This window comes from Humulus lupulus, chromosome 1, assembly GCF_963169125.1.
Source record: "Humulus lupulus chromosome 1, drHumLupu1.1, whole genome shotgun sequence".
In the NCBI taxonomy this organism is placed as follows: domain Eukaryota; kingdom Viridiplantae; phylum Streptophyta; class Magnoliopsida; order Rosales; family Cannabaceae; genus Humulus; species Humulus lupulus.
Genome location: NC_084793.1, coordinates 253,599,591 through 253,671,679, shown reverse-complemented (window position 1 = coordinate 253,671,679; position 72,089 = coordinate 253,599,591). Strand labels below are relative to the sequence as shown.

The 72,089-nt window shown below is 37.3% G+C and overlaps 1 non-coding gene and 1 pseudogene across 1 annotated transcript; one reads left to right on the top strand and one right to left on the bottom strand.

Annotated features, from left to right (window-relative positions):
- Positions 1-13,686: 13,686 nt before the first annotated feature.
- Positions 13,687-13,793, top strand: LOC133813444 (small nucleolar RNA R71). Its single transcript, XR_009884455.1, has one exon. It is a non-coding gene; the product is annotated as a small nucleolar RNA R71 (small nucleolar RNA).
- Positions 13,794-46,943: 33,150 nt separating this feature from the next.
- Positions 46,944-50,279, bottom strand: LOC133832538 (linamarin synthase 2-like; annotated as a pseudogene).
- Between the last annotated feature and the right edge of the window lie 21,810 nt (positions 50,280-72,089).

Sequence of the window (72,089 nt, the reverse complement as noted above, 5' to 3'; positions counted from 1 at the left end):
ATTGCGCCATGCACGTTTGTGCGTTGTGCATTAGCTCCGCAACACCCAACATTAGCACCGCAGCGCTCTATGAGGCAGAGGCCTCACCCTAGCTGGTGCTTAACAAAATCCCTATAATTTTGCTAATTATCTTTTATTTAATTGATTTTTTTAATTTTTTAATTTGACAATTAATTATCTTATTTTATTTTTATTAGATGGTTAAGATTTTTTTTCTTAAGTTTGATTAATTATTTGAATTTAATTTTTTAATTATTTAAATTTAACTAAATTAAAAGATAATAAAAAAAGGTTATTTAATTAAAAAAAAATAATTAGAAAATTAGTTTCTAATTAATTAATGGGCCTAATAAATTTCTAAAGATTATGAACATGGACCAAAGAGAAGGAGTAGCAGATTAGAGGTTTTGTAATTGACTGGAAGCCCACTTTGTAATTTAAATTTCTATTTTTTCAAGGGTTGTAAAATTTAGAAATATCCAATAGCTACTCGGTTCATCATTTCTTATTTATTTATTGTATTTATTTAAATAAATGTTAATTAATGTTTGATTGATAACATGTTCTTACATTAGCCCATTACATGCCATATATGAAACCCCACAAATTTTGAATTAATCATGTATCTCATTTAGAAACATGATTATCTAGGATTGTCCTAAATGTTTATGTGAATTATTTTGGTGAAATCAATTGCATGTAAACTACTAATTCTTAAATTAGTTAAACTTGGTAAATCACACCACAATATAAAGGCAATAGTTAATATAGGTCTTTTAGGATAATCAACTTTATTTAAAAAAATGTTTTAGTAAATTTTGATGAATGTAATGGGTAATTATTCTAGATCACTTTAATTATAGAAACATGCTCTTTTATAATTGTATGATTTTATAATTAATTACATTCATAGGGTTATAAATGAACTAGTAATTAATTTGGAATCAATTGATTAGTTTAATAATCACATTTATTCTAAAATAGTGGGTGGGAGAGGGTTGACATCTCAATTTGACCTATGGTCTCCATTATTAGTACAACACCGTGAAATATGATTAGGGTCTCCATAAAGGTTTGTTTCCATCCCCCTAAGGAAGGTTTCTGGTCATATTAATATCAAGGTTGGCTTCTTACGAAGATAGGAAAGAGTGATATAATTTAGGTTTAACCAACCCTAAGGCAACATTCTTTAAGTTAAGTCATAAATTATGAAATAATGGGTTACACTCACAATGATACAATTAAGCTTTTGTAGCCGATAATTGTATCTTGACCAAACAAGTGGTACCTTCTTTTTAAAAGAGAAAATATGAGTTATTTTGAGTTTTAAATAATAAAGATAAGACTGTCTCATAGACTGTGTGAAATTAACTTGACCGACCTTAAGGCGGCACTTTAATTGTCGGGTAGTTTTATCGTAGAATAGTAAATGTTAAGCTTATGTGTTTTAATTATTGCATTCATGCATCATGTTTACTTTCCAAAATTATTGATATTTATATCCAAATTATAATATTTTTGTATTTTATTTCTTGTAGTAATGTCAAACATGGGCAATCTGATTACTGCTTTACTTTCACTTGAAAAACTTAATTGTGATAATTTTATGAGATGGAAATCAAATCTAATTCTGATATTGATTTGTGAGAACCATAAATTTGTCCTAATTGAGGAATGTCTTGAAGAGCCCGCTATCACTACTTCGAAAATTGTTTGTTACAAATATGATGCCTGGATTCAATCCAACAATAACGATAAGTGTTACATGCTTGTGAGGATGAATGATGTTATCTTTTGAGATAATGGAATCTCTGCAGGTCATGTTTGGGCAGCAATTTAATCAAAGTAGACATGAGGCTTCTAGTACCTACATGTATACTAAAATCTAGAAAGGTGTTTTTGTGTGTGAATATGTCTTAAGCATGATTAACGTGATGCATGAAGCATAAATGCATGGGGTTGTCATTGATGAGCGTACTCAAGTAAGCATCATACTTGAATCACTCACTCCTGCTTTCTCTGTGTTCACTACCAACTACATTATGAATAAGTAGGAATTCAACATGACCTAGTTGTTGAATGAACTGCAGACATTTCAGTCTCTTAACAAAAAAATAACTAAAGAGGCAGAGGTAAATGTCATTGAAGAGTCCAAGAAAGGACAAGAGTTCAAGAAATCAAAGACGACACTCAATGCCAAGGAGAACAAGAATGACATTAACTCCAAAAAGAAGGAACCAAAAGGAAAGTGTTTCCACTGTAGAGTTGTATGCCATTGGAAGAGAAACTGTAACAAGTATCTCGCTGCGCTGAAAAAGAAAGGTAAATCTGATTTACTTGTACTTGAAGCTTGTATAGTGGAAGATGACATGTCATCTTGGATCATTGATTCTGGAGCCACTAACCATTGTTTGTTCTTCTATGCAGATACTTGAGTCATCAAGGGAACTTGCTGATGGCAAGGTGACTATGTGAGTTGGAAGTGGAGCGTTCGTGTCAGCAAGAGCATTAGGAACAATCCGTTTATATTTTGGGAATAATTTTCTTATTTTAAACAATGTTTATTTTATTCCTTGATTTTCTAGAAACTTTGTTTAAACAATGTTTATTTTATTCCTTGATTTTCTAGAAACTTTGTTTATTTATCTATGGTGCATGAATAATGTTTAGATATTTCTTTTGATAATAATGTTATTGTTATTTCGAATAATGTTTTCAAAATTTGTATTGTTGAACAAACAAACAGACTATATATGCTTAAGCCAAATGAACGTTGACTTAATGACTATGAGTTATTTAAAGTAGCTAAACTGAAAGGTAACAAAAGACAAAAAGTTTCTAAAGAGGATGACACATATTTATGGCATCTAAGACTAGGTCATATTAGTCTAGAAAGAATAAACTAGTTAACAAAAGATTCAGAGAACAAACTGTTGGAACTCTTCTGGATTGTGAATGACTAAACGCCATTTCTTAGCGAAAGGCAATAGAGCAATGGAACCATTAGAGATTGTACACATCGATGTGTGTGGTCCAATTAATATAAAAGTTAGAGGTGGCTATGAGTATTTCATCACTTTAATTGACGATTACTCTAGATATGGCCATACTTACCTAATGCTTAGGACATTAGAGACCTTTGGCAAGTTTAAGGGCTTCAAAGCTGAGGTTGAGAAGCAGTTAGGTAAAACTCTTAAGATGTTTCAATAAAATCAAGGTGGTGAATATGTGGGTCTATAATTCAAAGATTTTATGCTGGAGCATGGTATTCTATCCCAACTCATAGCAACTGGAATGCCACACACTAAATGATGTTTGAAAGAGAAGAAACATGACCTTGTTGGATATGGTCAGGTCTATGTTAAGCTACTCATTTCTTCATCTCACATTCTAGGGTTATGCACTTCAAACGATGACTTACATTTTGAATGCACTCCCATCTAAGACGATAAACAAGACACCACTAGAGTTGTGGAATGGTAACAAACCTAGTTTGTGCCATTTCCGCATTTTGAGTTGTTTTTCTCATGTTCTTAGACCTACATCAGGGAAACTTGACTCAAGGTTTGAGGTGTGTATTTTCATGGGCTATGCTTCAAAGACACGAGATGGTTATTTCTATAGTCAAAAAGACCAAAATGTATTTCTTTCCACAAATGCAACCTTCCTTGAGCATGACTATATGACTAACTATAAACCTCGGAGCAAAGTAGTTTTGGAGGAACTCATAGCTGATCAAATTCCATCATTGTTATCATTAAATGATAAACGAGAAACCAAAGAACCCATTGTTCCTAAAAAGGAAGCCCCAGTGCAACATCGTAGTGGGAGGATTGTGAGACAACCTATTTGCAATGAACATGAGGCACACTACCTTGTTTCTAGCACAAACAAGGACGACCCATTGATCTATAAGGAGGCAATAGAAGACCGTGAAAAGGAAAAATGGAAAGAAGCCATGAACCAAGAAATGGAATTGATGTATTCTGATTCTCTCTGGGAACTTTGTTGCAAAATTTTAGCTATGCAAGTGCACACAGTCGCAATTCGTAATAAAATGGTAAAAACCAAGTATCGTCATCAAGGACTGATTTATCAATTACCAATCAATCAATCTTTTTAATTCTATTTGATTAAAAAATTTCAGAGATTTCAAACAAAGAAGAATACTAACCAAGAAAAATGAAAATTTAAACAAAATAACAGAGAAAATAAAATTAGGACAATTATGATCCTCTATTTTCCACCCTTTTATTTCCTAATGCAAGAATTATATCCCCTTCTTCCTATTCAAGAACAAGTTGCAAAAACAATTTATAATCTGGTTAAGATTTATAAAATTCAATCTAAATGACAACTTCCTATATTTCTATGGTAAGTTGAATCATGAAGAAGGCATTAAACACGCAACTCAGAAAAATAGGCAAACAATTTACATACTTTCGTTCTAAATTGAATTTGCATCCGAACAATCAAAGCATATCAAATTTCACTTTTCAGATTTCAATTTGATTCATGAAATAACAATTAGAGGTGATCAATCAATAATTGCACAAGTGATACAAATTGTAAGGAATTGAAAAAGATGAAGAAGAACAAGAATTCTGCATTAATCAATAAAAAGGGTTTCCAAAAGATTCACATGATAGCCCTAATGAAGAAATTAGCCCATAATATTCATTCTAGCAGTCATAGAATTCAATTACAAACATGAAACTAATAAAGACACATGAAGAAAACTCAAGAATGAATCCTCCAATGGTGTCCTCCACTCTCCGCCGTCGTCTCCCTCTGTTCAGTACTCCAAAAACGCCTGCCTCTCTCTAATTACTCATCATTTTTAACCTAATCCCTGTTTTATTCCCCTCAAATGACTAAAAACCCCTTAATTAAAATCTACGTTTTTTTCTTTTTCAGGCGTATCCTGCGGTCGCAGGATGCCATTCCTGCGGTCGCAGGAATGCTCTAAAACGTGAAACTCCTCTAAAGCTGCGGCCGCAATACACACTTCCTGCGGTCGCAGGAATGCTCTGGAAAGCAAAACTCCTCTGAAGCTGCGGCCGCAAGACACACTCCCTGCGGTCGCAGGAAGTGCTCCGAAACACAATTTCCACCACTTTTTGTCATTTTGTCTATGTTTCCACCATGTTTCCACACCTAAATCATCTAAGTCCTTCGATACCTGAAAACACATCGAAACAAGCGTAAAATAGAACAAAAACAAAACAAACACCTAATACTTTACCTGAAAAACACAAAGATAAATGAGTCTAAAACTCACTTATCAAGCTCCCCCAAACTTAACCTTTACTTGCCCTCGAGTAAAGAACTCTAAACAAACCTAAAAATCTAAAACAACTAAACAAAGACAAATCAAATTGACAACGACAAATCAAGCCTCCAAATTATGTTTGTCATGCTCATATAGTTTTCAGAAAATCCAGCCATCATGATAATCTAGAATTTCGATCAAAATATTTCTTCAACTCACTCAATTCCAAACAAATATATGTTCGCCTGATCATGATCAATAAATAACATGCATTTGAATCTATTTAAACTTACCAAATTACTCACCACAAACCATCAAATCTTATTATCTCATATGCTTGCATCACTTACTACTCTCCACTAATATAGACAACACATGCTCAAGAATCAATAGGGCTTTTATAGCTTATAACGATAGGCTTAGGCATGGGTAGACGAGATGTCATTTAGGCTCAAAATTACCATAAGCATACAAACCATACAAACCACACTTGATATCCACATTACAGTTCACAAACAATCCCAGTATTTCCTTTTTTTTCAAGATTGAGATAATTCACACTTAGATTTTTTATTTTTATTTTCAAACTACACTCCCCCAAACTTTTTTTTTATTATAATATGTTTAAAAGGAGTGTAGTTTACTTTCAATATCTTTTTATTTTTTAACAAGTCTCAATCTTTTTATTTATAACACTCCACAATACACCCAATTACAAAACCAATCCCCCAATCATCATTCACTTGTATGCTCACGGTAATCATTCAAGGGAAGGAAATATAATAACATGTTTAAAGTAAGCTCAAAATAGGTGTCAAAACAAAGAATGTAACATTAGGCTCAAAAAAGACAACTAGGGATTAAATTAATCAAGGTTGGCTTGAAAGGCTCAATCGTTCCAAAAAAATCGCCTAAATCATCTTCCTAAGTATGCATTGTCTATGATTTCGCCTCAAGTAGCAAGCAAGTTCTAAGCATAATCATCCATCTTTCCTTAAACCAAAATTGAGCAAGCAAAAATATCATCAAATGCACGAGATTTATCTACAAATCATGATCAAGCTCTCACATATTTAGATAGACCCGAGAAACTCAAAGAAACATTCGACCAAGCACACAGATTATTTCAATTTTATGGCTTTCATTTCATCCAACTATACAAGCAATCCATTAAATCATCATCATCAGCTAATCATTATCAACTTGATTTATCAGACACTCTAAACACCCTAAACAAGACACAAACACCCTAAACAAGACACACATAAAAGACAAAACATAAAAGACAAACACTCAAACAACAATAAATTCCTTTCCCCCAAACTTAATCTAAACATTGTCCCCAATGTTTAAATAAAAGCTAAGGAAAGGAAACTTACCTGACTCAGGAAGAAGGACCGGCCTCGTCATCCCCCTCAGGTGGAGGATACACGAAATTAGGTGGTGGTGGAAATGGTGGAAATCCACTTGTGTCTATGCCAAAATGAGTGGCGAAAGCTTGGTTGTAGGCATATTGGTTCTATGCCACACCGACAATCCACAAGTGGTGCTGCTGAAACTGTGACACTAAAGTGACCAACCTTTGGTTGGCATTCTGAGGTCTTGGTGGTGGACGAGCAACCTGCCTTGAAGTACCTGCACTAGGATCAGCTGAAAAAGTTTTGACCTTGTTAATCTTAACCAGATCATAAACTAGAGGGGGCAATTTCTCCTCTAAGTCATTAATGGGGACCCCTGCTTGCAAACACAAACTAGTGATGAGGCTAGGAAAATAAAGCCCTACATAACCAGTGACACAACACTCATTTAAATTAGCAGCAATAATGTTGCCAACATCTATGGATTTCTTGTGTACAACAGCATACAACAATACGGCTTTACTAGGTGTGACAATGGTAAAGGATTCGGTGGGTGTCATATTTGAACAAATAAAATACAACCACACTCTTTTCTCCCTAGTCAATAAGTTGAAGGGAAACCCCACTCGATGAGTGCCATTGAAGGTCCATTCAGTACCTGGCGGGGTTAAGGCTTGCAAGATAGTGTCCCAAGTACTCTCCTCACAAAGTTGATCCTGTAAGTCCCTATATTCATCATGTTCTAAGGTAGGCAATTTGAAAAATTTATTGATATCACTTCTGTGAAATTTCACAATTTTGCCCCTAACAATTGCTTCCCAGGTATAATCATGATGAAAAGCATTAGCATAAAATTCTCTAACAACAGGGATAATAGCAGCAATTGGAGGTGCACAGAAAACCTCCCTCTTATGGGCTCTAATCACTGATGTATACTCCTCAGGGACAATAAACTCATCTTTCCAATTGGTAGCAAACCCTCTCTCTCGAATGAGGCTACGCTCCTTAACTTGAACGTACCTAGAATTGGCTGTTGGGTTGACAAACCTAGGCACGTCCTCAAAATTTAGGTCGTCCTCATTTTCTATGGGCAGGGGTGGTGGTTGACATTTCTTAGTTTTTCCTGTGTTAGGGCGTTTTCTACTGGTAGACATTATGACTCAAGAACCAAAACAACCCAAAAGAATGCACACTCCACCAACAGTTTATTCAAGGGTACCAATTGCACAAGTGATAGCGATATTCAATTTATAAAATTACCCACTCAAAACAAGCTCAAACAAGGATCAATTCCTTCAAATTTCAAAAGCCCCAAATAGACCCCTTATAATAAGGAAATGACAAAATTCTCCAAATTAATGGAAGACCCAATAAAATTGAACAAAAAAATAAGCAATTATAGTTCCCAATTTCACCAATGTCAAGTCAATTGCACAAAATCATACAGAAAAATTCAGACCCAAAATTAGGTCAAAATTTCCCAATTGCAAAATCAAGGAATCTTAAGACACATGCAAATCCACCAACATGCACAATTGTTTCAATAATATCTTAAAAATGCAGAAATAACATATATTTATCAAACACTACACAAAATTTCGGATTCAAGAGATTAGCATGAACAATTTTCTTAAGAACACAATGTAGAAATTAAAAGGAGAAAGAGGGAGGAAACTTACAATGGTAGATGATAATGGAGAGAGAGTGAAAATGAGTAGAAGAGAGTGATACTTACAAAACCTTGGAGATGGCCTAAGATTGCTTCTTGAAAAAATTTGAGAGAATGAAAGAAGAAATGCATGAATGAGAGAATTTGATTTTTTTTTTTTGTTGGGAGGAAAAAGAAGAGAAAGTAAGAAGAGAATGAGAAGGGGAAGAAATCTGATGAGAGTATATATTAATATGTATAGATTTAATTTTTTTTTTATAACATGAAGAATACGGGGTCCTGCAGTCGCAGGACACCATTCCTGCGGTCGCAGGAATTGTCTCATTTGGCGTGCAGCTCTGGACCTGCGGCCGCAACATGCGCATCCTGCGGTCGCAGGATTGCACCCATTTTTCCCAACTCTCTGATATTGCAGCCGCATAAGATGATTCCTGCGGTCGCAGGATTGCTCTATAAACCACACTTTCATCATTTTTTTCATTTTTTTTCACATATTTCACAATGACAAAACCATGATATTTACAATAAACTAAAATAAACCAAAATAAAATAAAATTGTCTCAACTAAAATTGCTTTAAAAAAATGAACTTGGGATGCCTCCCAATGGCGCTGTCGTTAACGTCATTTAGCCGGACGCTGACCTCCTCTTCAGAGAGGCTTCAGAAGGAGGATAGACTTTGCTTGATCAAAATTTCCACCCAAGTAAGGCTTCAATCTCTGACCATTGACCTTAAACGAATCACCTGAGTTGCCCTGAACCTCCACAGAACCATAAGGAAAGACCCGGACAATAGTGAATGGTCCTGACCATCTTAACTTCAATTTGCCAGGAAAAAGTCTCAGTCTTGAATTAAAAAGAAGTACCTTCTGCCCTAGTTGGAACTCTTTCCTGACTAAGTTCTTGTCATGCCAAGCCTTTGTTCTCTCTTTGTAAATCTTGGAATTTTCATAAGCCTCATTTCTGAACTCATCAAGTTCATTCAGTTGCAATGACCTTCGTTCACTAGCGGCACTCCAATCAAAATTCAACTTTTTCATGGCCCAGAATTCCCTATGTTCCAACTCAACTAGTAAATGACATGCTTTACCAAACACCAACCTGTAAGGAGACATACCTATTGGAGTTTTGAATGTAGTTCTGTAGGCCCAAATCGCATCATCTAACTTCTTCAACCAATTTTTCCTCGAACTGTCAACGGTCTTCTCAAGGATACTTTTGATTTCTCTGTTTGAAATTTCAGCTTGCCCATTTGATTGAGGGTGGTAAGGCAAAGCTTTTCGGTGATATACTCCATAACGAGCCAGTAATGCATCAATTTCTTTATTCACAAAGTGTTTCCCTTCATCACTAATAAGAGCTTGGGGAGTGCCAAATCTAGTAAAAATATGTTTATGAAGAAAATTAAGCACAGTTTTACCGTCATTGGCTCTAGTTGCTGCAGCCTCCACCCATTTAGATACATAATCTACTGCCAATAGAATATATTCATTGTTGTAAGATGGTGGACAGGGCCCCATGAAATCAATGCCCCATACATCAAACAGTTCCACTTCAAGAATCCCCTGTAGAGGCATTTCATTTCTCCTCGAGATATTACCAGTTCGCTGACATCTGTGACAGGTCTTGACAAAAACATTGGCATCCTTGAATAATGAAGGCCAATAGAAACCACTTTGTAATACCTTGGCTGCCATTCTGGATGTACCAAAGTGCCCACCACATTGTTGATTGTGACAATGGTTAAGAATGGACTGCATCTCTTCATCAGGAACACACCTTCTGATAATCTGATCAACACAATGCCTATAGAGAATAGGCTCCTCCCAATAGTAATGTTTAACCTCAGAAAAGAATTTCTTTAATTACTGCTTTGACATTTCAGGAGGCACAATCTTGGCTACCAAGAAATTTACTATGTCAGCAAACCAAGGGACAGCTAAATTCTCACTTACCCCAAACAGCTGTTCATCAGGAAAGTGATCATTGATTTGCACTGCTTTCTTATTTTCAGTCTCCTCCACCTTAAGTCTAGAGAGGTGATCAGCTACCACATTCTCGCTGCCCTTCTTGTCACGAATTTCCATGTCAAATTCTTGAAGTAAAAGAATCCATCTAATCAGGCGGGGCTTGGCATCTTTCTTTGACATCAAGTATTTAATGGCAGAGTGATCAGTGTAGACAATCACTTTGTTACCAATCAGATATGGTCTAAATTTATCACAAGCAAACACAATAGATAGTAACTCTTTTTCTGTAGTAGCATAATTTAGCCGAGCATCATTTAGAGTCCGACTAGCATAATAAATAGACCTGAATACCTTGTCAATTCGCTGTCCCAAAACTGCCCCCACTGCATAGTCACTAGCATTACACATCAGCTCGAAAGGCAATTCCCAATTTGGAGCTATCATAATTGGAGCAGAAATAAGCTTTTCCTTCAAGAAATTGAAAGCCTTCAAGCATTCATCATTAAAGTCAAAGACAACTCCATTCATAAGCAGATTCTAGAGAGGCTTGGACACTTTAGAGAAATCTTTTATGAATCTTCGATAGAACCCAGCATGACCAAGAAAACTTCTAACACCTTTGACTGAAACTGGTGGAGGCAGCATTTCAATGGTAGAAATCTTTGCTCTATCTACCTCAATTCCCTCTCTCGAAATTTTATGACCAAGAACAATCCCCTCTTTACCATAAAATGCCATTTCTCCCAATTCAGCACCAGATTTGCCTTCTCACAACGATTCAACACGTTCTCCAAGTTACCCAAACAGAGGTCAAATGATGAGCCAAAAACAGAGAAGTCATCCATGAATATCTCAATACACCGTTCTACCATATCTGAAAATATGGCCATCATGCACCGCTGAAATGTTGCAGGGGCATTACATAGTCCAAATGGCATTCTCCTGAAAGCAAATGTGCCATAAGGACATGTAAAAGTTGTTTTCTCTTGATCCTCTGGTGCAATAGCGATCTGATGATACCCTGAATACCCATCCAAGAAATAGTAGTAGCTATGGCCTGCCAATCTGTCAAGCATCTGATCAAGGAAAGGCAAAGGAAAATGATCCTTCCTTGTTGCCTTGTTGAGCTTGCGGTAATCTATACAAATCTGCCACCCCGTTACAGTTCTCGTTGGGATGAGTTCATTGTTCTCATTTTTCACCACAGTCATACCACCCTTTTTAGGGACCACTTGCACAGGGCTCACCCACGCGTTATCAGAGATTGGGTAGATCACCCTAACATCCAACCATTTAAGAATTTGCTCCAGTATGACTTCTTTCATGGCTGGATTGAGTCTTCTATGGGCCTCTATGGATGGCTTGCTATCCTCCTCCAATAAGATTTTATGCATTACTGTCGATGGGCTTATTCCTCTAATATCCGCCAAGGTCCACCCAATGGCCAATTTATGCTCCCTTAAAACTCAACAGTTTCTCCAATTCTATCTTTGACAGGTCAGCTGACACAATGACAGGTAAAGTTTCATTCTCTCCCAAATAAGCATACCGCAAGTGGTCTGGGAGAACCTTCAATTCCAGCTGTGGTGGCTGCTGAATGGATGTTAGCGGTTTATCAGGCGCATCTGCTAATTCTTGAAACTTCTTCCAGTATGGCAAGAAAGAGTTGATCCAGTTTACACAATCTCTTATCTCAGAATCATCATCATCATCGACCTCATCACCCAATAATACTGCCTCTAAGGCATCACTATTCATCCTTCTCTTCGAGACTGCCTTCTCTATCACATCCACACTATAGCAACTGTCACTAGCCACCGGATACTTCATGGACTTGAAGACATTAAAGACCACCTCATCTCCTTGAACTCTAAGCTTAAGCTCTCCTTTGTGAACATCAATAAGAGCTTGGCCTGTGGCTAGAAATGGCCTACCGAGAATAATTGGTACATTCGTATCCTCCTCCATGTCCAGAACGATAAAGTCAGCTGGGAATATAAACTTATCCACCTTCACAATAACATCTTCAATAATACCCCGTGGATGTGTCACCGATTGGTCTGCTAGTTGTAGAGTGACAGTTGTTGGCTTTGCCTCCCCCAAGCCAAGTCTTCTAAACACAGATAAGGGCATCAGATTGATACTTGCCCCCAAATCACATAAGGCGTGCTTGCATTCAAACTTGCCAATGGTGCAAGGGATGGTGAAGCTCCCCGGATCTCTCAGCTTTTGGGGTAACTTCCTTTGTAAAATTGCACTGCACTCTTCAGTGAGTGCTACAGTTTCATAGTCCTCCATCCTCCTTTTCTTTGACAGAATCTCCTTTATAAATTTCACATAGCTAGGCATCTGCTCCAATGCCTCAGTGAAAGGAATATTTATATGCAGCTTTTTAAACACCTCTAAAAACTTAGAAAACTATTTATCAAGTGTAGTCTTTCTAAGCCTCTGAGGGTATGGAACTCGAACTGGCTGCTAATTAACAATTGGCGGATTCCTTTCTGAAAGCTGGTGGTCTTCAGTAACCTCAGCTGGATCAGACTGTTCACCCATCTCTTTATTCTGAACCACTGCCTGTGGAGGTCTAGGCTGTTCAATTTGCTTCCCACTCCTCAGAGTAATTGCCTGAACTTGCTCCTTAGGGTTGACTTCAGTATTACTGGGCAAATTTCCCTGCGGTCTATTATTGAGCATATTGGCCAACTGCCCAACTTGTGTTTCCAGATTTCTGATAGAAGATCAAGTCTCTGTCATAAACTGAGTTTGCGTATTGGTGAGGCTCAATAATGCAGCTTGTAGTTCATTAGGCCTTTCAGGTGGAGCTTGATTCATTGACTGTTGAGGCCTAGGCTGTTGTGATGAAGAGGCTTGATGCATAGGTGGCTGAGGCATGTTGTTCTGAAATTGGCCCTGAAACTGAGGTTGCTGGCCTTGATTGTTCTTCCAAGAAAAATTGGGGTGATTTCGCCACCCAGGATTGTAAGTATTGGACAATGGATTATTGAGTGGCCTTTGAAAGTTGCCCACCGCTTGAACTTGAGCGTGATCCATCGGAGTGTTATTGTTTATACTGATAGGGCACTGATCGAAAAAGTGAGAACCACCACAAATTTCACACCTAACTGCCATTTGAACCGCATTAGCAGATACAGTGCTCTATTGTAACTGCTTTGTCAAGGAGGCTACTTGTGCTGTTAGAGCAGTGATTGTATCCAGGTCATGCACCCCAGCTACCTTTCTAACTCCTGATGTTCTTTCCTCAGACCACTGATGATTGTTTGTGGCCATGTCCTCCAGCAGCTCATAAGCACCAGTTGCACTCTTGCTCATAAACATACCACCCGCTGCAGCATCAATAATGGTTCTGGTTGTAGGACATAAACCATTGTAAAAATTTTGTACTAACATCCACTGTTCAATGCCATGATGAGGACATCTTCTCAAGAGTTCCTTGAACCGTTCCCAAGCTTCATACAATGACTCTCCATCATTCTGGCAAAAATTATTGATCTCTCCCCTCAATTTAGCAGCTTTGGACGGAGGGAAGAATTTTGACAAAAACTTCTGAGCTAGAACTTGCCAGGTGACAATAGAGTTTGCTTGCAACGAGTTCAACCAAATTTTAGCTCTGTCCCTCAAAGAGAATGGGAAAAGCCTAAGCTTAATTGCGTCATCACTCACCCCATTGTATCTAAAAGTTCCACACAGCTCCAAAAAATTAGACAAATGGGTGTGAGGATCTTCAGAAGGCAACCCATTAAATTGAACTGAGGATTGCACCATTTGTAGAATAGCTAGCTTGATTTCAAAATTGTTAGCCTCTACAGCTGGTGGGCATATACTATTTTGTACTCCCGTCAGAGTGGGCAGTACATAATCTCTCAGGCTCCTCTCAGCATTGTTCTGAGCCTGACCCCCTTGTACAATTCCAAGAATTAAAGCATTCCTGCCATCCCCTTCATTCTGTGCCATCTTCACAGATTTCTGGGCCTCTCTCTTGTTCTTTCTGTTTTGCTTGCAGGACTTTTCAATTTCAGGATTCAAAGGAACAAGATTGTCTGCTCCTCTTCTGCTACGCATATAACACAGTTCACCTGAGATAGACAAATTAAGCAACTAAGCAGATTAGAAACAAGAGAAATTAAAATCAAATTAGAATAAAAATTAATTAGACTGATATTGATAATTATTTTCAGTCCCCGGCAATGGCGCCAAAAACTTGTTGCGAAATTTTAGCTATGCAAGTGCACACAGTCGCAATTCATAATAAAATGGTAAAAACCAAGTATCGTCCTCAAGGATTGATTTATCAATTACCAATCAATCAATCTTTTTAATTCTATTTGATTAAAAAATTTCAGAGATTTCAAACAAAGAAGAATACTAACCAAGAAAAATGAAAATTTAAACAAAATAACAGAGAAAATAAAATTAGGACAATTATGATCCTCTATTTTCCACCCTTTTATTTCCTAATGCAAGAATTATATCCCCTTCTTCCTATTCAAGAACAAGTTGCAAAAACAATTTATAATCTGGTTAAGATTTATAAAATTCAATCTAAATGACAACTTCCTATATTTCTATGGTAAGTTGAATCATGAAGAAGGCATTAAACACGCAACTCAGAAAAATAGGCAAACAATTTACATACTTTCGTTCTAAATTGAATTTGCATCCGAACAATCAAAGCATATCAAATTTCACTTTTCAGATTTCAATTTGATTCATGAAATAACAATTAGCGGTGATCAATCAATAATTGCACAAGTGATACAAATCGTAAGGAATTGAAAGAGATGAAGAAGAACAAGAATTCTGCATTAATCAATAAAAAGGGTTTCCAAAAGATTCACATGATAGCCCTAAAGAAGAAATTAGCCCATAATATTCATTCTAGCAGTCATAGAATTCAATTACAAACATGAAACTAATAAAGACAGATGAAGAAAACTCAAGAATGAATCCTCCAATGGTGTCCTCCACTCTCCGCCGTCGTCTCCCTCTGTTCAGTACTCCAAAAATGCCTGCCTCTCTCTAATTACTCATCATTTTTAACCTAATCCCTGTTTTATTCCCCTCAAATGACTAAAAACCCATTAATTAAAATCTGCGTTTTTTTCTTTTTCAGGCGTATCCTGCGGTCGCAGGAATGCTCTAAAACGTGAAACTCCTCTAAAGCTGCGGCCGCAATACACACTTCCTGCGGTCGCAGGAATGCTCTGGAAAGCAAAACTCCTCTGAAGCTGCGGCCGCAAGACACACTTCCTGCGGTCGCAGGAAGTGCTCCGAAACACAATTTCCACCACTTTTTGTCATTTTGTCTATGTTTCCACCATGTTTCCACACCTAAATCCCCTAACTCCTTCGATACCTGAAAACACATCGAAACAAGCGTAAAATAGAACAAAAACAAAACAAACACCTAATACTTTACCTGAAAAACACAAAGATAAATGAGTCTAAAACTCACTTATCAAACTTGTAGACCCACCTGAAGATGTCAGGCCCATTGGGTGCAAATGGATCTTCAAGAAAAAAAAGAGGAGCTGATGGGAAAGTAGAGACTTTCAAGGCAAGACTTATACCCAAAGGCTATACACAGAGAGAGGGTGTTGATTATGAAGAGAAATTTTCTCATGTTGCCATGCTAAAATCCATACACATTCTCTTATCCATAGTTGTCGCTTATGACTATGAGATATGGCAGATGGACATCAAGGTAACTTTTCTTAATGGTTGTCTTGATGAGAGTATCTATATGGTACAACCAGAATGGTTCGTGAATAAAGGGGAAGATCATAAGATGTGCAAATTGCTAAAATCCATTTATGGATTGAAGTAAGAATCTAGATCTTGGAACATTACCTTTGATGAGACAATTAAAACATATGGATTCAAATAGAATGTCAACGAAGCATGTGTATATAAATATATCAAAAGAAAAGTAGTGGTTTTATTAGTACTTTATGTGGATGACATTCTACTCATTGCAAAGATGTAGAGACACTATCAAATGTGAAGAAGTGGTAAGTTGAAAAGTTCCAAATGAAAGATTTTGCCGAAGCGAGTTATGTTCTGGGAATCCAAATCCTAAGGGATAGGAAGAACATGCTCTTGGTGCTTTCTCAAGAAAATTATATAGATAAAGTGTTGGAAAGGTTCTCAGTAGAGAATTCCAAGAAAGGTTAGTTGCCGACCAGACATGGAATTACTCTTTCCAAGGAAAAATTTCCAAAGACACCACATAAAGAAAAGGAGACGATGAACAACCACATGCGAATGAAGCAGACTAGACAAGGATAGCAGTGGATTGACACAGGAGGATAAATCACCATGTAAAGCACAATGCAGAAGCTTACTATGTGACACGATTGATATGACCACACGAAGAATGCTAAAGAATTGGAGGTGTCACTTTTTTACATGGCATGACAGAGGCTACAAACATATGGAAAGATTGCATGAGATCATGATGATTTTACTTTTGACGACAGATATGAGGAGCACATAAGTAGGAGGACAAAAATAAGAATAGAGAGGCATGGATACAAAGCAATGTATAAACAGTTTTAGGGAGAGGAGTTATGGATTAAGACTGTAGTGATTGCACCTGGTTTTGAGGAATCTGAGGCAATAGGAACATGCCCAAGCTATGATAAGGTGAAAGGAACTATGATTACAAGAAATGAGAAACGTGTTAGTAAACAATTATACGTGAAAGAACATATTTTGGAAATAGTTTATACTTAGATAGTAAGGACTCTGAAGACGAACTATTTGGACAATTATGCCTATAAATTATCAATATGATAGACGACATTTTCACATTTTGCATAGGAGGAAAACCCAATGTGGGGGGAATTTTATTATGAGTAACATGTAGGGATGTTACAAATAAAAGGAAGTAGGAAAGTAAGATCAATATGGAAGAGGTGTAAGAATTTTCCAAATGATTCAAAGTAATAAGATTCGTTAGCGATAAGAATGGATTGATCTACAAAATAATGTGGGTTATTTTTGTATCTTAGAATTGGAAACATAGGAAGATTATTTAAGCTTTGCGAACTATAGATTTGGATAGGTTTTGTACAAGGTTTAAGACTATCTTCTTGAATTTCAAAAAAATGTAAATGTCTATGGCTATAAAGATAAAGGGCGGCCTAGACCCTTGTTTTCGGACAAAAAGGATAAGTAAAGGATACCCATGTTCTAAGAAACACCATATGGATTCAGTTTTGGATTGTACCATATTACAACATGTGTATGAGTTTTATGCTATTGTTGTAGCTCACAAGTGATAAAATTTGGACACACATCTTAAGTAGTGGGTTAATGGAGGAAGTTACTTGTTCTATAGGATACATCAAAAGCAAGAAATCTAGAAGGGTCAGAAGTGAATGACTAATTATGAGGGTTAGTAGAAAAACAAAATACATTAATTAAGTAAATGGAAGAGTACAATTGAATTGATAGATTGAGAACATGTAGCAAGTACTTCTATAAGTGCCTCTAAAGAACACCATTATAAGGACTAGCTGAAAGGCAAATTGAGATGGGCATTCTAAGCCTTAAGTGTTGCTTAAAGGAATTAGTGATCATCTGACATTAGAAGATTGTTCATGATGGAATCTATGGAATTATGTATCAAATGTATGTAATGCGGTTGCCTGATCTAATTGTTAAGAGAGGAGGAATGAAGAGGAAATACATTAAAAGTGAATAAGAATTCTAGACAAAGAGGCAAGTATGAAGTATATATGTAAATGTTACGGATACTAAGGAGTTGTAAAGAAAACTTCATGGATTATGAAATTGGAAATATGGCTGCAGTTGCTAATTTATGAAGTAGAACATATATGGATGTGTTACTACGAGAATGGACAGAAAAGTGGTAGGAATATCAAGTAGAAAATAAGTTGAAAATTAATTAAAGAATAAGTGATATAGTGAACAAAACTAGATTGGGGGTGGTGTAAACCAGACAATGTATATGGGTATATGCAGATTATAATTGGACGTGGCTATAATATTTAGCCAAGATATATCATGATGATCCTAAGTAGTGAGGATCAGTTTTGATGGAAAGATTCTATGAAAATTTGAGGTGGCAAGGAAATGTTGAGTTGTTAGAGACTCTTGAGGTTGAGAGAATCTTGAGATGTTATGGCATAGGAATTTCGAGCGAGAAATCCTTTTTAAGGGGGATAGTTGTAATAACTGCCTTTGCATTTTAAGGGTATTTTGCTGATTTGGCCTTTGATGGCAATTTGGTAATTTATGATTGATGCATATGTGAATTGTTTTCTTATAAATTTCACAATAATATGTGATTTATTTTATGATTATGATATGCATATGAGTATTGGAGGCTTAAGTGCCAAATATATTGGAAATAAAGGGTCAAAGTAGAAATATGAGTTTTATGGTAGAAAGTGTAATTAAGGAAAGTCAAAACTATTAGCTTAAGGAGGAATTACAAAAATGGTCTTAAGTTACTACTAAGGAAAATTAGAGAATGACAATAGTATAGTAAATTGGCTATATATGATTAATTATCATAAATAAATTAATATTGGGAATTAGGTTTAGAATTGATATGATAGTCAGACACTTCTCAATTACGATATGCGATAGAGTAACAAGCCAAGAACACTTCTCTTGTTCTTGATCTGGATCTTTGAGGCTTAGGGATCCAAAGGAGGACGTGGATTTAGTATTTTGGCGGACTAAGAATCATACAAAGGAGCAAGGATTGAGAGAGCGGTGGCTGAATATTGATTGGTAAGTTCTTCCAATTTTATTGTGTAGGTTTGATGATAGATTTAGGTTTTTGATGTTGAAAAAGTGATTTTATTGTACTATTTATTAATGATGTTTTAGGATTCGTAATATATGTGTTTCAAGGGTTGGAATCATGCTAGGTTGACTGATTTGGTGAATTGGGGTCAAAACTTTGCGATTTGGGGTTGAAATCTAGGTTTAAAATTGCATATGCGATTTCTTTATTCAGGGACTGGCGTGACCCCGCCCAGCCCTGGCGCAACTGTGGTACTTGGCTAGAAAGCTCATGGGCTCTATGGGCGCGACCGCGCCTAGACACTGCCACTACCGCGCCAGGTGCCCAGAAATGCAGTATTTTGGTTCAAGTGCACCCTTTTGTTATAAATTGGTAGTTTTTGGTTTGGGGTTTTATGCAATACACTTTTAAGACTTTCTTAAGGATACTTTAAGTATGAATTATCCTTAAGGGGGCGGGGCAGGGGGGGGGGGGGGACATGGGTGTACTTTTATTATGGTTTTGGTTTTGCTTGTTATGACATGTTTAGGCTCGCTAAGGATACTTGAAGGGACGCTTGTGTGTGTGGAGCGCTGCTAGACCTGAGGTAAGAATAGTGGACACCTGCACGCAGGGTGTACACTCAACATACTTAAGTGTGATAAATTTTGTATGTTACATTATAAATTATGATATAAGCTATATTATGAATTATGTTGTGAACTTTGCTAAGAATTATATGCTATAAACTATGATATGAATTATGCTATGAGTTACATTATGTTATTAATTATGTTAGGAGCTATGTTATGAGTGGTGAATGTTATGTATGACCGAAATATGTGTGAATATGATGTATGTTTTCGTGTCATGCTTTCTATATGAAAATTCATGTTCACGTTGCAATAAATTGCATGCTTACGTTATGAAAAGGGCATGCTTATGTTAATTCGTGCTCAGTTGCACAATTAACAAGATCAACACTGGTTTATGGCCGAAATGACAGAAGTAATACGTGTTATGAATTATTCTATGTTTACGTTATGCTATGTTTATGTTACGCTACAGTTAGGTTAGGATAGATTACATTATGCTATGATTATGTTCATTATGATATGGTTGATTATGGAACTTTATATGATAAAGTATCGTCTATGAGTAGTTTATGTTTTAGGTTGTGATGATAAGAATTAGTTTATGTCTATGTTTTATGTCTTATATGGTTGGGCTTTGGGGATTGTTTTCTATATAGCTCTTTATTGTGAAAATTTAATTGATTTAAATACGCAAGTGCATGTAATCACACAAGTAATACAATGATAAGTAAATCATCTCCACAGGGAATGCAAAATAAAAAAAATAAGTGAAACAATTACTAAACAACTTAAATGAATTAACAATTAAACTGGTTGTTTGTAAGCTAAACTAAATATTAAAAAGATGAAAATAATGAAAATAAAATTGAACTAAACAAATTAATTATAAAGAAAAATTGGATTGTAAAATGGACCTGAATTAGTAAATCCACCTATGTCAATTATATTGAACAGATTGTGACAACAATATTTTAGCAAAACTCCTAGCTTAACAAGAATTCAATAAAAGCTCATAGAACTTTCCCAAATTCTATGATATTAATTCTTTCCCCAAATTAAACATATTCCTATGCTGAATCACATTTGAGAACACAATTTCAAGGTTCAGTTACACAAGGCAAATAACACATCCCTATGTCATTCACTAACATTACTTAACAAAGAATATGAACTTGTGTCATCCAAGTTCTTTCCATTATATTTAACCTTTCCAGCATCAAACATAACTAATCATCTTGCCATTGATGGCCAAATAACAACAAGAAATTAACATAGAGCATACTTAAATGAACAAGAGAGATTTCACTAAAATAAAGTGTAAGAAATTACTACACTATGCCATAGGGTTCACCAATAATTCAAGCCACAAAAGATTAGTTCGTTGCTAATTTAAAGACCATAAATCTAATTTCAATTCTGCCCATGAGTATCAAAGTAGAGATTAAAATAGAAAATACAAGATAAAATTTAGAAACAAGATAAGAGAGCAAATCAAATTGATGATGAATGTTGTCGTACGTTGAAATTAGCACGAGTTCAATTACTCAGCTCGGGTACAGCTGCCAGATGAATATGTGGAAAAATATCCAAGTAGAATATCTCATCAACAATGATGTGAACAACTTGAGTTTGGGGGTTTGAAAGCATGATAAACAATTTATTATCAGACTGCCTCTCAGGATAATAGTTAAGTTCGAAACTTATAATGGCTAGATCCAACTTTGGGCACTCTAAGCTTACTACGAGCTAGGGTTCAAATAGTTGTTGAACATCTGCTCGGGTGAGATACTCAGCTCGTGGAAATCTAGACAGAATGCATACTGAAGGATCCCAAGAGATTTGGAGACTCTTTATAAACTCATTAATGCCCAAGTTGTATCACATATCTATCATTTATTATCTGAGATAGCGGGAGTATATTCTATTCTGTTATCAAATCATATCCCAATGTAAACGGGATATGATTTTTATTAATTATATACCTTATTTATTCACGCGGTTTTTTACGCGATTACCCAAACCTGTCCATGGAATTCCCCTATAAATACTAGGAATATTTGACAGGGAAGGGACGACCATTTTTGTATTGCAAAAAAATCTGCAGAAATTAAGAGAGAAAAGTAATAATATTGTCTTGTGGACTAGGTGAATTTTAACCACTGAACCACGTAAAAGTTGTGCGTGTTCGAGAGAGTGTTTATTACTTTATTGCGGTTTATAATCTAGCACTAATCTACGTGTTTAATTTCTTAATACTCTGTTGGTGAAAAATCGTTTGGTGCTTTCATTGAGAGGAAATTGGTGCTCCACAAGTTTCGGTAGACTTTCATCATGGTGCTCACTCGATCGATGCATGATAATGAGATGGAACAGTCTGGTGGGAAGGAGGCCCATCATACCTCTTTTCCCATTGAAAGGGGCCCAAATGTTCAACAACGTCCATGGAAACAACCGGTGGGTTAGGACAATGTTAGAAGTTCAGCATCACTCCCACCAAATCCTAATCGAAGATATTTGACTGCCATCAAGATGGAAAACGCCCTGTTAAGGAGTCATCTCGCTAGGGAAAATAGGAAGATTGAAGAGGTCTTGGCTTCAGTTACCCCCTCTTGTAACTAACGTTAATGTCGAAAAGAGGCAAAGTGGGTTTCACAAGTCCCATAGGAATAACCAGTCTAAATGGAGTCGTTCTGTCAAAACCGCCACTCCAAGTTCTGTGCCTATAGAGCGAAACCACCGGAGTGCTCAGCCCACTGGTCATCATTAACATGTCAGTCGGTCGGTCAGGACTGCGACCCCCAGCTCTGTGCCTTCTTCACAAATTTCCAGAAATGCCCATAACAACCCATGGGGAGGAGCTGGGACAAGCTCATGAAGGAAAAATGCTCCAATGAATCCCTCACTGTCACGGTCAGAGCCCAGGCACAAAGAACTAGGGACATTGGAATAGAACTGAGGCGGGCTAATTTAGTTTGTCCTGATTGAACCAGGATAGCCTCGCCAATAAGGCATCCTCCATAACTGATAAGACATCCAACACCACCTCACCCTAAACGAAATGCTCTAGCTCATGGAAACAGTAGGAGAAATCCTCCTCCATCTATAAATACTTACGCCCCATAGACGCGTGCTGAGAATACAGGTCCTCGATCTCAACCGTGAGCCGTGAGTTTCAAAAACGGAAGTTACTGGACAAAGAGCCAGCGTGGAGGCAGGTCCGAGAGAAACCTGAGAAATCACTTGAGTTCAGCACAATGTCCTCAATATGATCCATAACCTGACTTGCACGATCATTTGAACTCCCAAAGAAGGTAGCCAGCTCAGAATGAGGATGTTAGATATACTCGACATGAGGGAGGTCTGTCCATTGTACGCGACAATGGGAATGTCCCACCTAACCAAGCTCAAACTTGGAGGGAAAATAACCCATCAAACGTGTATATTAGGATGGGAGTTGTTGAACAGCCCCTAGCTAACCTAGGGACCAAACCCTTGAAAGAATGGCTTTAATGGAAGAGTAAATGAAAAGACTCTTATCTGGGAAGGGAAAGGACGATTGCAACTTAGATGAGGAGCTCGAACCTTTTGCTCCAAACATTGCAGTGAAAACATATCCTATTGGCTTTAGGATGTCATACATGTCGACGTTTGATGGAAACACAGATCCATCTGATCACCTCAGGATGTTTGATACAATGATAATGGCCCACAATGTCAGGCTCAATCTAAGATGTATCTTGTTCCCTGCAACTCTGGTCGGACCTGCCAAGTAGTGGTTTAAACAATACAAGAGGCATTCGATAAGCTCGTGGAAGAAATTTTCCTTCGAGTATAAAAGTGCATTCCAAGCTTCACAAGCAGCTCATGTTGAAGCCGATTCATTGGCCAACATAAAGAAACAACCTGGTGAGACACTGAAAGCATACCTGAGTAGATTTGCCAATGTTGCTGCACAAGCTATGGACGTTGATGACAACTCCAAGCTCATGGAAATGAGAATAGGAATCCTGGTGGGAGGCGACCTATAACAAGAACTCCAAAGAAAAGGAGTTAGAAGTGTAGACGAATTTCTGGTCTGAGCTCAGGAGTGGATAAACCTGGAGGAGGCACGAGATTCTGTCGCAGGAACCAGCCAGGCCCTTGTCCAACCAATTGAAGCAGTGACAGGTGTTGCAACTACGACTCAACCCGTTACCCAGAATAACCAAGGGGGAAATAACAAGAGGAAGGGGAATGGTGAGGGCGACCAGAATGGGTCTAAGAAGAACAAGTCTGTGGAGAAATTCAAGCCCATGTACACCACCGATACTGACCTGACAAACGCGTATCTTCCTGGCTAATTCTAATCACCTCCCATGGAAAAACCAGAGCCTTTAAGGCACCAGAGGGCGAAGAGAGATCCTTCAAAGTTTTTCCGATTCCACAATGACATTGGTCATAACACTGATGATTACTAGCAACTGAAGGATGAAATTGAGACTATCATCTGAGCTGGACCATTGGCCCAGTACGCCTGAAATCAGGTAGTTCTCAATCAACCTACCAGTTTCAGAAGCTCCGATAGGTCAACCTAAAGCTCAAAAGAATCAGGTCGATCCTCCCCCAATAGTAGGAGGATTATAACCACTGTTGCCAGAGGACCTCAATTGGTGGGCACAAGCAGCGGAGCCTAAAAGATGTATATCAATGAGTTGAAGGCTCATAACGGTGTGAAGTTTCTCCAGGAGCAGCGGTTATCGAAGCAACAACGGTTGGAAAAACAACAATCATTTTCATGGAAAATGATGCTAGCCATGTCTAATTCCCACACAATGATCCGCTGGTGGTAACCGTGCAGCTTGATAACCGAAGGGTACGAAGAATACTGGTGAATAACAGAATTTAGGTAAATTTACTTATCAGGTCCACCCTGGAAAAGATGGGATTGTCCGTATCCGATTTGAAGGTGACCTCAATGACTCTATACAAGTTTTTGGGTGAAGGAGAAATGACCATAGGGACAATCAGACTAGTGGTGACATTGGGAGAAGAGTCATGAACTATCTCCAAAATACTCGAGCTCGTGGTAATCAATTGTCCGGCCACATATAACACGATTTTGGGCTGACCTGCACTGATGGCATTTGAAGCCATAACTTTGATCCGACACCTGGCAATGAAATTCCCCTCAACCTTGGGGATATGTACAGCGAGAGGAGACCAGCTCGCTGCCAGAGAATGCTATAGCATTTCTATGAAGGGAAAATCACAACCCGGGCAGCAGGCGATGGTCATAAGTGAAGGAGGTGAGGAGTCCCAGGAAATGGAAATCACCCGTGGGACGGAAGAACCTCAAGAAGAGGATGGTGAGGTCGCTTAATGTGACGACATTGATCTGTGGGTAGGCGAAAACATGTCTGAGTTTAAATCCATAGAAGAGCTTGAGGAAGTAAACATCGACCCGAAAGAACCTTCAAAGGTTGTAAAAATTGGGAAATATCTTGAAGACAAAAGGAAGGAGCTGGTCGAGATTTTACGGAAGAACCTACATGTTTTCACCTGGTCGCACGAGGATATGGTGGGAATTAGTCTTAGTATAATAATTCATAACTTAAACTTGGACAAGAGCGTGTCTGCAAAGTCCCAAAAATGGAGGCTTTTAGGGACAGTATGAGCTGAAGCATTAGCAGAATAAGTATCTCGCCTACTGAAATGTGGGTTTATCAGGGAAGCAAAATACCCGATCTGGGTTGCTAACCTCGTGCTGGTCCCGAAGTCAAATGGGAAGTGGAGAAACTGTATCAATTTCTACAACCTCAACAAGGCTTGTCCCAAGGACTGTTTCCCACTACCAAGAATCGATTAGTTGGTAGACGCCATGACAAGTCACGAGCTCATGTCTTTTATGGACGTGTATTCTAGATATAACCAGAACGCGATGAAACCTGTAGAGCAAGAGCATACCAGTTTCATGATCAGGCATAACGTATATTTCTACAAAGTTATGCCATTTAGACTGAAAAGGCTACATACCAACGGTTGGTCAACAAGATGTTTGATAACCAGATCGGGAGAAATATGGAGGTGTGTGTCGATGATATGCTTGTCAAGTCATAGACTGGCAATAACCATGTATCCGACCTGGAAGAATGTTTTGGCATCTTGAGAAAGTATGACATGAAGCTGAATCCCCATAAATGCAATTTCAGGGTGGCATCTGGAAAGTTTCTGGGGTTCATAGTCAACACAAGGGGGATAAAGGTGAATCCTGAAAAAATCAAGTCGTTGTTAAAAATGCCATCGCCCAGGTCACGTAAGGAAGTTCAAAGCCTAACTGGAAGGGTGGTGGCTCTAAACCACTTCATTTCAAAATCCACTAACAAGTGTCTACCATTCTACAACTTGCTCAGGGAAAACAAGAAATTTGAGTGGACTGAAGAATGCAAACATGCATTTCATGATCTGAAAGCGCATCTAGCTGAACCCCCTATACTATCAAAGCCGACGTCCGGAGAGGGTCTGTTTCTTTACCTGGCCGTGACAGAGTATGCAGTTAGTGCCATGTTAGTTCGAGAAGAAAACCGGGCACAGAAACCCGTATATTACGTAAGCAAGAGGCTTCCCGGAGCTGAATCACGATACCCACTGATAGATGCATCTAGCTGAACCCCCTATGCTATCAAAGCCGACGTCCGGAGAGGGTTTTTTCTTTACCTGGCCGTGACAGAGAATGCAGTCAGTGCCTTGTTAGTTCGAGAAGAAAACCGGGCACAAAAACCCGTATATTACGTAAGCAAGAGGCTTCTCGGAGCTGAATCACGGTACCCACTGATAGAAAAGCTGGCATTCTACCTCATTTTGACTTCCAGAATGCATAGGCCATATTTCCATTCCCATTCTATTAATGTCTTAACCGACCAACCTTTAAGGCAGGTATTGCAAAAGCGTGAAACATCGGGACGTCTATTAAAATGGGACATCGAACTTAGCCAGTTCGAGATATTATACATGCCACAAACAACACTCAAGGGTGAAGCCCTTGCTGATTTTGTGGTTGATTGCACTGGTTTTCAAGACGAGCTGATAAGGAAGCTAGTGCCGGAATTATGGAAAATATTCATTGATGGGTCGTCAAAAGAGAACAGATCAAGAGTTAGAATAATCTTATTCTCACCTGAAGAACATCGGTTCTGTACAGCTCTTAGGTTCGGGTTTGAAGTATCCAACAACGAAGCGGAGTATGAGGCCTTATTGGCAGGGCTAAGGGTGGTGAAAGAGCTGAAGGCGAAAGCCATCCAATGCTATAGTGATTCCCAACTCCTGGTAAATCATATATTGGGAGAATACCAAGCTCGAGGCATCAATATGGCAGCCTACCTGGCTAAGGTAAAGGGCGAGTTTTCTGAATTCAAGTTTAGTTGTTTTGAACAGATACCTCGCGAGCAGAATTCTAACACTGATGCTCTGGCTCGACTTGCTACCACCAAAAAGGCTGAATCATTGAATGTAGTTCCAGTGGAGTTCTTGGAAAGCCCAAGTATAACGGGAGAAACGGTGGAGGTTGGAATGATTAACATAAGACCGACCTGGATGACTCCAATAATGGAATATCTCATGACTGGAAAGCTACCTGATGACAGGAAAGGCATGAGAAAACTACTTTATCAAGCTCCACAATATGTAATAGTTGAGGGAATCCTATATTGGCGAGGTCAATTGTTGCCCCTCCTGCGGTGGTTCTGCCCGAGGAAGAAAAAACCATTTTACAAGAAATACACGAAGGTTTTTGCAGAGACCACGCTAGGGGGAAAAACCTAGCACTGAAGGTACTGAGACAAGGATATTTTTGGCCCACTTTAACGAAGGACTCGATCTCGTATGTTCAAAAGTGCGACAAATGCCAGCGTTTTTCCATGGTTGCCTTAGCTGCCCCAGTCGAGCTAACAATGTTTTCATCTCCTTGGCCATTTGCAGCATGGGGAATTGACTTGATAGGTTCCCTACCTATGGGAAAAGGGGAGGTTCAGTATGCAGTAGTGGCGATCGATTATTTCACAAAGTGGGTAGAGGATGAACCTCAAAGAGAGTCCTGAATTTCGTTGTGAAGAATATCGTATGTCGATTTGGACTCCCTAAAAAGATTGTGTCAGACAACAGAACGCAGTTCGATAGTGATCTCTTCACAGAATTTTGTGAAAAATATGGCATAACCAAGAGTTTTTCGTCGGTAGCATACCAACAACACAATGGGCAGGTCGAGGCTGTAAATAAGACCCTGAAGGCAAGTCTGAGGAAAAGGTTGGATGAAGCCAAAGGATTATGGCCTGAGCAGCTCCCATAAGTACTGTGGGCCTACCAGACCTCGCATAGAACCTCCACGAGACATACCCCCTTTTCCATAACCTTCATAAGCGAGGCCCTACTTCCAATTGAGGCAATGGTGGCTACTCAAAGACAAAGGACATTTGATCAATATCATAATAATGAGCTACTTAGTGCATCTCTCGATCTGATCAAAGAAAAATGAGAGGCGTCGCAGTTACAGCTCGCCCATTATCAACAAAAGATCACTCGTTATTTCAATTCAAAGGTCAAAGGACGCATACTCGGATTAGGCGATTTGGTTCTCTAAAGGGACTTTTTGGCGAATAAAGATCCCAAGGATGGTGTGTTAGGCCTGAACTGGGAAGGACCGTATCAGATCGTACATGTCTTACGTGAAGGAGCTTTTAAGCTAGCCCAAATAAGTGAGGAAATAGTCCCACAGACGTGGAATGCCCTTCATTTAAAAAAGTATTATCAATAGTGTTACCATTTATGTAAGGCTTATTTATAAAAGCCATTTCAATTCAATAACATTTGGATTATTAAATAACCACTTCTTTGTTTTATTATTACGATCTCACATTGTAAAAGCAACAAAGAACGATCTCACATTATTATTATTCTAGTTACTTGGTGGGCACATAACCGAAGAAAGTTTTTGATAAAGTTCAGCTTACTCAGATAAGGATTAAAAACTTGGGAGATTAGAGAAATTGATTATTCAACGACTTTTTAAAGCTTGAGTTTTCAATAAATCTAACGCGAACTAAGTTTGAGAAATAAATAAAACCCTGAAAATAACCAGGTCCAAGGCCTGATTTCTAACAAGTATAATGCTATTAAGTTTATTAAAACCCTGGACATAACCAGGTCCAAGGCCTAATTCTTAACAAGTATGACGCAAATAAGCAAGAAAAATCTTGGATACAACTAAGATATCAATAAAATCTATCTCAATTTAAAAGTCAATCCTTAAGATTTCGAATGTACAAGAGTCTAAGGATTCATAACACATGAGAAAATAATAAACTAAGGGAAACACAAATAGATCACAAGTTAGGTGTATATTCAAAAGTATATTGCCATCTCGAGGAGAAAAAACCTTGAACTAAGCCCGAAGGCAATTGTTTTGGTGCCAAGGGACTGTTACAAAAATTAGAAAAAATAATAATAATAATACAGAGGTTGAAATAAAATCACTGAGTTCCGTCAGCACACTCCAGCGAGGTCACCTCCTCACCATCCCCCTCTGTAGCTCCGGAAGCTTCGCCAGTCTACGAAGGTTCCTATGAGAACCGAATCTTGAACCTAGCAAGACACGGATCCCACAGCTCGGGATGCATGAAAGAGAAGTTCTCATCCTGGTTGAAAGCTCAACAATGGTAAAACATCTCTTCCATTTGAGATGAGGACATTGTAGCTTCCTCCTTGGCCTTAGCCTCGACCTCGATCAGCTGAGAGTTCATCAGTTTCAGCCAGAAACTGATTTGCGCGATGACTCGCCTCCACGATTTGAACCTAAGAGGCGGCCAGGTCGCCCTTTGCAGACCACTCACCCTCCTGAGAAGAAGATAGGGCATATTTGGCGGCCTACTCGCTCTCTTGAGCGGCACTCAGGGTAGCTCGGAGTTCTTCGTTCCTAGCTTTAACGCGAGCTATGCTTCAATATTGGGCCAAGATCGATTGTAGAAGAATGAAGCAATTCAGGAATTTTTTTTTTCATCCCCATAGCTGATATGAGGACGTCTTCATGATTGCGCTCCTCTATAGCCATTAAATCCCTGGCACTGGTTTTGTAGGCATGGCCCACCATGTGGCTTGCTGTCTCATACACAAATACCCCAAAAGGCTTCGGGGATCTTGTCCAAGTTGTGTGGCTCAACCGAGATCCAGACAATAGGATCCTCGCCTTCGATCACTTGAGGATTTGAGGGAGGTATGTGTCGAGGAAGATGAGGATGAGCTTGTTGGACAGTAACCGCTGTTACCGGAGCTGGAGGAAGTTCTCTTTGGTGCTGCTCCCGAGCAGTGCTGACATCCTTTTCCTTAGTCGCGGATTTGGTGGTGCCCCGTCTTCAGAGCTGTTTTCTTGGTCACCCTAGGCCTTTTCACCACAGGACCAACTCCGGTCCCACCGACTTTAAAAACATCCCTTAAATCTTGAGCTCCTGGAAGTTCCATCTCTTCACCTGAAAGAGAGTGAGCAGATGATTTAGTTTACAGAAGTAATTATTTAAAAAATATTATACACAAGAAAAGAGAAAGAATCCTACCCTCGGGCTAGGGGAGGAATCTATTACGATCAGCTCGGGGGTATTGACCGGGCTAGGCACAACCTCTAACTCTTGGATTAATGGAGGTAGGGGATATTCTAAAGTTATGACCGCTTGGATCCTAGGGGGTTCAAGTCCTTCCTCAGAGCTAGACTCATCTACGTACTGCCTAAAACCAAGGGCATACGCGCCCTGAAGAAAGGAAGCCCAGGACCAAAGGTTTGTTCCATACTCCTCAAAAATGGTGGATCTAAAATGTAAACTATTGTCAACTATGATGGTTACTTTGGAATAGCTATGATCATAGCGTACCACAAAATGATCCACGAATTGGAAGAGGATTGTGTTTAGGTCTGGGTCAGTAAGGTGACGAATAACGAGTTGGTTAAGGTTGAATCGAATTAGCCTATAACTGGCAGAAGCCCAATCTAACTTTCTGTAAGGTTATGGGTTACCTTGGTCGGAGGGGCCGGCTGCTGCCGCAGACGCGGCTCGCTCAGGATTGGGCCCCTGATTATCTTCACGAGCTCACCTTTTATGCACTAGAGGTGCAACATTTTATTCCTCCTTGGCATCCTCGTTGACTGGCAATGCCTCTTGAGAAGGGGGGAGCTCGGGGATGACGGGAAGAGGAGCTTGAGTCGACCTCAAAGAATGTGTTGGGGTCGACCACAATCTCTCTCTCCACCACAGGACCAAAGTGAGGGATGGGAGAATCAGAGGCGATATGCTTGCCTTTATCTTGGTTCTGAATAGAGGAGCTCGCAGAAGCTTTCTTTGTGGGTGCCATGATTTAGATCGCCTGACGAAAAAGCGGCCTATTAGTAGGCGACCTAAGATGGTTTCTAGCTACGGCTGTAGAGGTACGAAAGATCAAAGGTTTACGTGGTTTGCTTTTGAGATTTGAAAAATTATACGAGCTAATCTTTGCCCTAGCCTCAACTCGTGGTCCCACACGTGGTCCAAGGCCACGCACCTCGATTTCTTAAAATTCCCAAATACTTCAGGATTCATGTGTCAGATCTGTCAGACCCACTACTTTCCTTTTGAAAGCAGTTTAGTGCAAAACCGCCTAAGGAATCGTAACCTTTAAGCTACCTAGGATTAAACATAAAACCCCCTTGGCTTCTACACCCCAAATAGATATACAGACCGATTTACCATTAGAATTTTCTCAGGAAAAATCCTAAAAAGATGCACGGTTTTATGAGTACCTCAATTCTAAACAAGTCTGATTTCAATCATTTAGCCTAAACCAAACCCTATTTCCTATTTACACTTAGACATAGCCTAAATGATATTGAGCAAAGGGAATTTTTCATAGTAAAAGACTCACTGTAAAATTAAGAGTTGAAAAGATTCAAACCAGGTGAGGAAATACTTTGTGACAGTCAGAATCCTATGTTTTGTTAGGGGAAAGACTGGGTAAAGTTGTGCAATCCCACACCGCCTGGGGAAGGTCAAGTGTGATGATTCTAAGACTATGTAGGTATGGGACTACACAGTTGAAGATGGCTTAAATGGATTGATGGGCACTACCTATATCAACAAGATGCATCTTCTTTTTGGTAGCCCATCACTTAAGAACTCCAAAGTTAAGCGTGCTTGACCTGAAGTAATCTCAAGATGGGTGACCTCTTGGGAAGTTTTCCCAAAAAGTGTGCGAGTGAGGACAAAGCACACTGGAAAGACTCGTGTTGGTTTGTAGGGCCAGTCGTCATTCCAGGAAGCAACCATAGTGATGTGGGGCGTTACAAAATGGTATCAGAGCCTTGACCCAGCCGGAAGTGTGGCCGACGGGGAAGTCGGGCTCGTAAGGGGGGTGATTGTGACAGTCAAAATCTTGTGTTCCATAAGGGGAAAAACTGGGTAAAGTTGTACAATCCCACACCACCTGGGGAAGGTCAAGTGTGATGACTCTAAGACTGTGTAGGTATGGGACTACACAGTTGAAGAGGGCTTAAATGGATTGATGGGCACTACCTATATCAACAAGATGCATCTTCTTTTCGGTAGCCCATCACTTGAGAACTCCAAAGTTAAGTGTGCTTGACCTGGAGTAATCTCAAGATGGGTGACCTCCTGTGAAGTTTTCCCAGGAAGTGTAAGAGTGAGGACAAAGTACACTAGAAAGATTCGTGTTGGTTTGTAGGGCTAGTCGTCATTCCAGGAAGCAGCCATAGTGACATGGGGCGTTACAAAATGGTATCAGAGCCTTGACCCAACCGGAAGTGTGGCCGACGGGGACGTCGGGCCTGTAAGGGGGGTGATTGTGACAGTCAGAACCCTGTGTTCCGTAAGGGGAAAGACCGGGTAAAGCTGTGCAATCCCACACCGGTTGGGGAAGGTCAAGTGTGATGACTCTAAGACTGTGTAGGTATGGGACTACACAGTTGAAGAGGGCTTAAATGGATTGATGGGCACTACCTATATCAACAAGATGCATCTTCTTTTCGGTAGCCCATCACTTGAGAACTCCAAAGTTAAGTGTGCTTGACCTGGAGTAATCTCAAGATGGGTGACCTCCTGTGAAGTTTTCCCAGGAAGTGTAAGAGTGAGGACAAAGTACACTAGAAAGATTCGTGTTGGTTTGTAGGGCTAGTCGTCATTCCAGGAAGCAGCCATAGTGACATGGGGCGTTACAAAATGGTATCCGAGCCTTGACCCAACCGGAAGTGTGGCCGACGGGGACGTCGGGCCTGTAAGGGGGGTGATTGTGACAGTCAGAACCCTGTGTTCCGTAAGGGGAAAGACCGGGTAAAGCTGTGCAATCCCACACCGGTTGGGGAAGGTCAAGTGTGATGACTCTAAGACTATGTAGGTATGGGACTACATAGTTGAAGAGGGCTTAAATGGATTGATGGGCACTACCTATATCAACAAGATGCATCTTGTTTTTGGTAGCCCATCACTTGAGAACTCCAAAGTTAAGCGTGCTTGACCTGGAGTAATCTCAAGATGGGTGACCTCCTGGGAAGTTTTCCCATGAAGTGTACGAGTGAGGACAAAGCACACTGAAAGACTCGTGTTGGTTTGTAGGGCCAGCCGTCATTCTAGGAAACAGCCATAGTGATGTGGGGCGTTACATACTTAAAGATTATATGCTCCTTCAAAGAAGATGTTGATATGTCCACACGAAATTGCTTGAAAGCTTCTAAAATTCTGAAAGGCGATGGAGGGTTTTTCGAAGACTTTGGAGAAGGAAAAGGGAAACTTGGGTTTTTTAAAAGGATTTTTTTGAATGCAAAGGTGGTGAAGTTTTAGGTCTGATCACCATATTTATACATAAAATACGGGAATTAATCCGGGTCATCCGATTGGGTTAGTTCAATCTCCAAAGGCTAAGATTAAATAACCATACAGCGGTGCAAAGTTAACAGGACTGTTTTCATAGTCCTCGAAACCCGAACGGACGCCAATTGCAGGAAGCCACGTGTCCAGTACTTGAGTAGTGGGCAGGCATGATTTTACATGGTAGAAGCCTAAAAGCCCCTACTTTGTCATGTAAAAAAGTGACGACATCAATCAAGACCGAGAGCTTAGGATAACTGGCAGATGAATGTGTGGAAAATTATCCAAGTAGAATATCTAGTTAAAAATGATGTGAACAACTCGAGTTTGGGGGTTTGACAGCACGATACACAGTTTATTATCAAACTGCCTCTCAGGATAACTGTTAAGTTCGAAACTTATAACGGCCAGATCCAACTTTGGGCGCTCAAAGCTTACTACAAGCTAGGGTTCAGATAGTTATTGAACGTCTGCTCGGGTGAGATATTCAGCTCGTGGAAACCTGGAGAGAACGCATGTTGAAGGATCCCAAGTGATTCAAAGACTCTTTATACGCTCATTAATTCCTAGGTTGTATCACATATCTATCATTTATTATCCAAGATAGCGAGAGTATACTCTATTCTGTTATCAAATCATATCCCAATGTAAATGGGATATGAATTGCATTAATTATATACCTTATTTATTCATGCGGTTACCCAAACCTGTCCATGGAATTCCCTTATAAATATTAGGAATATTGGACAGGGAAGGGATGACAGTTTTTGTATTGCTAAAACTCTGCAGAAATTAAAAGAGAAAAATAATAATATTGACTCGTGGACTAGGTGGATTTTAACCACTAAACCACGTAAAAGTTGTGTGTGTTCGAGAGAGTGTTTTTTTACTTCATTACAATTTATAAAATAGCACTAATCTACCTGTTTAATTTTTTCATACACTGTTGGCGAAAAACTGCGTCAACAACTCAAACAAGTTTGAGGGCGAGAAAGGTCCTTGCTTTATGTGTGGGAAAAATGGTCACTATGCTAGAGAGTGTAGGCATAGAGAAGACCAACAAGGACCTAAGGTGAATGCAACTTGAGAGGAGAATATAGTTGTTGCCCTTAGTGAGGTGAATGTGGTCCAAGGCAAGGTGAAAGGGTGGTGGTATGACACACGTGCCACCATCCATGTCACCTATGACAAGTCATTGTTCAAGACCTTTGAAGAGTCAAAGGGCAACCATAAGATTCAAGTGGGGAATTAGGGCTAATCCAATGTACTTGGCAAAGGTACCATTGAAGTATTTTTCACCTCCGACAAGAAAGTCATACTAGTGAATGTGCTTTATGTTCCCGAAATGAGTAGAAATTTGGTAAGTGGAGATTTTCTTGGCAAACCCGGCATTAAGGCCATTTTTGAGTCTGGTAAAATTATTCTTACCAAGTCCAATTAATTTTGGGAAAAGGATACTCTTGAAAGGGTATGGTTAAGTTGTACACCAATGATGTAACTTTCAATGTTGTCAATAAAAATTCTAATTCCGCTTATATTGTTGAGTATGATTCTTTATTTTTATGGCATCTTAGACTATCTCATATAGGTTTTCCGACCATGAAAAGAGTAGTAAAATGTGGTATGATTGCATGCAATATAAAAAACTATGGAAAATGTGAAATATGTGTTAAAGCAAAAATGATAAAGAAACCACTTCCTAGTGTAGAAAGATCTTCTAATTTACTTGATCTAATCCATAGTGATCTTTGTGAATTAAATGGTGTTTTGACTAGAGGTGGTCAAATGTATTTTCTTTCTTTTATAAATGATTTTAGTAGATATACCTATGTGTTTCTTTTAAAGCATAAATATGAGACTTTTGATGCTTTTAAAGTTTATAAATTAGAAGTTGAAAATCAACATAATAAAAAGATTAAGGTGCTAAGAAGTGATAGGGGAGGTGAGTACTTCTCTAATGAATTCAATGCTTTTTGTGAAGAAAATGACACAATTCACGAGTGCACCGCACCTTATACATTACAACACAATGGTGTTGCCGAAAGGAAAAATAGGACTTATCTAAAGATGATAAATTCTATGTTGGTGTTTTCTAAGTTGAACTTCAACTTATGGGGTGAAGCGTTGTTAGCTGCTTGTAACATTCTTAATCGAATACTGATGAAGAAAAATGAGACATCTCCATATGAGTTATGGAAAGGAAGAAAACCCAATATAGGGTACTTCAAAGTGTGGGGGTGTCTTGCATATTGTAAGAAAAACAAATCTAATAGAACAAAGTTAGGTGCAAGAGCCATAAAGTGTGCTTTTTGTTGGTTATGCCAACAATAGTAAAGCTTATAGGCTATTAGACCTAGATTCTAATGTTATGATAGAATCTAGGGAAGTTGAATTTTTTGAGAACATGTTATGTGAAAACAATTCTCAAGCTTCAAACTCTCTAAAGGAGAAATTGTTGTATGAGAACAATTCTCAAGCATCTATTTCCAAAAATAATTCTCAAGGGGAGAATTCTCAAAGGAACTTAGAGCAACCCATTGAACTTAGAAGAAGTCAAAGGGTTAGAAAAGATAAAAGTATAGGATTGGATCAGATAGATTCTCAACGAATTTCATTCTACATGGTAGAAGGAAATAGAGAAGAAGTCATAAAGAAAAATTCCAATTGTACTTCTCGTTGAGGATGATCCTAAGACTTATAAAGAAGCCATGCAATCTAGAGATAGTGCATTTTGGAAAAATCCATCAATGATGAGATGGATTCCATTCTTTCCTACAACACTTGGGAATTGGTAGATCTCCCACCGGGGTCTAAGAAAATTGGGTGTAAGTGGGAATTTAGGAGAAAATACTACATTGACGACACTATCCAAACCTTTAAAGTTGGATTAGTAGCTTAAGGTTTTAGGCAAAATGAGGATATCGATTATTTCGATACCTATGCGCCTGTTGCAGGAACAACTTCTATAAGAATTTTGTTTGCTTTGACTTCTATACACATCTTGTATGTTCATCAAATGGATGTCTAGATGACATTCCTTAATGATGACCTCAATGAGGAGCTCTATATGGAACAACCCAAAGGTTTTGTCCTACCAAAGTATGAACATAAAGTGTGTTGACTTATAAAATCCTTATATGGATTGAAACAAGCTCCAAATCAATGACATGTGAAATTTGATCAAGCCATCATGTCAAATGGGTTTAGACATAACAATGGAGACAAGTGTTTGTATTCCAAAACTTGTAAATGATATGGGATCATTGTTTGTCTATATGTGGAAGACATGCTTATCCTAAGTGATAACATGAAAGGGATAGTAGAAATGAAGAGGTTTCTATCATCAATCTTCAAGATGAAAGATCTTGGAGAAGTTGACACCATACTTGGTATCAAAGTGAAGAAAAATACTGGGGGTTTCGCATTGGGGTATGCCCACTATATTAAGAAAGTATTGAACAAATTTAACCATCTCAAGGTTAAAGATGTCAATTCTCCATTTGACCATAGTGTAAAACTAGAGAAGAATAAAGGAAGAGCGGTGACTCAATTGGAGTATGCAAGTGTTATAGGGAGTCTTATGTACGCCGCTCAGTGTACTAGAACTGATATAGCTTTTGTGGTGAGTAAACTTAGTAGGTTTACAAGTAATCCAAGTGTAGATCACTGGAAGGCTATTGGAAGAGTCTTAGGTTATCTTAAGAAAACCAAAGGACTAAGCCTTCACTACTCCAAATTTCCTTCAATCTTAGAAGGGTATACAGATGCAAGTTGGATATCCAATCTAGGGGGCTACTTGTCCACCACTGGTTGGGTATTTACACTTGGTGGGGGTGCAATTTCTTGGGGTTCCAAAAAACAAACCTGTATATCTCATATTACTATGGCAGTAGAGTTCATAGCTCTAGCTGCTATCGGCAAAAAGGACGAATGGTTAAGCTTTTGATGGAGATATCCCTAATCAAAGAGAATGTTTCCACTATATCGATATATTGTGATAGGCAAACAACATTGGCTAGAGCATACAATAGAGTGTATAATGGGAAGTCTAGACACATTAGTATAAGACACAGATACATAAGAGAATTGTTTCAAAGAGGAGCCATCTCAATATCCTATGTGAGATCAAGTGAAAACTTGGAGGATCTTTTTACTGAGCCACTAACGAGAAATTTAGTGGCTACCTCATCTCAAGGGATGGGACTTAAACTCCCTAAAGAGATTCACGATTGATGGTAACTTATCTTAATACTAATTACTTAACTAGTGTTAGGTTCAATAGGTAATAACAAGTCAATCAAGTGATATTAGTTGTACTCAAAATAGTCCCATATGAGATATGAGCACTTGTGAGTTACCCATTTGAGGGTTAAAACCAAGAGGTTTTTTAATAGAACCCAGTCTTCAGAAAACAAGTATTTTATGATAACAAAAATACTGTAAGAGTTCTACCAATATGGACCTAGGGGTGGTGCCGCCTCTCATGAGAATTGAGAGTATTCTCAAGAACGTCCATGAATGGAAATTGCACATGGCCATTAACGGTGCAAAACAAGACTAAGAGGTCTCAAGTGAGCATAACAAAGGTATGTTATCACCGGTTTGTTATTATGGAAAGTTGGTTCAATGCCTAGTGCAACCAAATTTTCAACAAACTTTGGGATAATTACACTATAGTAAAGTTCAAGTTGAAGAATACTTTACTTTATGCACAAATGCAATGGCTTCTATATGAGAGAGTTATTATTTAATCAAGTGGAGGAAATGTTATATTTTTAAATATAATGTTGATTGATTAAATAAGGGTTACAATAGTGAACTATTGAATCTAGTGGGGGGATGTTATATTATTTATAATATAATGTTTAGATTAAATAAATGTGATAAATAGTGTCACATATTGTAACTTAATATATATGAGAGTTACATTTTTGGATAATGTGAATATCCAAATGTGTAACATAATTGGGGTTAGAAAATAGTTACAAATTTGTAAGTCTCAAATATTACCCAATAATGTGTAGATTTGATGTTACACTTTTTTATTTGAATTTGTCAAAGTCATAAGTGATATGGCTGTTAGAGACATGATTTAAACCCTCATAATGTGTTTGGGGGTTACAAAGTCATGTGGGAAGAGTTTAGAACCATTTGGAAAATCTCACAAAAATATGTATTGAAAATGGGTTGTGGCCGCGTCCACTAGTGTTCCTGGCCACGACTTGTGGAACATAGGCTCACGGGCCCGACTAGTAATGGCTCTGGCTGCGGCCAGTGAGGCTGATAGCCAAAACCATTTTTCCATTTCCACTTTGAACGGTTCTAACAACTCATGTAACTCCCAAAACTCCTTTTTAATTCCATAAACATCACTACAACAAAATAGACATTTAATGGCTATATGGGGGAGACATTGTAGACATTTAATGTCTCCCCCTAGGGGAGACGTTGTTGCAGGAGCCATCTAAAGTGGCCATATGACGTCTCCCATGGGGAGACTTTGTAGACTTCCAACGTCTCCCCCTGGGAGACGTCATTGGTTTTTGTAATTTTTAAAAAAAAACAATTAAATAATTATTTTCAGTATATTAATTAATAGAATTAAATATATTAATTTTTTTTTGAAATAGAATTAAATATATTAATTAAAAAATTTAAATTATATGCAAATTTAAATTGTGAATTTTCATTAATAAAACCGAAATGTGTATATAATATGTTTTTGCTAGCTAAATATACAAAATTGTAATATTTGTTGTTAAACATACAAAATTAACAAATATTACTCTAGCTAGCTAGACATATGGTAAGAAATAAAATGTAAAAAAAAACCTAATATGTGGGACGATGACCTTGAATTATCGGTAGCATATGGTTCGCCCAGTGTTGTCGCAGTTCATTAATATGTGCTGGTGTATATGGCGTAGTGTTTAGCTACAAAAAAATACAAAGTAAAATATATTAGTTAATTATTATTTAATTATATATACTTTAATAATAAATAAATTGTTAACTATGTCTATGAAAAATTAAACTAAAAAAAATACTAAATAAGCATACGAAAAATTGGGCAGCATTTCCCCTATATTAGTAACTTAACCATCTGTCAATCTAATCAAATCCAATCGAATAAGCACAACACAATACAAATATGATAATAGAATAATAAAATACATAATTCTAGACAAAATCGAGCAGCATTTCCCCTATAATAGTAATCTAACCATCTGTGAACAACAAGTCAAAAAATTCAAATAACACACAATAAGTTTCTTCCTTATAGCTCCGCAGCACACAAACAAATTTTCCAGAACCTACTTCACTAAAACACACAGTTCTCAACATTCTGTTATCACCGAAACACACAATTTTAATCTCAGAACCTACTTCACTATGGATGAATATTTAAGATATTTAAACCCCTCTAACAAAAGTTTAATAATACTAAAACAAGAAAGAAGATAATGTATGTACCACTTGCAATTAATAGTCCTTGCTAACAAATTTACTTCACTTTGCTATTAAATTCACAACCTACAAAACTAAATTAATTAATAAATAAAATATTAATAAACAAACTTCATTAAATAATTAGATTAACAATAATTTATTATTGAAATTTTAGAAACTTTAAAACCTCAAATGTGTGCTTGAAATCGAAAATTTAAAGCAAAAATCTCAGTTAAAACCACAACTTAAAATTTTTAATTAATTAATTAATAAAAGATTACTAAATCAATAAAATAACATAACTATATATAAATAACCTACTTAAATTTTAATAAAGATTACAAATATATATAATTTTCTAATTAAATAATAATATAAATTAAAAAAAATTATAAACATTATAAACTTGAATTACTATTTTGTATGTAAAATTCAAATTAAATTATTTTTCTTACTTTAGACAATTATTAAATACATTTTAGCAAAACATATTTACATATATATACTTAACAAACATTAAAAATTAATTAAAAAATGTATAATTTTCGGATTAAATAGTAATAAAAAATTAAAAATAGTAAATAATGTGGTATCATCTTAAAATTAAACAATATAGTATCTCAAATATACATAAAAATTATTTTTCATACTTTAAACTAATATTTCTAATAAAACCCACAAATCATATTAAAAAAATGCACAAAAATAATTTTTTATACCATTCTAACTATAATACATTGTTTAATCTTGAAATCCTACATCAAATATGCTTTAAATCCACTTTGTTGAGCCAAAAATCACCCAAAACCGCAACTCATAAACCTTAAAATCCCAATATCAATTCCTTAATAACTAGAGACAATAAGCATGAAAATTATCCTAACTATTATACAACACTTATAAATAATAAAAACTTACCTCAAATGAGACTTTATAGCCTAAAATCGGCCAAAATCATCAAAAAAATTGCCCTGAAATCGCCCAGAAAATCGCCCTTCTCCGCCTCTGGTTCATGCGCTCGTGGAAGAAGAAAGAAAGGCTGAATATATATATTAGGCCAAACATTTAACGTCTTCCCTGGGAAGACGTGCCAGACATCTAACGTCTCCCCTGGGGAGACGTCCCATGTGGCACGTCTCCCCAGGGGAGACGTCAGATGCTCTTACAAGTCTGATATTTTATAAATAAATAATTTTATATTCATATTTTTCAATTAACGTCTCCCACCACTTTTAATGACTTACCTTGGTAGTCATCAACAATAACTTTTAATGACTTACACCATTAGACTTTAAATATCCCTGAATACTTTTAATGACTTACACCATTGGTGTAAGTCATTATAGAGAGTCATTAAAAGTAAAATTGTTGTAGTGCATCCAATTCAACATTCATAACAAGCATGGGGGTTGGTAGAATTTGAAATTCAAAAGGTGTCTCAAAACTCTATAAATAGGAGTCTATTGCTCACTTGCAATACACATCAATTTTTATCCACTAGAGCACTTGGCTAGAAATTCACCATAAATGTTTATTTATTCCAGAAAGTTATTTCATTTGTGAGAGTTCCCTTAGTACTTGAGATAGGGGGAAATAAGCTTCTGGACAAATGTTGTAAATCTTGTTCAAGTTGGTGATCCCAAAAACTCTTCACTTTGGTTGTGTGAGTGAGAGAGTTTGCTTTATTCTTGTTCTTCATAAAACTATTGTTCAACTAGAATATATGATTATTTTTAATTTTCTTATTGAAATTATGAACTACATAGATTGCTTTGTGTTTCAATATTTTTTTTTATTATTTAATTTTTATGCTTTCATTTATGTTTTGTTATATTATCGAGAATATTGAAATGAAAGCATGTGGTTGATAATATTGTGTTTATCATCATTTGAGCTTATTAGCTTAATGACAAGGACATCATATTGTCTTATTTCTTAACCAAATTTAATGATATTACACTGACTTATTTATTAATCAGTAGTATGTAATTTCACTGGCTTATTTATTAGCATCACGGTATCAGTGAAATCTAGGATTGATAAGGAGATTCTGTTATATTATTGATCACACATTGTACATAATTCTTTACCACACTACTAGACTTATTAGCCATGTTGATTTAATATTTTGGTATTTGTGATTATGAATGTCTTTTGTTGATTAGAAAGCAAAGTGATTGTCGTAGTTCAATATCAAATATTAAATAGGAGCGGTTATTTTAGATGCTATCAAAAAACTATTGTTTATTATAAAGTGGCCACAAAGTTGTTTTGTTTTGGTATCCAACTCATGAGTGGTTTTATATAAATAAAGTTATTTTGATATATATATATATATAAATATATATGTAGGTGCACTTTTAATGGTTACTACTCATGAATGGTTACTTTAATATTAACCATTGGATTAAGATTAATGGTCCATATTTATAGTTGTTCCTTAATATTTCTAAAAATAATTTTTTATTTTTTCAAAATTTTGGAAGGGTTACCTAATGAAACGTGTATTTATTATGAAAATATAATATTGCAAACTTTTAATTTTTAAAATGCATGTCAAATTCTAAATACAGCTAGTGTCTCTCATTGGTTGGAAACAACATTAATTATGGCAAAAAAATAATAACTAAATTCAAAATTAACGAGAAAAAAAATATTACATGTTGTTGACTTGCTATATCAAGTTACTATGTTCTCACATCATCATAATTGTTAGTACCCGTCTATGGGTAGTAACCATTGAGAAGTCTTCCATATATATATACATTAAAAAAATTAATGTAGCCCAAATAAGAGAATGTCAAAATATTAATGGGCTTACATTAATGTTTAAATAGTTTTATGAGGAAATTACATATTTTATGGCTTTTTTTAACAAATTTAAAAAAAATATGGTTTTTTTTCAAAATACTTATTTTATGGTTTTTTTTTTAGAATTTTCAAATTTATGGACTTTGTTTTTATCATATTTTTGTATAAAAGTTAGTTTATGTTATATTTTTACTCTTAACTAAGTTTATTTAATTTATGAAGTTATTTTAGTCATTTCAGTATTTTTTTATTGCGTATTTCTATTTGCAGCCCAAGAATATATATATCTATATATATGCACCCCAATAATTAAATAAAATTAATTTTTAATATACTTTTTAACATTTTTGCTCAATATTTTTTTTCACATTCTTTAATTCTTTATTTTCGTTAATTTCAAAAAATTTATCCAACTTTTTTTCATATTTTTTAAATAATGTATAATATTTTAGAAATTAAACTCTTATTTTTAACATGTTTTAATATATGTATATATTTTTAATTTTTATTTAAAATATATATTATTTATATGTATTTTTAGAATACGAAAAAGAAAAACAATAGAAAAATGTGAGCATAAATTGAAAAACAATATATATAGTATAGGGATATTGGCGGCAATAATACCCAAAATTTTTCAAAAGCTGCACTTTTATACCCAAATTTATTTTCCGATAATAATACCTAAATCTATAATTTTTGTGCATCTGTTAGTACTCACCGTTAACTGTCCATTAAGTATCCACTTGGTACATTTTTATTAGTTTAATTGACGGCGATAATACCTAAATCTTTTCAAAAGTTACACTTTAATTTCTTTTCTTTTGCGGTAATACCTAAATTTATAATTTTTTTGCAACTGTTAGTACTCACCGTGAATTGTGCATTAAGTATCCACGTGGCACATATTGATTTTGAGATGATTTTAGACTAAATTATTTAATTCTTTAAATATTATAAAAATCATTTTAAATTTCAAAAAAATCTAAAAGATTGTTAAAAACTAATTAATAATATAGATTTTGAGATGATTTTGAGTTCCAATTTTAATTTAGGTTGTTTCGAATTTGCATATTTTAGTTTTATTAATTACTTTCTAATAATCTTTTAAATTTTTAAAATTAAAAATGATTTTTATAGTATTTAAAGAATTTAGGGATATTGGTGGCGATAATACTCAAATCATTTATAAAGTTACACTTTAATACCTAAATTTACGAGTATAAAAACGTGTCACGTGGATTTAACTACTGAACGGGCAGTTAATGATGAGTGCTAACGGTTGCACCAAAATTGTAGATTTATGTATTATTACCAACAAAAAAAATTTAGGTATTAAAGTATAACTTTTGTAAAAAGTTGGGTATTATCGCCGCCAATATCCCTATAGTATATATTAATTTTTAATAAAAAATTTTGATTTCTTAATCAAATTGTGGGGTGCAAATATAATATCCCTTTTAATTTGATTGTTTATTTTATTAGACAATATTAGTTTAGTATTTTAAAAAGAAAGCTTAATCTATTTTATTATTTTTATATTGTTTAATATTTATTTCGTAATTTAATGTTACAATTCAAAAGCACAAATACATTTTTACTTTACCATTTTCAGTTTTCATCTCTTCAACTTCTCTTCTCTATGACATCTTCTTTCTCCTCCTTTTTGGAGAGAGCCTCTTAATCAGTCGTCACACCTTCAACTCAAATTATTTCATTATTTGTTATCGTTTTTATTATTGTACTTATTTTTTTTACTATATTTAAAAAAATAAAATCAGCTTTTTTGTTCTAGCTTTTTCTTCTATCGTGACTATTTTTTTTCTTTGTCTGGTTAAGTAACTAATTACATTCACATTTACATATATGGTTTTTTTTTCCATATTTGGATGTTCACACCAAGGTAACTAGTTACTCGTTCTCGTTTTTATATCATATATATAGTTTCAGAAGTGAATGTTCTCATCAAGGTAACTGGTTATTCATTCACATTTTCATATCTATTTTTTTTCTTCCCAAATTTGGATGTTCCTATCAGAGTTACTCGTTACCCATTCAAATTTTCATATCTATTTTTTTCTTCTAGATTTGGATGTTCTCATTAGGGTAATTGGTTACCCATTTACGTTTTTATATCAGTTTTTTTTCTTTCTAGATTTGAATGTTCTCATAAAGGTAACTAGTTACTCATTCACGTTTTTATATCTATTTTTTTTTTCAAATTTTGATGTTTATATCAGGGTTACTTTAAAAAGAAAAGGCTAAAAAAATTGATTTGATGTTTTTTATATATAGTAGAAAAAAAATACTAAAAAGGTACAATAATAATTAATGAAATAGTAAAATAATTATGTAATATTAATGTATATGTGAAAAAAATAGAAAAAATAAAATGGAAGGAAAATGAGTAAGAAGAAAGAAGAAGAAAAAACTGAAGTAAAAAATGAAAAAAAAAAATAGAAGGAAAAAGAAAGAAAACTGAAAATATATATATATAAATATGAAGGAAAAAAATGGAGGAAACAAAACTAAATAAATATAAAGAAAAATGAAAGAAAAAAAATATGAACGGAAAAAAATAAGGGAGAGAAATGAAAAATTGAAAGAAAAAAATACGAAGAAGAATAAACATGGCAGAAGAAAGAGAAGCAAAAAATAGACAGAAAAAAAAGGAAAAAAAAGAAGGAAATAGAAAGCTAGAAAAAAATTAAAAAATGAAAGGAAAAAAATTAAAAAATTGCAGAAGAAAAAGACAAAATTACCCAAGAAAACATAATTATCATTATAAATATGGCATAATCATATATTTTTTCAAATTTATAGGAAATAAAATCTCATAATTACAAACTTCCAAATCAAAAAAATCATAAAAAATAAAAAAAATTAAATGTCTATATTTTTGTAAATCAACCAAAGAAAAGCCATAAATATGAAAAAAAATCAATTGTTTTATTAAAATATAGGTTGATGAATAGTTATTTGTCTATTTAGCCCATGCAATTTTATGTGATCTTTGATTAATGAGTGTTGCTATTTGACACCTTAAGATGTCCAACACTACATGAGGTGACACCTAATAATTGGTTTGCGATACCTCATAATACTTATAAAATTCAAATATGTGGGACCCGATAATTGATTGCACCAATAGATGTCACATTCTTGTGGTGTTGGGCACCAGTAGTGCCCCTTAGTAATTATCTTGATTAATGGGTTTAACATCGATAGTAGTCTAGTTTAAGCAGAAATGTGAGTTTTCTAATTAACTGAAGACTTTGATAAGGTGGCTCAGTCCAACTAAGGATTCGTCGCTAGGTCCCCTCCTTAACTCTATAAATATGTATTGTCTCATCACAATTGTATGAATTAATAATCTGCTTTGGAAATAGAAATCTAAGAAGGAAGACTTAGTATATAGTATTGTACTATCAACTTACATTATCTCAATGAATCAATCAGGTAGGTCTTCTATGCCATTCAATTATTCAATTACTAATAGTCTTTTAAGTTATATGCAATTTATTTTTTGTGATATCCATGAAGATCAACTCCTCCTTAGCTGGCTCTCTTTAATATGCTCTAGTTTATTGTGGATCGATGATTTATTTTGTACTTGATCATTCTTTATTATTGTCCTTTGCATGCGAGTAACATGATCATGACCATCTAATATCATTTTATTTCTAACCTACTAGATTGGAGTACTGACACGTGTCATATTTAGCCAATTTGCTAGCTCATGGCACATATCATTACTCGTACTTTACATAGAAATTCTATTCCAGGATCTTTTCTATTGTACCAAACAAGTTCGAAGGAAATTAAATGGATAACTTGAAAATTAAGTTCAGATGGCTCCAGGTACGAGACTAGATGTAAGATAGATAAAATTTATTTATCTTTATTTCATGTTTAGTGCTAATTTTACATTGAAGTAAATGGTCCAAATCTTTCCAACAGTCTCATTTGATTAAAAAATAATGGTCTTATTTCAATCACTTAAAAACTTTTCTTTAAATCATTTTACAAATAAACTAAATATGTAAAATAAATTTTAATGTTTAAATAATTTAATATCAATCAACTGTATTAAAATTCTACGCACCACCAAACGCAGCCATAGTTTCACGAGACTAAGTAAAAAATATAAAATCTTATTCTTTCAGTAAATTCAACATAAGAGCAAACGAAGGTACATGTTCCATATTTTAATAATGGATCTTTTGTTAAACACAACACAATCACACTCAAACATTGAGAGCCTCTCCTTAAAAAATCTATCAAAAGAGTTATAAGATGAACCTCCAGTATCAGTAGCTTCAACAGCCTTGCTCTTCCACTCCAAAGCCTTTTCTCTCAATTTGATCCCCTCATCTCCTTCCATCATCTCCTTCACAAGCGCCGCAACTTGATGGCACTTGACATCATTGTTGACCTCCATCCCTATCCCCCATGTGGTGCAAGCATACCGGCAATTTGTTTGCTGATCAGCAAAGAAAGGCCAGCACATTACACTCACACCAGCACTAACACTTTCGATAGTAGAGTTCCAGCCACAATGAGTTAAGAAAACCACAACTGATGGATGTTCCAACACTTTTATCTGTGGACACCAGCTTACTAGTAGTCCTCTATACCCTTAATCTCATTGAAAAATTCTTCTAGCAAAGCTACTGAATCACTCCCCATTACAACATCTGAATTGACAAAGACAACTGAATTGGGTTCTTTTTGGTCAAGCCAATCTAGACATGTTGAGTCTTCTTTCCATAAGCTTGAGTTCAGTGACTTGAGTTGATTGTCAGCTGGGATATGCCTGCTGAGCAGAGGAAGGGGGCCAATTGTGTAGATGTTGGGAAACTTGGCTGAGATTGCTTCTAACACTTCGTGTTCGAATTCATCGAATGTGTTGAAGATAATTGCAGCGGATTTCAGACAGTTTCTTGCTTCTGATCCCATGAAATCGAACATTATATCGTCCGAAGATTGTGTTCTCATAAAGCTTGGAAAGTCCTTTAGCCTGATGTCTTTCATGCCTGGGATCCAGTCTACTGGTGTGTCAAGTGTAGCATCCTGCATGAACGTTTCATCTGAAAACACATGATGAAGGATATTTGAGGTGTATATTATCTTAAACAAATTTTAACTTCTTTTATGATCCAAATTCTCAAGTCCATAAAGATTAGGATTATCCTTGAAATGTGTTCACTTAGAAATTCTGGTCTATCCCTATCCCCTAAATTACTAACTAGATTTTTTGAATAATTTGCAAGAGTTTAAGGGTAATACAATCAATATCTGTATAACAAATTGAGTATATATGCTCGAAAACATGGAATTTTAACAAAACAAGAAAAGCATTACACGTAGCATCCCCTGCTTAATATGTTGCATTACTCAACTTTATGCGACTTCAATAAGACATAGCAATCGTTTTATTGAAATTTAGTCAAATGGTATTTTGTCTATATCCATAAACATTCTGCATGTGACAGATGTTATCATTTCCAGTCAAAAATTATATTCGGTGGCTTGGAAAAATACAAAGACAATTCGTCCTGCCGTTCTTTTTGGACTGCATGTCCCAAACTTATTCAATCTTTGACCTTACCTTAAAATTAACAACTAGCCAGCTACGTACTTTATTTTTGCCATAAAATGAACCATTTTAAGAGAAAACCCACCAAAGTAAGTCTCATGGTGTTTAATACAATAAATTAAAGTAAGATTATCAAAGAAGACAATACCCTAAAAATGAAAGAAACACAAAATATTCAAGGTAACTATAGTTAAGCTTGGAACAAATATTGTTGACGCCGTTTTTCGTCCACAGTGAAATAAGAGCACGAAAACAATAATCAGTTATGGCTTAAAGAAATATGATAACACAAACGAGATTTTTTACGTGGTTCAGCAGTTAAATCTGCCTAGTCCACGAGTCTTTGTTATTAAACTTAAGATGATCTCTGAAAATTCTTCAAAGATGAATTCTCCAGAGTTTCTCTCAAGATCACAAAAATTCGGTCATTTACAATGGTGCATGACCTCTCTATTTATAGAGAAGATTTCAGAATACTATCCCACATAGTTCGGGAAGTTATTTTGTATATGCAAATGAATTTAATGGCATTCAAAGCCTGTAATCCTATATATAAGGAAACGTTCCATGAAAATCAGTGGGCGTATAACTGAACAATTAATATCTCTTGATTATAGGGGATATATAGCAATCAATGTGGACCGCGTCTCTCGTTGATGACTCACCAAGATATTCAAAGTTAATATCTTATATCGCCAAGGCCCTATTCACCTAGGTATCTTATTGACTTTCGAGCTATAGCATCTTCCCGAGATCACATGACTTCGAGCTCATACGGGTGTCAGGCTCGGAGTCCTAATCCGAGGCCATCCCGAGAACAGATGTACTTTGGGGTCTGTCTTTCGAGCTTGTGAGTATCCCGAGGCTACTATCTTTGAAGTCGTCTCTTCTTCGCAGGCTCGATGCCTAAACTTCAGACGTGTTCCAGATATTACGAATCCAGCTTTCGATGTCACAATTCTTATGGCTCGAAATCTGGGTATAACAAATATATTAGCATCGATCAAGTGAGGTCTTAAGAAAGTGCGAAATACCTTTGAAAGGAATAATGGCTCTATTAATAAGCTCAGTATGAGTATAACTCAGGTATTCCATGAAGTTACAAGCAGAGGCAGTCCAAAACTGAATCTCTGGAATCCCCAACTCCTCGCCAGCCTTGATACCAAAGCTCATAACTGCATCAGAAATTATGCATGTAACAGGAGGCACTTGATCTTGATCAGTTGAGGAGTTGAGCTTCAAGAGCAGCTCTTTGAATGGAGCACGACAGTTTTTCCTTGTTGAATCGCATAGAGCCGGGACATCTTGGGTGGCATCCTTGTCCATGTAAGGCAAACCATCGGGTATGGTCTCGAACCGAAGTTCGGAAGACCCTTCACAAAATCCGGACCTCCGGACCGGATCAAGCGCCTGTGGTTGAACTCAGTGTTGACAAAGGTGACATGGAAGCCTCTTGAGTGTAGAAGCTTGGCTAGTTGCATCATGGGGTAACATGGCCTTGTGCTGGATATGGGACACAAACAACGTGAGGTTTCCTTGACTCATTAACTGATCCCATGTTTGGAAGCAAATATTTCTAAGAAAGAAAAGAATAAAGATGATAGATAGGAAAGTTTCAAGACGTAAGAGAAATCTTATTAATGATATGGAGTATTTATGGTACATGCTACCCAATGATTGGGGTACACTAAGGTCTGCATTTAGATTTTTATTTTTTTATTTTTTAAAAAAAGTCCTCGAGAAACAGGCTACGGCTAAAGTCAACTTGAGATTAGTCATTAATTTATTGTATAAAACGATTAAAATGTTAAGGGATGGAATGAGAATGTACAAGAAGTATAATACCCCAATAAGAATTCAACAAAGATGCTATGGTCAACCTTAACCTTTTAGTCAACTTCTTCCGAGTATTTTTTTTCCAATTTAATTTCATTGCGGTGTGCTGTAGTTGCAACATTCTTTCTACAAATTTTCAATTTTTTTTAATAGTTTAGTGTCAAAAACAAAGTTTTAGATATTTCTTGATATTCGAGTTTACTACAAATGTTAAAAAAAAATATAAACTTGTTTTCGACAGTGTAAACTATTCAGAATTTTTCGAAAATTTACAGTAAATGTATTGTAAATACAACGAACACCATCATAAAAAAAATTGGAAAAAAAAATACTCTGACATGTGTTTTCAGATGCAGAGATTAATTAAGAGATTGAAATAGGAGGTTGTTGTTAGCACTTCTCACTTCTCACTAATATAAAGATACCATTTCATATTTTTAGGTTCTTTTCATATGATATGTGCACTTAAATTATATACCAAAATATTGATGTGATAATTTAGCATAACTAATCACATTTATCAAAATTGAAACTCACTGATATTTTTTTGTTACATATTTTAGGTGCACCTATCATTACTTATTCCCCCTATGTATCTTATTGTCCTACTTTTCTAGTTTTCTTTTTGTTTGGTAATAATATTCAAATAAAGTGTTAAATAAAAATTTCAAATTTAATATATTAAAATTAATGTTAAACACAGTTTTACCTATACCAATTTTATAGCATAAGAGTTTATTAATTTGAGTTCGACTCATCTAAGATTATAAGAATAACCTCTTAATTACTGCCCTTTTTATTTAAAGGAATACATTTTGATTCCAATTATGATGATATTAAGTACTTGTGTAATTTTGGGAAAATTTTGAAGAATTTGGAATTGCAACTGCAGTTAGTAAATTTGACTGAATGAGCTGCCTATATACCTTCTTTATGAAGGATCAAGTCACTTGTAGTTCTAGTTAGTTATTTTGGAAAATGAGTAGACGAATTCCGGTAAATGATCATTCATAGGAATTCATGGCATTTTTAGAGATTTGTGAAATTCTGTGAAATGTCCGTTCATGGAATCATTTAGTGTTTTGGTAGTTAGGAAAAATTCCAAGGTAAATGACCTTTTATGGAATTTTGAGAGTCGTGTTTGATATTTGAGAATTTTGTGGTATTTTGTGACTGCACATAGCTTCAGCAACTAAGTTGTCTACGTGTCCTTTTATAGGAATCAAGTCAAACGTAGTTGAAGAGCATCTTTGTGATGCTTTTAAAGTTAAGAGGTGAATGGCCTCTTTTTGGGATACCATTTATTATGGCTTTGAATTTTAGTGCACTTTTAATTTTGAGGTAAAATTACCATTTTTGAGATTTTGTGAGGTTAATGACCACTTTGAAATTTTGGAATGATATTTCATCATTTGAATTGATTTTGATGAGCTCATTTGGAATTTTATACCATTTTGTATGGCTTTGGAATTTTATCACTTTGTGACAAATTTAGTCTTGAAATCACTTTATTTATTTATTTTTAAAATAAAGAGATTATTTGACTGATATTTTAATTAATTATCCTAAAAGAATAATTACTTGTCTCATTCGGATCATGTCTCATAATTCAAGTTTAAATTTAAATTATGAATTGAATTGTGAGAACAGTTTTTTGAATACGATTTTGATAAATCCGATATCTCTATCATATAATTTAAATCTCACTTTAGATTTAAATTAAGGAATCGAAATATCATGAACCATCTTAAGATAATATCCCCTGAATTTCTGCGTATAGAAACAAATTAAGAGATATATAAATTGGCCCTCATTAGTTACCGAGTAAACCATATTACCCACGAAAGGCTTCGTGCCGAGTAAATTCTCTTTTATGCACATATGCATATACTTCCGTATCACCATCGAGTGAGTAATTACAGTAGATTCTTTGTTCTTTACATTAATACATATATATATATATATTGAGATTTATGTTTTACGTCTCACTGTTAATATACATATGCAGTTTTTTTAAATTTATTTACTAATAAGAAAGTCAATTACATGTAAATATATGACTATGGTTTCTTCTTGACCCTTCTTTACAATACACAAGTTTTTTTCTTTCCTCAATCAGCTAGTCGTGGGACTCTCTTGGGACTTTGGGATTTGATACAAAGTTTTACATACACCTTGAATGTAAGCCACCTATTCTCTCATCTCTTTTTATTGCTCACGTGAGCAATGCCATGAATAGGCATATATCACATATAACTTAATGCCATGATTGAACATTACATACGGATATATATATATTTGACAGTTAAATATATATAATACATGTTAATTCTTGAAATAGAGGCATGCGACTGGACACGAATGAGTCAGAATTCTTTGTTTTGTTTCTTTTATCACGATGATTCAACATTTTTGTTTATCATAGCATACGCATATACATGAATCATGATTTCCTCTTCTTCACAAATGTTAATATATACATATATATGCATATATACGTAGTCATGTTAATATATACATATATATGCATATATACGTAGTCATTAATTTTACATCTGACTTTGATAGAGAGGTTTACGCCGGCAATTTTCGTTTCATCAAAGAGTGAATTTGGTTGAATAGATCAATCGACTGGGTTAGTTTTACATCTTTTTGGCTCAGGGTGTTTTCCTTTTAGGAGGTATTTAATTATTCAACCAAGTTTTCTATTGCTCTTATTATTTTTCATTAAAACCCACACTTAGTGATAATTTTGGCGGCATGACAATTTCTTTAAATCTCTTATTCTTTCCTTTGGTTATGTACCACATATTGACTTATTTTCGGAAGTCTAGTGAACCAAAGGGAAACCATAAAGATTTACAATAAATCGGGCAGCATAACACCATGAAAAAAATCATATTTTTCTATTTGATTATGTATCACATGTTGACTTATTTTCTGAACTCTAATGAATCAAAGAGAAATATAAGAATCCATGATGAAATTGGCAACATAAAAATATTAGTCTTTTCCATTCCCCTTTGATTATATATCACATCAACTTATTTTCTGAAGTCTAGTGAATCAAAAGATATTAGAATGACTCTTAATCACAATAGATTGAAAATAAAAGAGTCAAAAGAAGAAGATATAGATCTATTTTATGAATCTTCACTTACCTTTGTAAAGCTTGAAAGAAGACTTTAGAATATGCAGTGTTTTTCTTTTTTGGATTTTTTTTCTGGTTCACTCTTGCGTATCAATTTTCTTTGCCCCAAAACAAAAATCCTGTAACTGTTCTGCTCTCTCCCTTTTTAGAGTCTTTTATTTTATTATTTTTATTTTTATAAAAACCCACTCAATGTAAAAGTGGTGGAAGTGGAGAAAATATCTCCTTTATTTGCTTTTTTATCTTGACTGACTCATCCCTTTTTTTTTATATATTATTATTTTAATAATTAAATATTCCTTTCATGTTTTAAATGCATTATAAAGGAAATTTTTATATATTAAAAATAAAAATAATTTATTGCTTTTTTTTTGTTCAACAGATGCCCCCTCAAGCAAGTGCGTGTCATTTATGTAAACGTACCTTGCTTGAGAATTTTTTTCTATATTCTTTAGTTTGACATACTACATTTTGATTCTTGTGCAGTATGTTTACGTTTGGGGCTCTAGACTCTCAAAGAGCACCGGATGAATTTGGGACAGAAGTCAAGATTGGGCCACGTTATCATCGTTCTATGTCATTAACAGAAGTTCAGGCATCTAATAACCACCAGGATCCTATCTCTCTTTTTAAGATTGAGGTTGTCAGTTCAGGGGACTTGAGATACCATTCTTCGGATGATGATAACGCCGTTCACCGTGTTAGAGGTTACGGTGCCATTTTTCGAGCAAATGTCTTAGGAGATGTTGATAATAAAGAGGATGGGGATTTGGCTTACCAAGTGAGTGAAGATTTCTTTCCAGGTCTTTATCATTATTTAAAGGACAGGAAATCAAATAACAATTTTGTCTTTCGGGGGCGAGCCGAGTTTATACGGTGCCTCATGGAGTGGACCGAACAGGTGTTGCTCCACCACCAAAGCGTTTTGAACAAAGCTGGGTTTTACGGTGCCATTTTTGTGTCCAGGTACCCTGTCTTATGGGTTTTTCATGTTTGGAGAGCTTTTTCAGAACTTCGGGGTCCTTTGTCTAACACCTTCCATCATAGTAGTGGTGAGATGGGTATTTCTTTATATGATTTGAAGGTTAGTAGTGGTTTGCCCATTTTAGGAGTTCCTTATGAAGAGTTCATCCCTCTTAATGAAAAGTTGGTGAGTGATGACACATATTGTTCCACTACTGTGGAGCTTTTAAGAATCCATGCCCAAATATGTGATTACCTAAAAAACAAGGGTGCATATAATCGTTCTAAGGGTATGGGTGTATCCTGGAAGCAATGGATTGAATTTTTTTATCGAGGGCCAATTATCTTTGAAGGGGTAAAAATGAACTCAACTGTTAAGACCTCTCGAAAATTTAGCCAGCAGAACATTGGTGAAGTTTATGATCTTCGTTTTATCCCCTTGAATGTATCGAAAGAGGGTGGTCTTGCAGCATTCTTGTATTTATGGCTAAGCCGCTTTGTTTTTCCTACCCCGGTCCAAAACATTAGACCTGAATCTTTTTATATGGCTTCAGTAATGGCACATGGAGTCAGAGTTTCACTTGCACCTTCTATCTTGGGCTATATATATCGTGCTTTATATAATTCTGCATTACATAGTCAAGAACGAGGTGAAGGTTTTTTACCTGTGCATTATGTGTTGAGGTGGTTAGCTGAGCACTTTCGTGATCTTTATCGTGGTTGAGATCTTACTCCCAGTTTGCCTCATTTGAGTAAATATGCTGGGGTTCCTGCTAGATACCAGACTTTGAATAGGGCTAGACATATTTTGAGGGGGGAGGATTATGTTATTCACCGACCATATTATTTCCCTTCAGAGGAAGATCATGACTGAATGGATAATGAAGGTTTGTCTGATGAAAATTTTGAATTTTTAATGTCAATGTGCTCTGCTTTATAACCCGTGAGAGTTGGCAGTGATATATATATATATATATGGAGCCTTATTATCCCAACAGATTTGCTCGCCAATTTAGTTTTGACCAAGGTGTTCCCTCAAAGAACTTTTGCTTGAGTGTCCCTAGGAGGACGCAATGCGAAATAGAAGATATCGCCAAAGCTTGGGTTTTGATTTTAAGGAGGAATACCAACATTCGTTTTCATAAACCTAAGATTACTCGTATAGGTCAATGTACATGGTGGGTGATGAGTAGCCTCCCGTACTTAGGGAGATCTGTCAAGATGATATATACAGAATTAACACAACCCTACGAAGAGGACGAGTCGAAGTACGTAATCCAGGACATCTGTGAAATTTACTCCACCCTTGATGAGGTTTTTGTGAAACGTACTTCCCAGACTGATGACTTCGCCAATGCTAGTTATGCTGACAGAGAATCAGATAGTGACGATACTTTAGATCCATATTTCAAAAGAGTAAAGCATGCAAAGCATGATGATCGTAGTCATAATGAAAGTGTTTCGTTCCTAGATACTCAGGATTTAGGGATCATGCCATCTGATGGTTGCTTTGACACCTCTAGCTCCATAGTTGAGGAACTTTTTGACTTTGATGGGTCTGATGATCATGTTCATATTTGGTTTGATGATGGGGTGTCACCTGGAGATGCTATTTCAGCAGAACCAATTGTTTCACAAGAGCTCGTTGTTCCACCAGATCCACCTATTCCTCATCCAACTATTCCTCTGCTAGGTCCGGTATCGACAATGTCAGCTTCAGCAATCACCAACTCCCATTTAAATGAGTATACCAAAAGGTTTGTGATTGATATCATGAAATACATTCTCTGTTTGTTATCTTCTTCTTTGCTAGCAGATGATATTTCAAGACATCGTGCTGAAATGGACTCAAAAATTGACATATTGAGTACCATTTGTGAGAAGTCTAAATGTAACTCAGCAGAGATTACATGGTTTATTGACTCTGTCAATGATTCGTTTGAGGTAAAAGAAAAATTTGTCGCTTCTACCCAACTTGTTGAAAGTGCCCTTAACCTTGATGAATCTCTTATCCATGACCTTCTTCGTCGTGATGAAGACAATTCGGCAACTATGAATCATGTGTCTATATCCTTCTCCAACAAGACAAGGGCCTTTGAAGATTTTAAAACAGAGGAGGCAGAGATTATTGCAGCAGAACTGGACATACAACAACGACGAGCTAAGTTTGAAGCTGAAAAAGCATCGTTTGAAGAAGATCTTTCTAGTCTTAATGACTCTTTGAAGAAACATCAACATCTTGCTGAGGAGATAAGTCAATCAAAGGACCAAGCTGGTGTGGAAAAATGCTATGAAGCGGAAAGGGCAAAAACGACACTCAAGGTTCAACAAGAAGAATTCTGGAAAAAACTTGGTGCTTTGACTTTGTTTCTCTAGATGGTCTGAAGATCTAATCATTTTGTTTCTAAAACTTTTAGTTTTAGTTTTAGTTTTTGTTATTTTTTTTGTTTATTAGCCTTGAGGACTAATAATATTTTGTCATTCAGACCTTTTAGAACTTTGATACCTTTGTAGGGAGGAATATTTTGTTTTTATTTTTGTGGTTGCATCCAATTTTTGTTTAAATTGCCTACGTACCCTTTTAAGGGATCAAGCCATTCGTAGTTCTTTTTTTTTTTTAAGGGGAATATGAGTTGTTTTATTTTTGTGGCTGGGCCTAGTTATAAACTAGATTGCCTACGTACCCAGAGTGGGATCAAGCCTTTCATAGTTCATTGCACACTTTCCTTTCTTTTAAATGCGCAGTCTACACCTTGGGTAAAGACCTTTTTGTTTAAGTGTAGAACTTTTTGATGAACTTCTCGTTAACGCATGGGTAAATTCATCGGCCTTCTGAATCTGAAAGTTCATATGCCCCTCTTAGGAAGACCTTAGTGACAACATACGGTCATTCCCATTTTGCCTCAAATTTGCCTTTCATCCTTCTAGTTATGACAACAGGTCTTTTTACAGTAAGCACTAGGTCTCCAACTGAAAAAGATCGGAATTTAACTTTCTTGTTGAATGCCCCAGCTACCTGGGCTTGGTAAATTTCGAGCTTTTGTTGAACAACAAGTTGTTTTTCATCTAATACTTCAAGCTCAGCTAGACAGACTTGCACATTTTCATCTGGGGTCATTAATTGAGTAGCAATTCTTAATGAAGGTATTTGAACCGCCAAAGGTAAAACTACTTCAGACCCAAACACCAAGTTATAAGGTGTACAACCAGTCGCAGTTCTTACAGTGGTTCTATAAGCCCACAAAGCTTCTGGGAGGCATTCGTCTCAGTCCCTCTTATTCTTTGTCACTGTCTTCTTCATGATTTTTCATAACACCTTATTAAATGCTTCTGCTTGACCATTTGAAGACGGGTTATAACTAGCTAAAAAACTGTGCTTGAATTTGTACTTGTCCATCAATTTGACCATTGCCTTACATTTGAAATAAAGGGCATTGTCAGAGATAATTTTTTAAGGAACCCTGTATCGATAAATTACGTGAGTCCTTATAAAATCCGCGACATCCTTTGATTGTACTTCTTTTAACGGTACAGCTTCAGCCCATTTGGAGAAGTAATCTGTAATGGCCAGGATGTATTTGTGGGCTTTGGAAGAAGGTGGTGTAAAGGGACCCATAACGTCCATTCCCCATGTTTCGAAAGGCCATGACAGTATAGAAGGATGGAGTGGTTGAGGGGGTTGGTGGATGAAATCCCCATGTAATTGGCATAACTTATAGCATTTGGCGAAATTAATCGCATCTTGAACCATAGTAGGGCAATAGTAACCCAACCGCTTTAATTGAGCTGACAGTTTTGGGCCAGCTTGATGAGCGCCACATGTACCAGCATGAGTTTCTTGAAGTGCCTGTGTCGTCTCTTCTTTTGAGAGACATTTCAACAATATCCCATCGAATGAGCATTTGTATAATGTGTCATTAAAGATCACAAATCGAGGCGCTCTTCTTCTTACATCCACTCTTTTTTTTAAGTCTTCTGGCAATACTCCCTTTTGGATGTAGTCTTTGATTGGTTGGCGCCAGTCAGTTTCGTTTGCATTGTGCATGAAAGTTATCAAGTTGACTGTATTTTCCTCTTTAACTCTTTCCGTGGATTGAGGTAGCACATGGCGTTCTCCTATTGTAATTTGGATATCCCTTTCTTCAGGAAGTGTCAACGATGCAGCTAAGTTAGCTAACGCATCAACTTTACCATTTTTTGATCTAGGGATATGATTTCGGATGATATCTTGAAATTGAGCAAGCAAGTATTTAGCCTTTTCATGGTAAGGGATTAAATTCTCATGCCTCACTGCAAATTCGCCACTCATTTGTTTAATAACCTAAAGCGAATCACCAAATACTTCCAACGATTGTATTTTCATTTTGAGTGCAAATGCTTCGTATTCTGCTACATTATTGATGCATATAGCCAGAATATGAAAAGAGTAATGTATCAGGCCTCTCGACGACATCACAAAGACAATGCCAGCTATAACGCCCTAGATAGCCAAGACCGTTACACTGTGTACTTATAAAGGTGTTGGACTTGCTAGTCAAGTCATTCATTTGAAAACGTGTCACTAAACATGTAGGATCTAAGGTTAAAAAGGTTTTGGTCTTAAAAGATTCTTTTAACATATTTAAACTGTAGTAACATGGGATCCGATACAAAAACGAAGTTAAAGAAAGTTTACAGACTCCCAAAAGTACATGAGTAACCACTAGCCATACTAAGGCAAAGCAGATAGTCTTCAGGTTCCACGTTCTTGACTAAACCTCAACCGTGGCGGCCAAGCACCTGGCTATGTACATTCCGCTCGCTGAGCTCTCCAGTCAGGGCTGATCTAACTTGCCCTTGCCTTTACCTGCACCACGTAGCACCCGTGAGCCAAGGCCCAGCAAGAAAACATCATAGATAACTCAAACAACAATAACAGACAAATAGCTCAGTAAGCATGTATATTCATCAGATATTCCACAACAGATATTCAGCATATACAGTCCAATACAGGATACATTCTATCACACATAATATTCATATCACATAATACCCAGGGCCGACGACTTAAACAGCACCCTCTGTTTAACCCACTGACTCTGGCCTGCTTATACCAAGCTCAGTGCATATTAAGCTGTCATCGGCTACCAGTGGCCGAGCCGCGCCCTATGCGCTAGTGAGACCCTTGGCACCCTTAGGCTGTTGGTTCACTAAATGGCTTGCATGGCATAATACCATCTTTTCAAGCTTCTACAGTAGGGAGCCCTTAGTCCCATCACATATATCCAACCAGGTGCAGTTTTCTTACCTTTAGTCTGTACGGTTATCGAATTACGAGCAACGCCCCTCAAGCACGATCCGTTCCCGAGCCTAAGCTTTTATCACCTAGCCACAACCAAAGTATAGGGTTTCATAAATACTCAAATATAGGTTTCCAGTTACAAAACTAACTCCCGTGACTCCTAATTCCACCAAGCACGGTGGTGAAACCAAACCCGAGCACACTAGACCACTCACCCGTGCTTAAAACCCTCAAAATCTCAAGTGTGCAACCAAGGGCTGCGGCCCCCAAAGCCTAGCCGCGGCCCTTCCCCAAAACAGAACCTATTCCCTCACTGAACCACACACGCGCCGCGACCCTTGCTTTGGGCGCCGCGGCGCGCCCCCTTGGTCGAGTCCCCTTGGCTTCTTTACATGCTAGGGCCGCAACGCTCTAGAACAGAGTCGTGGCCCTCCCCTTCGAACCCAGTTTTTACACCATTTCAAAGCTCAAAACCTTACCTTAAACCATCCCAAAACTTCCCCAACTCTTAACCAATTAATTCCCAACTTCTTTAGCATGATCTAAACAACATAATTCCCAAGAAAACACAGCCTAACACACTCTAATCTCCTCCTTTCCATTTCTGAAACCCAAGTGCTACAAACACTCAAACCAGCCACTCAAACCCAATTTAAAACCTCTAAACTTGGAGTTAAAACTTACCTCTGCTGTAGAATCACTTCACCAAGTTGTTGACAAGCTAAGCTTCCAAGTTTTTCCTTCTTAATTCTGCCTTAGAACATCAAAACTTTACTTGTTTCAGCACTTAACTAAAACCCAGCTAGAACTCAGAATTCAACCACAGAAAATAGAATTAGATGCTTACCTTAATCCCTACTTTAGTTCCTTGATTTCCCCTGAGCTAAACCTCCAAATTCTCACCACCAAACTCAGAAATCCCAACTTGTTTCCCATGTTTTCTGTGTTCCTTTTCCTCTCCTTTGTTTTCCCTTAAGCGTGAGAGAGAGAGCTGAGACTAAGTGTTTAGTCGGTTTGTGTTTTTCTTCTAAAGGCTTTCTTAAGTCTATCTAACATATTAAGTTAATCCCGAGGTTCGGGGTGCCGGAACCGTCCCCGAGGCCAAAATGGTAAAATCCCCCATTATTCCCGCCTAGACATTCTAACCTCAAATATATCTCCATATATTTATTTTCATGACCCAATAGTCCAAATTGCTACCCGCTATCAGAAAGTACCCCTGACTTGTCCAAAGTCATATCTTAAGCCCCGTTGTGACTTTTCCCACTATCTGGCCCTAGAATTGTCTTGAGTCGTGCTCAGCGAACCTGTCCACATAATAATGTGGTTCTCACATACCTCACATATCATATTACCACATAATATAACCAAATATCATATAAACATTATTAGACATATAATTACTCATTAAATCACAATTATTCCATTAATTCCCTCCTGGCACACTTATCAAGGCCCTTAAGCCTTATTAGCGAATTTGGGTCGTTACAACTATCCCCTCCTAATGAGAATTTCGTCCCCGAAATTTACCTGAATAAGTCGGGATGTTGATCCCGCATCGCCGTCTCTAGCTCCCAGGTCGCTTCCTCGACCTTGCTATTCCTCCATAATACTTTCACTAACGAAATCGTCTTATTCCGCAGAACCTTCTTCTTCCGATCCAAGATCTGAACTGGTCTCTCCTCATAGGACAAATCTACTTGCAGCTCCAAGTCCTCATGTCTCAGCACATGTGTTGTATCAGAAACATACTTCCGCAACATAGAGACGTGAAACACGTTATGAACTCCTGATAAGGACGGTGGCAAGGCCAGCCTATAAGCCACCTGCCCAACCCTCTCTAGGATCTCAAAGGGTCCAACGAACCGAGGGCTCAGCTTGCCCTTCACCCCAAACCTCCTCACACCCCTCAACGGTGAAACTCGCAGAAACACGTGGTCCCCAACCTGGAACTCCACGTTCCTACGCTTAGGATCAGCGTAGCTTTTCTGTCTACTCTACGAGGCAAGCATTCTAGCTCGAATCTCTTCAATGGCCTCATTAGTCTTCTGAACCATATCTGGCCCCAAATATCTTCTCTCACCCATCTCATCCCAGTGAATAGGCGATCTGCACTTCCTTCCATATAACATCTCATACGGAGCCACTCCAATCGTGGACTGATAACTGTTATTATATGAAAATTCAAGCAAGGGAAGATACTTACCCCAGGAACCCTCAAAATCAATCACACATGCCCTAAGCATGTCCTCCAGTACCTGGATCGTCCTCTCAGACTGTCCATCCATTTGAGGATGAAAAGCTGTGCTAAACTTCAACTGAGTCCCCATGGCTCTTTGCAGAGCTCCCCAGAACTTAGAGGTAAAGATAGGGTCTCGATCAGACACAATAAACTTTGGAACCCCATGGAGATGAACTATCTCCCTCACATACAGCTCTGCATACTGTTCCACAGTATAAGTTGACCTCACTGGTAGAAAATGAGCTGACTTGGTGTACCTGTCCACTATCACCCACACCGAGTCATGAAGTCCAACTGTCCTGGGTAATCCTCCCACGAAATCCATCGTAATATCCTCCCACTTCCACTCTGGGATACCCAAAGGCTGCAGCAATCCCGCTGGTCGCTGATGCTCAGCCTTAACCTGCTGACAGGTTAAACATCTAGATACATACTCAACTACATCCTTCTTCATCCCGGGCCACCAGAATAATGTCCGTAGATCTTGATACATCTTCATGGTACCCGGATGAAGTGAGTACGGCGTAGTGTGGGACTCATCCAATATCTCACGCCTAATCCCCTCATCTGCCGGAACACATATCTGTCCCTGATATCGGAGTAAACCTGTCTCTAAAACTGAATAATCCTTAGCTGTCCCCGCTAAGGCATGCTGCCTACTATCCTGCAAATGCACATCCACCAACTGACCCTCCTTGATCCGCTCCAACAGGGTCGACTGCAAAGTGATATCGGCTAACTTGCCTACCACCAGTTCTATCTTTGCCCTAATCATCTCATCAGCCAATTCTCTCGAGATCTGAGTAGAACTATACAACTGTCCTGGGCCCCTCCGGCTCAACGCATCTGCCACCACGTTGGCTTTCCCAGGGTGATAAAGGATATCACAATCATAATCCTTAACCAACTCCAACCAACATCTCTGCCTCATATTCAGATCCTTCTGCATGAAGAAATACTTCAGACTCTTATGATCCATGTAGATCTCGCACTTCTCTCCATACAGATAATGACGCCACACCTTCAGTGCAAACATAACTGCCGCTAACTCCAAATCATGAGTCGGATACCTCTGCTCATACTCCTTCAGCTGTCGGGATGCATTTGCTATAACTTTCTCATTCTGCATCAGCACATAGCCTAAACCCAACCTCGATGCATCACAGTAAACCACGAACTTCCCTTCCTCTGAAGGAAGACTCAACACGGGCGCAGAGATAAGTCGTCGCTTCAATTCCTGGATGTTATTCTCACACTTCTCTGACCAGACGAACTTCTGATTCTTTCTTGTCAACTCTGTCATCGGCGAAGAAATCTTCGAGAACCCCTTTACAATCCACCTGTAGTAACCAGCCAACCCAAGGAAACTCTGCACTTCCGAGGCATTCCTCGGCCTCGGCCAATCTCTAACCGCCTCTACCTTGGATGGGTCCACCTTAATCCCTTATGCCCCAACTATATGTCCAAGAAAGGTCACCTCTGGTAGCCAAAACTCACACTTCTTAAACTTGGCGTATAACTGATGCTCCCTTAACCTCCGTAAAACCTGTCGGAGATGCTGCTCATGCTCTGCCTCTGAACTGGAGTATACCAAGATGTTGTCGATGAAGACAATGACGAACTGGTCCAAAAAGTCCTTGAACACCCTGTTCATCAGATCCATAAAAGATGTTAGGGCATTGATCAAACCAAAAGACATGACCAAGAACTTGTAATGCCCATAACGCGTCCGGAAAGCCGTCTTTGGTATATCCTCATCCTTGATCCTCAGCTGGTGATAACCAGATCGAAGATCAATCTTTGAGAACACCGTCTTACCTTGCAGCTGATCGAATAAATCATCAATCCTTGGCAGAGGATACTTATTCTTAATAGTCAGCTTGTTCAATTCTCTGTAATCGATGCACATCCTCAGAGTCCCGTCCTTCTATTTAACAAATAGTACCGGTGCGCCCCATGGAGAGTAGCTAGGCCTGATAAACCCCAAATCCAGAAGTTCTTGTAGCTATATCTTCAACTCTTTCAATTCTGCTGGTGCCATCCTGTATGGTGTCCTGGATAATGGTTCTGTTCCCGGTGCCAACTCAATCTCAAACTGTATCTCCCTACGCGGCAGCAATCCTGGCAAATCCTCAGGGAAGACATCCAAAAACTCACACACTAGTCTGGTCTTGCCCGGCCCTGTCGTCATAGCTCTGGTGGTATCCATCACACTAACCAGAAAACCTATGCATCCCCCCTGCAACAGGTCTCTGGCTCTCAACGCTGAAATCATAGGTATGCGGGGTCCAGACACCGCACCCACAAAGACAAAAGGGTCCTCGCCCTCCAGCTCAAAAGTAACCATCTCCCTCCTACAATCAATCGTAGCCCCATACCTAGCTAGCCAATCCATTCCTAGAATCATATCAAAGTTTCCAAAATCTAATTCAATCAAATCCACCGAAAGTTCCCTACCATCAACCATCACTGGCAGTGCCCTAATCCACCTCCTAGAGACTACCAGCTCCCCTGTAGGCAACAAAGTTCCGAACCCCGCAGTCCGATACTCACTAGGTCTACACAGTCTATCAATCACTTTACTAGAAACAAAAGAATGTGTAGCACCAGAATCAATCAATACTGTAAAAGGAAAGCTAGCACTAGAAAGCTGACCTGTCACTACTGAGGGACTAACCTCAGCCTCTGCCTCAGTCAAGGTGAATACTCGAGCTAGAGTCAAGCTATCCACCTTTCCCGCTTCTCCTTTCTTCACCGTTGGGCAGTCTTTCCTGAGATGCCCCACCGCTCCATAAACAAAACATGCCTTGGCCCGGCACTCGCCCAGATGGCGTCTTCTACACCTCGGACACTCTGGATAGGTCGGCCATGCCTCACCGCCACCCTGACGGCCACCCTGACCACCCCAACCTCTCCTATCAGAACTAGGAGCAGCCGACGTATCAGGAGTCTTCCGCTTGAAGTCACTGGGGCCTCCGCCCCTACCTGTCCCTGAATAAAGAGGCACCGCCCTGCGACCCACATGCCTTACCGCACTCTCCTTCCATATCTTATTCTCTGCTTCTTCTGCGATAAGAGCTCTCTCAATGGCCTTGGCATAAGTTGTTCCTTCAGGTACCGTGGTAATCTGAACATCCCGGGCTATCATGGCACTAAGCCCTCTGATAAAACGATCTTGCCTAGCAGCATCAGTAGGCACAAGATCTGGTGCAAACTTCTCAAGCCTATCAAATTTCAGGGCATACTCAGTAACAGTCATACTGCCCTGTACCAAACTCACAAACTCATTGACCTTTGCTGCCCTAACAGCAATGTTGTAGTACTTCTGGCCAAACAAATCCTTGAAACCTTCCCAAGTCAGTGTGGCAACCTCCCTGGTCTGCGATGCCACTTCCCACCAAATACGGGCATCCTCCCTCAACATATAAGTGGCACAGGCCACTCTATCCTGCCCCTCTATTCTCATGAAATCCAGAATCACTGTAATCATAGTTAGCCACTGCTCGGCTTTCAACAGATCTGGTCCTCCCTCAAAGATTGGGGGTTGCTGCTTCCTGAACCGCTCATATAACGATTCCCACTTGTTAACAACCTCCCCAGGCTGCACAGCTGGTACCACTGCAGGTGGTAAAGAAGGAGCAGCACTCCCTGATGGAGCCTGCTGCTGCAGAATACGAATCAGCTCATCTTGGCTCTGTAGTCGAGCCTGCATCTCAGCCATTAACTGCTGCCAGTTCTCAGGGACTGGCGGAGGTGTCTGGCCCTGGTCATTTCCCCTGGTCCCGGACCCAGTGTCGGCTAGTCGTGAAGATTTCCTTGGACGCATAGTTATCCAAGTCAATATGCAAATATCAACTCGGCAGTCAGACCACAATGACAGGGTAATAACTTCTCCAAAACTCATAAATAGAACATAATCAATCACAGGTAGCCAATGAAAATTAATCATCCACATACTTATTTTCATGCACGGCAATGTTGATAAACATGCCTCAATATTCTCACACAGCAGTCAAGGGCCAGGCCCTATCAGTATCTCATGCTTCCTAGCAATTCAATGAAAATTAACATACATAGCTCATCACAGGCACATAAGCACGTAAGCACACATATACACATTACCAAACCCTGACTTGAGCTTGCCTCCAGCAGCGAATGTACATATCCAAGCTATCTTCAGGAACCCTTAAACCTAGGACGTTCTGATACCAAGTTGTAGTGCCCTGGACAGTCAAGACCGTTACACTGTGTACTTATAAAGGTGTTGGACTTGCTAGTCAAGTCATTAATTTGAAAACGTGTCACTAAACATGTAGGATCTAAGGTTAAAAAGGTTTTGGTCTTAAAAGATTCTTTTAACATATTTAAACTGTAGTAACATGGGATCCCATACAAAAATGAAGTTAAAGAAAGTTTACAGACTCCCAAAAGTACATGAGTAACCACTAGCCATACTAAGGCAAAACAGACAGTCTTCAGGTTCCACGTTCTTGCCTAGACCTCAACCGTGGCGGCCGAGCACCTGGCTATGTACATTCCGCTCGCTGAGCTCTCCAGTCAGGGCTGATCTAACTTGCCCTTGCCTTTACCTGCACCACGTAGCACCCGTGAGCCAAGGCCCAGCAAGAAAACATCATAGATAACTCAAACAACAACAACAGACAAATAGCTCAGTAAGCATGTATATTCATCAGATATTCCACAATAGATATTCAGCATATACAGTCCAATACAGGATACATTCTATCACACATAATATTCATATCACATAATACCCAGGGCCGACGACTTAGGCCGCACCCTCTGTTTAACCCACTGACTCTGGCCCGCTTAAACCAAGCTCAGTGCATATTAAGCTGTCCTCGGCTACCAGTGGCCGAGCCACGCCCTGTGCACTAGTGAGACCCTTGGCACCCTTAAGCTGTTGGTTCACTAAATGGTTTGCATGGCATAATACCATCTTTTCAAGCTTCTACAGTAGGGAGCCCTTAGTCCCATCACATATATCCAACCATGTGCAGTTTTCTTACCTTTAGTCTGTACGGTTATCGAATTACGAGCAACGCCCCTCAAGCACGATCCGTTCCCGAGCCTAAGCTTTTATCACCTAGCCACAACCAAAGTATAGGGTTTCATAAATACTCAAATATAGGTTTCCAGTTACAAAACTAACTCCCGGGACTCCTAATTCCACCAAGCACGGTGGTGAAACCAAACCCGAGCACACTAGACCACTCACCCGTGCTTAAAACCCTCAAAATCTCAAGTGTGCAACCAAGGGTTGCGGCCCCCAAAGCCTAGCCGCGGCCCTTCCCCAAATCAGAACCTATTCCCTCACTGAACCACATACGCGCTGCGGCCCTTGCTTTGGGCGCCGCGGCGCGCCCCTTAGCCGAGCCCCCTTTGCTTCTTTACATGCTAGGGCCGCAGCGCTCTAGAACAGAGCCACGACCCTCCCCTTCGAACTCAGTTTTTACACCATTTCAAAGCTCAAAACCTTACCTTAAACCATCCCAAAACTTCCCCAACTCTTAACCATTTAATTCCCAACTTCTTTATCATGATCTAAACAACATAATTCCCAAGAAAACATAGCCTAACACACTCTAATCTCCTCCTTTCCATTTCTGAAACCCAAGTGCTACAAACACTCAAACCAGCCACTCAAACCCAATTTAAAACCTCTAAACTTGGAGTTAAAACTTACCTCTGTTGTAGAATCACTTCACCAAGCTATTGCCAAGCTAAGCTCCCAAGTTTTTCCCTCTTAATTCTGCCTTAGAACATCAAAACTTTACTTGTTTCAGCACTTAACTAAAACCCAGCTAGAACTCAGAATTCAACCACAGAAAATAGAGTTAGATGCTTACCTTAATCCCTGCTTTAGTTCATTGATTTCCCCTGAGCTAAACCTCCAAATTCTCACCACCAAACTCAGAAATCCCAACTTGTTTCCCCTGTTTTCTGTGTTCCTTTTCCTTTCCTTTGTTTTCCCTTAAGCGTGAGAGAGAGAGCTGAGACTAAGTGTTTAGTCGGTTTGTGTTTTTCTTCTAAAGGCTTCCTTAAGTCTATCTCACATATTAAGTTAATCCCGAGGTTCGGGGTGCCGGAACCGTCCCCGAGGCCAAAATGGTAAAATCCCCCATTATTCCCGCCTAGACATTCTAACCTCAAATATATCTCCATATATTTATTTTCATGACCCAATAGTCCAAATTGCTACCCACTATCAGAAAGTACCCCTGACTTGTCCAAAGTCATATCTTAAGCCCCGTTGTGACTTTTCCCACTATCTGGCCCTAGAATCGTCTTGAGTCGTGCTCAGCGAACCTGGCCACATAATAATGTGGTTCCCAAATACCTCACATATCATATTACCACATAATATAACCAATTATCATATAAACATTATTAGACATATAATTACTCATTAAATCACAATTATTCCATTAATGCCCTCCTGGCACACTAATCAAGGCCCTTAAGCCTTATTAGCGAATTTGGGTCGTTACACCAGCACCTTCCCCACTGTTTCTTGCTGCCCCATCAAAAAATAGTTGCCATGATGAAGTCTCGACTGTGAAAACTTCTTCGTCTGGAAGATCTTCTCGCAACTCCATATTGTCTAGAATTGGGTGTGCTGCTAGAAAATCAGCCAACACTTGTCCTTTTATTGCTTTTTACGGGACAAAATTAATTTCAAATTTTGACAAAATCATGGATCATTTGGCTAGCCATCCAGACAATACAGGCTTTGATAAGATATATCTTAAGGAATCAACTTTTGACACTAAAGTCAGAGAGTGTGAGAGTAAATAATGTCGTAATTTTGTGACGGCAAAATGAAAGCCAAACACACTTTCTCGATTGGAGGGTAGCTTTGTTCAGCCCCTACTAAAGTTCTACTTAGGTAGTAAAGAGCAACTTCTTTTCCCTCCTCATTGTTTTGTTCCAGCAAGGCCCCTAAAGAGCGGTCACGTGATGTGATATATAATATCAATGTCTTTCCTATAATTGGAGCTCTCAACACTGGTGGGTGTAACAAGTATTTCTTAATACTTTCAAAAGCATTTTGGCATCCCTCATCCCATATGAATGGGATATTTTTCTGCATCAATCTCGAAAAAGGTTGACATCTGCCGGAAAGATTTGAAATGAACCTTTGAATATATGCAAGTCTTCCTTGTAGGCCACGTAATTGACGTAAGTTACGTGGGGGAGGCATTTCCAAAATTGCTTTTATTTTTTCAGGGTCAATTTCAATTCCTCGATGTCTAACAATAAACCCGAGGAATTTTCCCGATGCTACCCCAAATGCACATTTTAAAGGGTTCATCTTGAGTTGATGTTTTCTAAGTCTATCAAAGACTCGTTTTACATCATCAAGATGATCTTTCCTTTCTTTTGTTTTGACCACTAAATCATCAACATAACATTCAATAGTATTGTGAAGCATGTCTTCGAAAATCGTGGCCATTGCTTTTTGGTAAGTTGCCCCTGCATTCTTGAGTCCAAATGGCATAACTTTATAGCGAAATATGCCTTTTTGTGTTTGAAAAGCGGTGAGCTCTTCATCTTTAGGTGCCATATTGATTTGGTTATACCCAGAGAACCCATCCATGAATGATAAAGCATCGAAACTAGTAGTAGCGTCTACCAATAATTCAGTGATGGGGAGTGGGAATTCATCCTTTGGGCAAGCCCTATTAAGGTCTCGGTAGTCTACACATATGCATAGTTTCCCATTCTTCTTTATCACAATGACAATGTTTGCGAGTCAAATGGGATACTTAACTTCTCGAATAAACTGGCAATTTCTTAACTTGTCAATTTTCGCCTCAATTTTGGGAATTAGCTCTGGTCGAATTCTTCTTTGAGATTGTTTTACAGGGGTAGCGTCTTTCGATACTGCCAACCTCTGTACAGTGACATTTAGATCCAACCCTGGCATATCTTGATACCCCCAAGCAAATACTGTTAGGAGTGTGTCCTAAAAGCATGTAAAGACATTTGTTTTTTCTATGAATAAATAAATACAATGGTTTATTATTATTGTCATATTTAGATTGTTAAATTATTGTTTGAATAATTTTGTAAATATCAGAAAAATTCCATATTCATTATTGAGGATGTGATCTTGTATTAGTACGAGAGAATTAAGATCACATGAATGAATAAAAATGGTCAACAACGACAAATTAAAGTTATGGAATTCTTTAATTGGAGTTGTAAGTACGGTTTACTGAGTATCATAATGATACAAATAATCTAGATTCGGATTATTGATGTGGAAAGACATCTCAGTAAAGGTGCTTTATATAATATGATTATATATGACATGGACCGATATGAATTAAAGTCTTTATCCAAAAACCATTTAACAACGAAGATTTGTAATTCATATCATAACTGATGATCATTTATAGATCAACCTAAATCCTGAGTGTTCATGAACTCCTGTTCATGTTTATTAAATCTTTTGATTCACTCGTTAAGGTCTCTTCAAAGAATGAGGCTAATGACTTTTGTTTTGGAGATTTAATATCATGGATGGCTGGGAACATGTATCAACAACACGGAATCTAATCTTTCCTAACATATCGTATATTAGTTCCCTTAAGGGTTAATTCTGGAACTGAATGATTTTGAGCTCAAATCTATAATTAGATTATAGATTAATTATTCACTAGTGAATTAATGGTACTTAAGGAATAAGAAATAAATTAGAAAGGTTAAATGGTAATTCTTCCATTCTAATTTATGAACTAATTAATTAGAGGGTTGAACTATTGTAAGATGGTTATATCAATGGACGACTTAAGAAAAAGATTTCTGTAAAAGTATATCTATAACATAAAGAGTGCAATTCTGAATTTATAGTGGAGTAATATCAGAATTAATAAATTAACTATTATAATTAAAGAGTTTAATTATTTAGTTTCAATTTATTGGAGCTTAATGTTATAGGTCCATGGTCCCCAGAATGGCTCAAACAATCACTGTCAAAGGCAAATACAAAAATGGGTAAAAAGGACTTATGTGATAAGTAAAATATTTTTCTATGTATCAAACATAATTATTGTTTAATTATGTGTAATTAATTAATTAAGAATTAATTAATTATTTGATTTAACAAAAATATAATTAATTTTGAATTAATTTATTTTTGGGATTTTTGGTATTTAAATAATAATAAAAATTGGGAAAAATCACATGCATGCACATGCATGTGGTACACGTGTGGCACAGTGCACATGCACTGTGCTTCACGCATAAGAGATAGACTTGGTCTCTTGATTCCACAATTTTAGTTATTTAAATATTAAATAAATAATGAGATATTTTGATTTGATTTAAATATTATTATTTAAACAAAAATCTGATAACTGATCAGTTATTTTGAATTTGTTTAAAATAACAAATATTTTAATATATTGGATATTATTAAATATTGGATATCAGTTTTCACAGAACGTAAGTTTTCAGGGATAGAAAAATATCTAGGATTCTCTCAGAGAAAAAGATCAGTAACAAAACAAAGGTCATTGCTCTACACAAAACCTAGGTCCAAACTTTATCAGATCTCATGTGTTGAGAATATCTGATAAATAGTTATTGCCTATTATTTGTATAGCGAGCCCACACTCGTTCTTTGGGTGACTGAGAACATTTTGGAAGATCTTGGTGTGAGATCTCAAGGATTCAGCCATACGAAAAGATAGCAGCAAGGAAGGACCTGAGGTAATGTTTCTATTCTTGTCCTTGATTCAATATATATATGAGTGTGAAGAAGTAGATCTAGAAATCTTATGGGATTAATTTGACAATTTGATTGTTGTTCCGCTGCGCATAATCTCTGATTTGATCAATAAAAACCAACAAATGGTACCAGAGCCATCTTCACATATATATGTATTGAATCTGTGTGGGTTTAATTTTATGCATTTATTTATGAATGGATGGCTTAATGTGATTGAATGCGTGGGAATGTTGAATCGTTAATGATATGGTGTTTTTGGGTTAGGATTTGTTTATGATTAGATCATTGTGTAAGCCATTAAAGGGCATAGGATTTATGTAATTTTATTTGGTTTTTGATACCATAAAATTGTAATTCCGATCACACAAAAGTCAGAACGGAGCCCGGAATTCAGAAATCAGCCACCGCACCTCCGAGGCCAACCTCCGAGCCGCTGCCCGACGTCGTACGGACGCCGTACGGACGTGTCCGTACGGTCCGAGCCC